At 38.9% G+C, this 60,948-nt stretch overlaps 2 protein-coding genes across 2 annotated transcripts; both read left to right on the top strand.

Annotated features, from left to right (window-relative positions):
• The first annotated feature begins 756 nt into the window (after positions 1 to 756).
• Positions 757 to 24,143, top strand: SKIL (SKI like proto-oncogene). The gene is made up of 6 exons (XM_068971023.1): positions 757 to 1,827; positions 15,506 to 15,599; positions 17,137 to 17,369; positions 20,629 to 20,870; positions 21,161 to 21,385; positions 22,053 to 24,143. Exons 1-6 carry the CDS (start codon positions 786 to 788, stop codon positions 22,209 to 22,211), a joined length of 1,995 nt encoding a protein of 664 aa, XP_068827124.1. The 5' UTR covers positions 757 to 785; the 3' UTR covers positions 22,212 to 24,143.
• Positions 24,144 to 43,074: 18,931 nt separating this feature from the next.
• CLDN11 (claudin 11) lies at positions 43,075 to 56,681 on the top strand. The gene is made up of 3 exons (XM_068984064.1): positions 43,075 to 43,300; positions 47,282 to 47,446; positions 56,449 to 56,681. Exons 1-3 carry the CDS (start codon positions 43,075 to 43,077, stop codon positions 56,679 to 56,681), a joined length of 624 nt encoding a protein of 207 aa, XP_068840165.1.
• The last annotated feature ends 4,267 nt before the right edge of the window (positions 56,682 to 60,948 follow it).

The following is a 60,948-nucleotide window of genomic DNA, read 5'->3' as shown; positions in this document are numbered from 1 at the left end:
AAACTGACCCTTTGGCCTCTGGAACAAATTCAAATGTAACTCTTCCCCAACCCCCTTCTCTTCCAGATTAATTAAAAGAAGAATGAACAGCAATCCTTGAAGATAACTGGGCAGATTTTTCTTTAGGTTTCATTTTTAATCACAGAAATTCAAGTGGATTCGGAGTCTCTTGTTACTGGTGTGAGGGTTTATTCAAGCCTTCATTTTGTTCACACAGACCAACAGATCATTTTTAGAGAAGATATTCCCCCCCCCCCATTTTTTTTTTGTGTCCTTGGTGCCGAATACTAAATTTGGGTGCATAATTTTGACACGTGATTTTTGACACAAGCATAAACTTTCTGGGTGTTGTGCCTAAAACTAAACCAAACTGTTGCATTGAACTTGGACATCATGAATTGAGAGAACTGATAACTTTATTTTAGTACATATACCTGAAGATTAAAAAAAAAGTTTCCTAGGAGGTGTGCCGCTTAAAATTATTCTTTGTTATTAGACATAATTTTTTTTATAGTACTGGCAATACTTATACTGAAGTATTAGCAGAACCAAACAAAGTTGCAAAATCTATTGAGTAGTGTAGGGATATCTCTTTGGAAATTTAAATTTTCTTTGAGGATAAGTTACCATAAGAATTGGTACACATCAATTCTCTCTCTTAAAATAAGCAACTAAATAATAATGCAAATTTCAGACTTACTTGTTTAACACAATAGTTTTTAGCAATGGAAAACCTACAGGCGAAATTTTCCTTGGTTCAGAGCTCAAATAAAAAATTGAATGGGATGGAAGATGATGGCAGCCCTCCAGTGAAAAAGATGATGACAGACATTCATGCAAATGGAAAAATGATGATAAACAAGTTGCCAACAGTAAAGAAGGAACACTTGGATGACTATGAAACACCAATGGAAACCGACGAAGAGCATGTCAAGAGGACCTGTGCCTCTGTGCCTGAACCTTTACATTTAAATCCTAGTTTGAAACATACTTTGGCACAATTCCATTTAAGTAGTCAGAGCTCTTTGGGTGGACCAGCAGCGTTTTCTGCTCGGTATTCCCAAGAAAGCATGTCACCTACAGTATTTCTGCCTCTTCCATCTCCTCAGGTTCTTCCTGGTCCACTGCTCATCCCTTCTGATAGCTCCACAGAACTCACCCAGACTGTGTTGGAAGGGGAGTCTATTTCTTGTTTTCAGGTTGGAGGAGAAAAGAGACTCTGTTTGCCCCAAGTCCTAAATTCTGTTCTCCGAGAATTTTCACTCCAGCAAATAAATACAGTGTGTGATGAATTGTACATTTATTGCTCCAGATGTACATCAGACCAGCTTCATATCTTAAAGGTCCTGGGAATACTTCCATTCAATGCCCCATCCTGTGGGCTGATCACATTAACTGATGCACAAAGACTATGTAACGCTTTATTGCGGCCACGCACCTTTCCTCAAAATGGTAGTATACTACCTGCAAAAAACTCATTGGCCCAGTTGAAGGAAACTGGCAGTGCCTTTGAAGTGGAACATGAATGCTTGGGCAAATGTCAGGGTTTATTTGCACCCCAATTTTATGTTCAGCCAGATGCTCCATGTATTCAGTGTCTAGAGTGCTGTGGAATGTTTGCACCCCAGACGTTTGTGATGCATTCTCACAGATCACCGGACAAAAGGACTTGCCACTGGGGCTTTGAATCAGCCAAATGGCATTGCTATCTTCATGTGAACCAAAAATACTTGGGGACACCTGAAGAAAAGAAACTGAAGATAATTTTAGAAGAAATGAAGGAGAAATTTAGCATGAGGAATGGGAAGAGGACTCAATCCAAGGCAAGTTTTTTTTTTTAAATTAGCAATTTTGAACACTGGTAATGGTGTACTTTGAAATTGTATATTTAGAATATAACTTAAAGTATTACTGCTCATTCAACAACAGCAAAAAATACTGATCTGTATAATATGTTTGTATTACACGTTTTAGGCTGTTAAGTGCTTCCTTTGTGTGTTCTCATTTGATGTTCCAAATAACCTGCTGAGAGAAATGGGATTATTCCCATTTTACAGATAAAGAGAATGAGGCTCAGAGAGATCACGTGACTTTCCCAACGTTATATAAGCAGGGAGTGGAGGATTTGGGGCTTTTTTCTTGAGTCCGCTTTCTTTTTCACACATTTTGCCTTCTGATGACTGACTCAGTTGTTTTCTTGGGACTCTTAATTTACACTTTGGTCTTATCTCCATTTGCAAATGGTGTATAGCTAGCCAAAACAATTCTGGTGATGGGCTCCAAACAGCATTTTTCAGAGGTATATTTAGGATTTCTGACATTGTTTCTGTAATTGAATATTCAGACTTCATCAATATTGGAAACAAATGCAAAAGACATATTGATCTGAAGACTTTGTGATTCTAGTCTGCAAGATTTTTTTAAAGAGGAATAATTTAAAAAGTTATGACAGCTAGAATACAGATTATTCTAGATTAAATAAATATGAATATAAAAACTTACCAGCAAAGAGATTTTAAAGTTATTATTTTCTCACTGCATTATTTGGTAGGCTAAATGAGTATTTTTATTCCAAGAGTTTGAATACCTAGCTAATAAGATTTAGGCTATTACATATTCAGTGTATGGATCTGGTTTTAAAATATTTTCCTACTTGAATAAAATCAGTATAATAGCTAACGCTGTTAAAACGTACCAAGCATTGTTCTTGAACAGTTTTACACACATAATTTTATTTTATTGGTACCACAAAAAAGGTGGCCATATTTCATCATAAAAATCTAATCTTTCCACTGTCAATTAGCTTTTATTCCTTGATATAGTCTATCTTTTCTCCTTCACAGAAGAAATGAATGAAGTGTACTGAATGACTGAAGGTTATTTATAGCAAGACTAGAACTTAGACCAGAACCTAAGGTTTAGTGTCCTGTGCATCAATAGGATATCTTTCCCTTTGGGGAGATTTAGTTTTCCCAATAGGGAAATTTAGTTACAATGTAGTTCTAAGACAATAATTTGCTTCTGAAGCCCAGTGAAGATACTTTCAGACTTGAATTCAGGGTAGTTTGCTCCTTGCTGAATCCAAAGCATCAGTACTTTGAAATTCCTCGCCTGTGGCTACTAGATACGTTTATATTGTTCTGGTGCCATTATTAACTGATTTTAAAGCATAGTTGACCTCAAGCCAGTTCTCACGTTGTTGGACTTGCTTACAACTGGCCTGGTCACAAGCTGAAGATTGTGCTTATTAGAATTGTCTATATTCTCAAAATGTGGAATGCCCCCCCCCTTAATATTTATGGTATTTTGCCCTAACCTAACTAGAACTCTTATATGTCCATAGGTGGCCACATTATTTGCCAGATGTTCTTGGTCTGATCTTGATTGCTCTGACATAAGCATTTTGGGGATAAATTGCTTTGCCTAATGTTCCTGCTCTGTGTTTGTGAGAAAAAAATACCTGAGAACCGTGATAAAGGTTAAAAAAAAAAAGGTGATGAATTTACTTAACTGAAACTGAATGTGCTAGGGTTTGGTTAAAATTGAAACCGTCCTTCATCTGGATGTAGCCCTTTTATTGTATCAGAATTTATTAATTTGAATTCAGTTTTTATTTGGGGAAGATGTGAGATTTTTTTTTGCCATCTTTTTACTATGTTATTTTTTGCAATATTTGCTACAATGTTTTTGGCATATTTTGGTATTTTTTCTAATTTAATGTGAATTTTAAGCAATTTAAGAGAATTTAAGAAAACTTTCAATAAACCTTTCAGAAAGAAGTTTGGGGGGAGTTCATGTATAGTGATGTGTGCTTGCCACTTCACATTTTAGAAATACGTTCCTCAAAACATGTTAAAGTAGTTCTTTTTTGAAGTTCAGATGAGAGACCAGTCCGAGATGGGTTGTATGCTCCTGGCTGTGTAACTGATAAGACATTAGAATCAGGAATTGAATACAGGTCTTCTGACTTGAAGTCTAGAAATTTTCACTACTTTTCCGTAACGTACACCCCATAGCAGAAACTGAATTTTGAGAAACATTAACTTTTCTTGTCAACTTACCTTCGTATGATGGTTCTTAAGCTCTTTATTAACTTTTATATAGACTCAGACTAAGGTCTTTTACTGGGAAGGGCGTAAGGAGAAGGTCCTTTGACTGGGAAACATTTTTCATTATCTTCTGTGAGTCATTGAATTGGTTGCCCAACAAACCAGATAGATCCAGAAGAAGCTCATTTTAAAAAGTCAAAATAGACTTAAAAAAAAATTAAAGAATAACCTACCGTATAGCTCAAGGAACTCTGCTCAATGTTAAGTAGCAGCTAGGATGGGAGGAGAGTTTGTGGGAGAAAGGAAACATGTATATGTATGGCTGAGTCCCTTTGCCACCAACTTGAAACTATTAAAACATTAATCAGTTATGCTCCAATATGAAACATAAAGTTTAAAATGCTTAAAAAAGAATATACTAAATATATTAAGTTCTTATCTAAAGGTCTTTAGGTTTAATATGAACACTAATGTAATTGGGTATGTTTAGCTAAAGAGTAGTTTTTTGGCTTTTAAAAACCCCCCTCAAACTCAGTAGGCAATTGTTTGAAATGTAGCAATTGTTTGAAATGTAGCAACTGTTAAATTATTTCTAACGATGAAAGTTACATTAATAATGGTTACCAAACTATTTGCAAAACTATATTGACTTTGCATAGTTAGAACTTAGATGGGAGAAATAAGTGGGATATGGTCAGTGTTCTAAGTGGAGAACTGACTATTCTTTGCAGACACCAAAGATAACAGTATTTTGAACTCTTTCTTAGGTCACCGCAAAAAATAATACTTGATATTAGATCTGCCTAGCTTGCTTTGCAAAATGGTGTTATGAAAACTAAACTACCTCTTCATATCATTTCAGCTTTTTATGTTTTTATTATAAAAATGATTATAGTATTTTACAGTGTGCAAATATATGCAAGAATATCATTTTTGATGATTTTCCAAGCTTCCAGTGTTATTTGATCTAATTCTGATTTTGTTGAATCTTATGTTTCTATCTGGAAAAAGGTTTGCCAAGCAAACTGATCATTTGTAAATAAAATTTGAAGGGTAATGTTTACTTTGGATTATTTTCAAGCACATTAGAAAAACCTATTTGTAGTCAATTGATAAGATCTTTATAGGTGATTCTTTCCTGTTACAGCATGTGGCCAACAATCTCCAGGTCACTAAGTAAAGATGATTTATGCCCTTATTTTTTTTTAGGAGTTAAAATTTAGGTTTCTAGCATTTAGACTTGACTGTAAAATAGTATAGTGTTTATTCCTACTAGGGAAAAGGCCCTATGAATTATCTGTGATGCGAATAGATTACCTAAAGATATCAACTTAGAAGTTTTCCTCTTTATTCAACATTTCACTTTTTTTTTTAGTTTTACCTTTTACTTACAGTTCATTTCTGTAGAGGTCATTTGGAATAATAATACTACAGAAATTTTCTCCCCTCTTGTAAGCTATTTTTGAGAGCTTCTTTTGTTTAGGAAGTGTGTTTCTTAGTACAAACCTAAATGAGGGAAGGAAATACACTAGAGAGGATAGGTAACTACAAGAATTGTATTGGGACAAAATATGTAACAGTAATAATTGTGATAGATTTGATGGTAATTTGTTACATCAGAGGCATAGTTTGCATTTTATAATTAGCATAAACTTTTATCAAGTGGTGGTAAGGTCAGAATCAAATGAAGTATTTGTGCTCATAGAGGGGACCAGTATGAATATTTTTGCCTGACTTCTAAAATTAACAACTATCTTAATGGGTTTAGAGAGTCCCATTTCCCCAGAATTTAGTCTGGTGGCATGTCAGTTATTCAGGGAAAAGGAAACTTTTTTAAACTGAACAAATTTTTAAGAAACTACCCTGATTTTAGAATAATTGGGATTTTTTTTTTGAAAAATGATGGTTTAACCCTTAATAAACATATAATTTGCAAGTAAACTATTGAATAAGACAACTGATCAAATGAGGAAATGGATGTAAAAGTATTTTCAAAGTTAAGAGTCTAGAAACATAGGATGATACTTCAAACTATGATTGAAATATTTACTAATATGTAATTTTGGATTTTTCCTTTCCTCACTTTTGATTTTTCTAGAATTATCTGAAGATATTTCTAAGTAAGATAACTGAGTATTGGGCTCAAATGTATCTCACATTAATTGTTTGTACACAGTAATTATATTAGTTGGATATTTGTTTACTTACCAAAATGAAGTTTGCAAGAAGAAAGTATAAAACAAGTTTGTTATAAAATATGTTATAGGGACATTTCAGTGGAATCATTAGAATGGCTTTGGGAATAGTGCCCCCTTATGGTTTAGAAATATAGTCTATTCATTTTTATCATTAAAAAATGGTAGAACTTTTAAAAATGTTAACATTTTTAAAAAGGCTTCTGATAAAAAACTTCATCCTTTTGGTCTGAGAAATGTTGAAAAACTTCAAGGAAATCAAGTCTCCTTAAGAAACTTTGAAGAAAAGGGATAGGGCTGAATCGGTGCATAGTCAGCCAATAGTGTTCTCGTAGCTATACATATGTTATAATTTATGCCAGTTGAGAATAAGGAGGAAAGCAAGAATTGGATAATTTTAATGCCTTTAGAATTCTGAAAGCAGAACATATGGAGCCAGGACTCAATTTGATCAAGTAAAGAGGTAAAACTAGTTTGGGAATATGTGTTTTGTCCATGTGTAAAATTTTGCTCTTTTGAGGTTTCCTGTATGTTACATGTACATTAAAGTAATGTAAGGATTTTATTTGACTACAAAAAACCTAAAGAATATATAATTAAACCTTAACCATTTTTAAGGGTGTGGTTTAGTTCCATCACTAAATAAAGTATAGCCCCATGTTGAGGCAGAAAGAGGAATGAACAGGACAGGGGTAAAGTTAGTTTCCCTGCAGGGGCCAAGATGGCCCATTCCAGTATTCTTGCCTGGAGAATCCTGTGGATGCAGGAGCCTGGTGCACTGTAGTCCATGGGGATGCGAGGAGTTGGCCATGACTGAAGTGAATGAGCACACACACACACAGTTAGTTTAAAACTCATTTTGATTCCGAAACTTAGAAATGGGTCACAGAAGTGTGTGTGTAAAGACTAGCTGGAGGGTCCCTAGGGCAGGAATTCATCCTGTAGTTTCTAAATGTAGAAGGTGGTAGATGCTTAACAAAGGTTTGGATAAAACTGAATGAAAAGTCTTACTAGCCATAGAATGCTACCAGTGATTTTCAAGGAGGAAACAGTTTAGTTTTAAAGCAGTACAGCATTTTGATTTTATTTATTTCTGGTATTGAATTTATTTTGCGATTTCAAGTAGCCTTAAAAGTGTGTATTTTGAGTATCTTATGGGGTGGGGACAAAGAATACAAAAATGAAAGAAACTTAACTAAAAATCACTTTGGTACATAAAAATAAGGCTTTTACTCCTTTTTGAAAAGGTTTTTTGGTGTGATTATGGAAGCACTGTAAGCCCATTATAGTACATCCTAAAAAAAGTGCAAAGAAGAAAACAGAATTTTCTCATCATTTCACCATGGAGTGATAACCACCATTGGAATTTATTTATTCCTTTATATCTGTAATGCTTTGTATTACAGATCTGTGCAAAATCATCTGTAGAGTGCACTTGTTAATTTAGGACTATTTGTTGAAATAATACATTTGGACAAACTGTAAAACTTGCACTTAGAACAGTAGTCATCAACTTGCAGTTTTTCATCTATATACCCTTTCCCATCTGGGGTTCTCTGAGGAGAATTAAGCCCTTTAGAAAGATTGTATATAGTACTGTTCTAAGTACTTTGGAGAGAAGTTAATTTAATGCATACAGTGGAAACTTTGCAGAATTTAGGCTTAATTCTCTTGAGAACCTCAGTTGAGAAGGATGAGGGGATGTAAAGGAAGTCAATTTAGTAGGTCATCAGCACTTTAAAAATACATGAAATAGAGTAAAATTTTAAACGTGCAATCCATTGCACATAGTAAAATAATTTACATTTTGATGTTAATTTACATTATTTGAAGGTCAAAATAATCTTAGTTTTTTAAAAGCATATATCCTGAAATGGGATAGAAAAGCAAAGCCTTACATTTACATAGATTAACTTTTGACAGATAGTTTAGTGAAAGGATGTATGTGACACGTAAATTTTCAAATAATTGCAATATTAAGTGAACTAGACACTATAGAATTCCACTGTAAAGAAGTTAATTTTTTTTTAAGTCTCAGAAATTAACACGATTTTTATCAGTTTGTTCGGATAGAAAAGGAAGTGATGTCATGCTACTGATTTTTACATGTCTTTGTTTCCATGAAGGATTTAAATGATAATTGCACGTAAGAATGTGAGCCTTTGCTTTTCCTGTGAGAGTTTTTAAGCACTTTAAACCTAAAATTGGCTTTATGAGGTAGATGATACAATTTTGTAGTATTGAGTAGCAGGAGACATTGCTGATTGCTGCTTGTTGTGGTTGTTGCTTAGTTGCTAAGTCGTGTCTGATTCTTTGGGATTCTGTGGACTCGCCAGGCTCCTCTGTTCATGGGATTTCCCAGGTGTGGGTTGCAATTTCCTTCTTCTGGGGATCTTCCCCATCCAGGGATCAAACCCACGTCTCCTGCATTGGCAGGTGAATTTTTTACCACTGAGCCACTGGGGAAGCCCAGATTTCCTGCAGATCATCTTTGATAAGTTAGTGGAAGTTCTTAGATCATATTGTTACAGGTTGATTAATAATTATAGTTAATCATTACAGTGATTATTTTTACAGTGAAATGAGGCATAAAACTAAGGCTTAAAATCTCTTTAAGTACCTATTGCTACCTTGTAACACTATTCCTAGTTCAGTTGTTGAAACACTCATTCACAACATGTTGAAAGTATTGAGGAAACCTGATCCTATTCTGAGAGATTCAGTTTCTTTCAGTAAGAGTATGTTGGCAGCTGTTTGATAGGGTGGTAGGGTGTCTAGTGTCCTGAAATCATTTATGGACCACTTGAACGACAGAATGATCTCTGTTGGTTTCCAAGGCAAACCGTTCAGTATCACAGTAATCCAAGTCTATGCCCCAACCAGTAACGCTGAAGAAGCTGAAGTTGAACAGTTCTATGAAGACCTACAAGACCTTTTAGAACTAACACCCAAACGGATGTCCTTTTCATTATAGGGGACTGGAATGCAAAGGTAGGAAGTCAAGAAACAGCTGGAGTAACAGGCAAATTTGGCCTTGGAATATGGAATGAAGCAGGGCAAAGACTAATGGAGTTTTGCCAAGAAAATGCACTGGTCATAGCAAACACCCTCTTCCAACAACACAAGAGAAGACTCTACACATGGACATCACCAGATGGTCAACACCGAGATCAGATTGATTATATTTGCAGCCAAAGATGGAGAAGCTCTATACAGTCAACGAAAACAAGACCAGGAGCTGACTATGGCTTAGATCATGGATTGCCAAATTCAGACTTAGATTGAAGAAAGTAGGGAAAACCACTAGACCATTCAGGTATGACCTAAATCAAATCCCTTATGATTATACAGTGGAAGTGAAAAATAGATTTAAGGGCCTAGATCTGATAGATAGAGTGCCTGATGAATTATGGACAGAGGTTCGTGAGACAGGGATCAAGACCATCCCCATGGAAAAGAAATGCAAAAAAGCAAAATGGCTGTCTGAGAAGGCCTTACAAATAGCTGTGAAAAGAAGAGAAGTGAAAAGCAAAGGAGAAAAGGAAAGATATAAGCATCTGAATGCAGAGTTCCAAAGAATAGCAAGAAGAGATAAGAAAGCCTTCCTCAGCGATCAATGCAAAGAAATAGAGGCAAACAACAGAATGGGAAAGACTAGAAATCTCTTCAAGAAAATTAGAGATACCAAGGGAATAGTTCATGCAAAGTTGGGCTCAATAAAGGACAGAAATGGTATGGACCGAACAGAAGCAGAAGATATTAAGAGGTGGCAAGAATACACGGAAGAACTATACAAAGAAGATCTTCACGACCCAGATAATCACGATGGTGTGATCACTCACCTAGAGCCAGACATCCTGGAATGTGAAGTCAAGTGGGCCTTAGAAAGCATCACTACGAACAAAGCTAGTGGAGGTGATGGAATTCCAGTTGAGCTATTTCAGATCCTGCAAGATGATGCTGTGAAAGTGCTGCACTCAATATGCCAGCAAATTTGGAAACTCAGCAGTGGCCACAGGACTGGAAAAGGTCAGTTTTCATTCCCATCCCAAAGAAAGGCAATACCAAAGAATGCTCAAACTCCCGAACAATTGCACTCATCCCACACGCTAGTAAAGTAATGCTCAAAATTCTCCAAGCCAGGCTTCAGCAATACGGGAACCGTGAACTCCCAGATGTTCAAGCTGATTTTAGAAAAGACAGAGGAACCAGAGATCAAATTGCCAACATCCGCTGGATCATGGAAAAAGCAAGAGAGTTCCAGAAAAACATCTGTTTCTGCTTTATTGACTACGCCAAAGCCTTTGACTGTGTGGATCACAATAAACTGTGGAAAATTCTGAAAGAGATGGGAATACCAGACTACCTGACCTGCCTCTTGAGAAACCTGTATGCATGTCAGAAAGCAACAGTTAGAACTGGACATGGACCAACAGACTGGTTCCAAATAGGAAAAGGAGTACGTCAAGGCTGTATATTGTCACCCTGCTTATTTAACTTATATGCAGAGTACATCATGAGAAACACTGGGCTGGAAGAAGCACATGCTGGAATCAAGATTGCCAGGAGAAATATCAATAACCTCAGATATGCAGATGACACCACCCTTATGGCAGAAAGTGAAGAGGAACTCAAAAGCCTCTTGATGAAAGTGAAAGAGGAGAGTGAAAAAATTGGCTTAAAGCTCAACATTCAGAAAATGAAGATCATGGCATCTGGTCCCATCACTTCATGGGGAATAGATGGGGAAACAGTGGAAATAGTGGCAAACTTTATTTTTTTGGGCTCCAAAATCACTGCAGTTGGTGACTGCAGCCATGAAATAAAAAGACGCTTACTCCTTGGAAGAAAAGTTATGACCAACCTAGATAGCATGTTGAAAAGCAGAGACATTACTTTGCCAACAAAGGTCCGTCTAGTCAAAGCCGTGGTTTTTCCAGTGGTCATGTATGGTTGTGAGAGTTGGACTGTGAAGAAAGCTGAGCGCCGAAGAATTGATGCTTTTGAACTGTGGTGTTGGAGAATACTCTTGAGAGTCCCTTGGACTGCAAGGAGATCCAACCAGTCCATTCTGAAGGAGATCAGCCCTGGGATTTCTTTGGAAGGAATGATGCTGAAGCTGAAACTCCAATACTTTGGCCACCTCATGTGAAGAGTTGACTCATTGGAAAAGACTCTGATGCTGGGAGGGATTGGGGGCAGGAGGAGAAGGGGACGACAGAGGATGAGATGGCTGGATGGCATCACAGACTCGATGGACGTGAGTCTGAGTGAACTCCGGGAGTTGGTGATGGACAGGGAGGCCTGGCGTGCTGCGATTCATGGGGTCGCAAAGAGTTGGACACGACTGAGCGACTGAACTGAACTGAATGTCTTAGTATTATACATAAAAAAGGAACATGATAGGGATCTTTGCTTTATACCTAAGGAATTATTGCTTAACAGTGTGTTCAGTCATGTATTTACTAAGGTTACTAACAATTTATGTTTGGCTGTACAACATAATGTGTATTTAATATGCATTATATTTTACTTAATGTAAGCACACCATTATAGAGGATAGACTATGAAATTTACCAGTCTACCAGTCCTTCATACATATACTGGCTTATAAATACCAAAATGTAAAAATTAATTTTTGTGTTTCTAAATTCTATATTAAAAAATTCTTTTCCCACATATTACAAAAATTTAATCCAGATTTTTTGAGGGGAACTTTTAAAATCCCATCAATACTGAGATATTGTTTTGATTACTTTAGTTCATCAATGTTTGTCATTAGGGTTAATTAAAGATCACAATATTAATCTGCAACTATAATTAGAAACTAACAGTGCCACCTAAAATCAAAGTTTACTACTGAAGATAAGTCTGGGAGTTTTAAACGGTTTTTGTCTTATTTGTCTATATTTTTTTTAGTGCAAATTGGCATGTATATGTACTAACGGTGCTGAGTGGATGCAGTTGCTTTTGTTACTAAAAAGTGATGACAGAAATACTTATTGGTCTTTTTGTAAATGAAACCAGGTTCTCTATATTATTTGTCATTGTGAGACTAATAAGCATTGTACCGAAATACAGTAGTTCTTTATCAGGATACCTAATTATTAAAAGGTCATGTATACATAACACAGTAAGTTGAAATTTAGAGAAACTTTGTGTAAAACACTTTCTAATATTTACTTATTTAGAATTAATTCTTCTACTATACATTTTGGACTTGTTTAAATTTTGCTTTCTTAGATGTATTTGTTGTTTTATGACTTAGAGAAAGAACTTTCGGAATGAAATCATGCCTGAAATTTTTCTTATGTGTTTCAGATGAGGATGCCATCTGTTCATTTTGTGGTAGATAATGATGGGGAAGTTGAATGATAAAAGTATTTTAAAATGTTAAGACTCTAACTTGAGCTACTAAGTGATCTATTTCTTTTCTTTGCCAAATAATGTAATATAGTCTGTTTTAGTGTTCAATTACTTGAAGGGAATAAATTATCCTCATATTGAAAGGTAAAAGAAAAGGCAATACCTGTGTGCATCTTGGTGTCTCATTTTTATTCCTGATCAGTAGTAGCATTACTGCTGTGCCATTTAATTATACTGTTATTTTTTTGAAGACCTAATTTGTATGTTGCCACAAATGCAGAATAGATGAGAAAATCTGGCATGACTGTGAATGTTCTGTTGTGTTCTTTTCTTAATTGTTTTTAACATGCAGTTAGGATAATTTGTTGTCAATGTGTTTATGGCTTACCACAGAATAATAGGTAAAATTAACTCCCAACATTTTATCATGGTTAGTGTTGTACATTTCCCCATCAATTATACTATTTAATTTGTAAATCTGATCTCTAAAAATGCGCCCAGAGACAGTTGAGATTCTTCAGCACTTCATGGAATAAAGGGGTATTAGTAAATGTGAAAGAGACTAGTAGCAGAGTAAGCTTAAAAGGGGCCACCCTGGGAATTTAATGAGCTACACTGTCATTCAGAATTCATTCAACGAATATTTATCGAGTCCCTACTGCATTGCCAGGCGTGGTGCTAGGTACTGAAAATACGAAAGTAATTAAGACAGTCCTTGACCTCAAGCTGCTACTTAAGCAGAGGCCAGATAACCACTCCATCAGGAGTTTTGTAGAGGAAATTCAGACATTTGCTAGAGGACTGCACTAGATGGTCTTAAAGGTAGGTTTTTTTTAAGAACCCCCTCCTCTGGGTCTCTTCGTGGGTAGGTGCAAGAATAGGAAACAAAGATCAGAAACAAGAGAGGGACGGGTGTTTAAATAGAAACAAATGTGCTAACAGTTATTTAAGGTGGCATTTGAAGTTTAGAGATGTCATAAAAGCAAAACTATACTGAGTTTGGATTATGAATAAAAAAGTAAAACTTATACAAACTTATCAAGCTACAGAATTTTGAAATGAACATGATCAAAATTGAGTCAGATTTGAAGTCAAGATCTTTGGCTGAAGAAGTTTAGAATTTTGTTATTCTGAAGATTTAAAATCCCAGCTATCCATAATAGGAAAAACTTTTAAATATAAATATCAATTTTAATAGTTTTAATTTAAAAAATCTGGAAACAGTTGATTTCTTGGGCAGTAGAACATCCAGGATGTCTCAGATATAAAACTGATGTAAAGTGGAGCTTTCTTTATTTTCTAAATAATGAATTTAACAAATGACCTCTAAAAAGGAATTTCTCATTTAATTTGAGCTGATCTTATATTTCATTGATTTGTTAGAATGAGCTTTTTGTTCATTAACACCTCTTTTATTACAGTGTTAGGGTGAAAAATGTTCTGCCTAAATGAGTTTTCTGGATAATGAAACTTCTCTTCTCAGCACTGTGTCTTTTTAAAAAACTTTAACCTTTTTTAAAATCTAAAATATCAAATACTTTTCAATCTGAGTGTATGTATGAATATGTGTGTATATGGTATACTACTTATAAATATTGATTATAACTATGTCATATTGACTCAAGACTTCTTAAACATTAGATACTCTTTTGGAATAAAGATAGGGAACAGTTGAGATATATTGTTTTTCCTTGCCTATGTATGAGAAAGCCCTCAGATTGCCTTGCTTTTTGAATCAGTTTTTGTGTTTGTGTCTTGTAATTCTTCTCTCTCTTTAGGCTATCAGCTGGCACCTGGTATCTATCATTCAGTATTTCTGTTGCCAGTAGTCAGTTCCCCTTCTGATAGAACTAAGCTATAGGCTGAGAAACTATGTAAATAAATGATTGTTGTATTTTATAAATAAGCAGTTGATTTTGCCCCAGATCCTGAACTTCTTTAGAACACTTGACCAGGATTGTGAAGTTTTAAAACAAATTCTACTCTGTATATAGAGTCTAGAGGCCCTCACTGAATACTCACCTCTTAAATCCTTTCAAAATATTATTCTTTTCCCTATAGTCTTATGGCCTTGTTAGTCTTTTAAATTCTTTGCCCAGTAATTCTTAACAAAATGTTGATCTCCCAATATGTGTATGTAGGGGGAGGGGAGACATGTAAAACAAACCAAATGAGGAAGTTAGTAACCACAGGTTATTTATTTTTTCTCAGTTTCTGAGCCTCAGTTTTCTGATCTGTAAAGTGGAGATAATTGTATCTACTTAATAAGCTATTTGTTAGAATTAAGCAGGATATAAAGTTCTTATCATGAACTTTGAGGTAGCCAGTTACCCTCTCCTTTTCCTTTATTTACAAGGCTAAAAAAGAGCTTTTCATATTTATGATAAAATGTGGTTTACTGATAAGTGTTAGCAGACACAGTGGTTTCAAAATTTGGCAAAGTATTGCTGTAGGATGTTATCTAATTTAGTATGCTGAGAAATACTATAGGGATGGAGGGGGTAGGTTATAGCTGATATAGTAGCAAGAAGAGTCAAAACTTAATCAATGCTGTACATTTGTAGAGTACTATTATTTAAAATGGATTTTTAACACAGATTCCATAAGTATGGTATTTGATGAAATCATTTCTGGTAGTCCATGTTAATATACATGCTGAAGCTGTTCTTGTGATGAGGTAGTTAATGTCTCTTTGAGTTTTAAGTGACTAGACCTGGTATTTTAAAGAAAGACTGCCCTATTCGAAGATGATTCTTGAATTACATAATTCTTTCCTAGTCAGTGTTCTCCAGAGGCAGCCTACAGCTCTGTCGAATACGCATCTAAGATTAACCATCTTAACCATCATATCTTCCTTCAATAAACTTTTCCACTTCTACATTTTTCTACAGATAGATACATCACCAGGAATGGAATTGCAGTCATGGTATCCAGTTATAAAACAGGAAGGTGACCATGTCTCTCAGACACATTCATTTTTACATCCCAGGTGAGTGGGTATTAGCTTGTTCATTCCTTCATTCAATATCTATACAGCAGGTGCTTTTCTAGGCTCTGGGAATTCATTATATCATTTTAGGTTTTTTTTTTTTTTTTTGCTAATCCAGGGAATGAATTCGAATAGGTTGAATATTTGAATTAACTTTTTTTGTATCTTTCTATGTTTTTTTCCTGGAAATATGTTATTTCCTTTTTGCCCTAAAGTGGAAAATATGAAAGTTTAAAAATTTTCCTTACTTCCCTTCAAGAGGTAAACCAACTCTCCAAGAGTGCAGTGTGCAACTTTGATTTTTTAAAGTGAACCTTTTTTGGAACTTAGAGGTTTTCATAGTAGTCGCACCCCTCAAAATCAATGTTCATATTTTCAATAAAAATGCACCTTAGATTATAAACTTTTTATTTAAAAAACCTAGACTTTTATTTGCTGCTGTAGATAAAAGCAGCATTTATCTCCTCAAGCACAGTTATGGAGACTCTCAATCTTACTTACATTTATATAGTTCCTTCTATTCCTTTTACATTTGAAATAAACTTTGGAGCAGTATTAAACCTGGCAGTTTTCTTAGCAGGATATTGAGTTTTCACCCTCAGAATTCATGTAATTGGTCAAGAGGGATAATATAGATGTCCTGTACAAAGAAAATGTAATATAAGAGGATATTATTTAGAACTTAGAGGATGAAGTGTTAGGTCACTTAAATGGTTGCATCTTTTGGCTAAAGGTTAAGCAGATTATAGTTAATCATATGGTACTTAAATATCTAGCTCAAATTTGTTCCATGTCTCTCAGATAATCTCTTGCACAATTTTATGTGAGCTTTGAGCAAAATTGGTATTGGTGGTTATCCCTTTGATCTTAGTTTTGCTTGATTTTATTATTGCTGTTTTATCAAATTAAGTAGGAAATATCAAAGTATTTTCAGAAGGTTGCTTGGTGGAGTCTGATCCAAGGAGGATAGCCCAGTAGCTGGGCATTGTTCAGAACACTGATTGTTTTCTTGAAAAGGGAGAAGGGCCTTGGAAGCTGTTCATTGGGGCTTCAGTGAATCAGGCCATAGCCATGCAGTGTGGCCTGAATCAGCCTCACTATAGCAAAGAGCAAGGACTCCTAGCTTTGGAGGGGTGGCTCACAGGGAAATGGTCCTCCAGAATATCATGTAGTCTGTTTTCTTTTGGCATAAACATTACCTACTGAGGGTTGTTGAACTGCTCTGTAAAGTACTTCATGGTTTTAGTTCTCATGAGGTTTTGAGGGAAGGAAAACTGATTTTCTTTTCAGTGAGTATCTTTTTAAAAACTGTTTAGAAACTACTTTTGGAAAATAACAGGAATATCCTCATAATTTTGCTCTTTGTGCCTCAACTACTTACTGACATTTTTAAGAACTCTTTTCTAAGACCCTTATTTTCTGAATTGTTGCGTTATCTGTTTTGGTTTTAAAAAAATTGTTTAACTATAGAAATTGATGTTAATATATTTTTACCTAAATGTAATATGTATCTTATTTTGCCATTTTTTGTTTTCAGCTACTACTTATACATGTGTGATAAAGTGGTTGCACCAAATGTGTCACTTACTTCAGCTGTACCTCAGCCTAAAGAGGTCACAAAGGCAGAGGCAAGCAAATCTATACCAAGACAGTCAGAGAAGCCTCACAGTAGTGGGAAACATCAAAAAATAGTGTCTTATCCAGATGTCTCACTGGAGGAACAAGAGAAAATGGATCTAAAAGCAAGTAAAGAATTATATAGCCACCTAGGTAAGGATTCAGAAATTACCTTTTTAAAATCATGTCGCTAATCAACATATTTATTCAGCATTTTCAAAAAGAGGGTTTCTTTTAATAAGAGAATTTTCCAGATAAATGAAGCTTATATCTTAAAAAAATACAAAACACCTTTCAAAACTCTGAAGTCTGGGAAGATCCCACATGCTGGGGAATAGCTAAGCCCATGGCCACAGCTGTTGAGAGTGTGCTCTAGATCCCAGGAGCTGCAGCTGCTGAAGCCCGCACGCGCTATAGCCAGTGCTCTGCGAGAAGGGAAACGACAGCAGTGAGAAGCCTGCGTGCCGCAATGAAAAGTAGCCTCAACTAGAGAAAAGCCCGTCTAGCAACAAAGAGCCAGCACAATAGATAGCCAAAAATAGATTAATAGAATTATCTTTAAAAAGTATATGATAATCTGTAAAAATATTGAATAATTATGTTGTACACCTGGAACTAACAGGATACTGTTAATCAACTATGCTTCAATTAGAAAGAAGTGTACTAAGTGTAGTTAGGTATAGGACTCAGAGACATTAAGTTGTGGAATAAGCAAGGATTGAAAATGAATAGCTGTAGGAGCCAGGCAGATGGCATAAATGCAGAATGCTAGCTGGACATGTAAAAAAAAAGCTGCATAGTTACAGTGCCTTTTAAAATATGGTGGACCAAACAAGATATGTCTGCTCACATGCTGCCTGTGTTACCCTCTCTGTAGCTGCAGAGTTTTGCCTACAGCTTAGGCAAATGTAACAGTTCAGCTTTCTCAGAGCAGTGGAAGAGTCCTTTGGTTATGTAATTGTTTTCATAGATAGTTGCGATTCTTTGGGGGGAGTTTGTACTTTAATTTTGAGATTTTCCTTGGATTTAAATATGGCAAAGAATAATTAGTAACATACCTTTATACCATGTTTGTATTAAAAAACAATTTAAAAAAATTGTTGAGGTGTAATTCATATACCATAAAATTTATCCTTTTAGACTGTACAATTGAGTGGTTTTTAGTAAATTCACGAAGTTTTGTGTAATGATCACAGTTAATTTCAGAACATTTCATGATCCTTAAAAGAAATCCTGTAATCCGGAAGTTACTCTTCATTCTCCCCTTTTACCAGCCTCTAATCTGTTTTTTGTTTTTATGGATTTGCCTGTTCTAGGCATTTCATATAAAATGATTGTACAGCATGTGGCCTTCTGTTGCCTGGCTTCTTCCACTAAGGATGTTTTCTCAGTAGATGTTGTAGCATGTATTAGCACTTCTTCCCTGTTTATGGCTTAGTAACTTTCTGTTGTGTGGATGGATAAGACCCTGTTTTGTTTGTCCATTCGTCAGCTGATGGACATTTGAATGTGTCCACATTTGGCTGTTACGACTAATGCTGTTATGAACACTTAAGCACAAGTTTTAATGTGAACATATGTTTTTATTTCTCTTGGCTATATATTTAGGAGTGGAATTGCTGGGTCATATGGTAACTCTATGTTTAATATCTTGAGGGACTGCCAAACTGTTTTTCAAAGCAACCATACCATTTTCATTTCTAGCAACGGTCTCTGAGGTTTCCAGTTTCTGCACATCTTTGCCAACAGTTGTCATTGTTCGTCTTTTGAGGAGAGCCATCCTCGTGGTTGTAAAGTGGTATCTCACAGTTTTGATTTGCAGTTCTCCAAGTTGACTTATGGTACTGAATATCTTTTCATGTTTTTTTTGGACACTGCAAATCTCCCTCTCCTTTTTAATATTTGTTTTACTTGTTTGGCTGTGCCAGGTTTTAGTTGCGGCACATAGGTAGGATCTTTAGTTGCATGCGCACTCTCAGTTGCAGCATGTGGACTCTAGTCCTCTGACCAGCGATTGAACCAGGTCCCCTGCATTAGGAGTGCAGAGTCTTAGCCACTGGACCACCAGGGAAGTCTGCATTGCAAATCTTTGGAGAAGTACCTGTTGAGATCCTTCGCCTATTTTTAAATTGGGTTGTCTCTTTATTATTGAGTTGTAAGAGTTACGTGTACATTCTGGGTACTAGAGCCTTACCAGATAGAGGATTTGCCATTGTGTCAGTTGTCTTCACTTTCTTGGTAGTGTCCTTTGAAACACAGAAGTTTTAAATTCAGATGAAGTCCAGTTTGTTGCTACTTTGGTTGCTTACTTTAGGTGTCATGTCTAAGAAACGATTGCCTAATCCAGTTAAGAATTTTAGCTCTTAAGTTTAAGTCTGTGATCCATTTTTAATTAATTTTTATATAAGATGTAAAGTTCAATCTCAATCGTATATTTTTAATTAATTTTTATAAAAGATGTGAAGTTCAACCTCAATCGTATATAGATACAGTTGTCCCAACACGGTTGAAAAAGCTACTGTTACTCTTTGAATTGTTTTGGCACCCTTGTTAAAAACCAGTTGCCTGTAAAAGTATATGTTTATTTCTGGACTCAGTCTTTATGTCCGTACAGCACACGGTTTTGATTTCTGTAGCTTCATAATAAGCTTTGCCATTGGAGATTGTGAATCCTCCAACTTTGTTTTTCTTTTTCAAGATTACTTTGCCTATCTTGGTTTCCTTTTATTTCCATGAGTTTTAGGATCAGTTTGCTAAATTCTGCCACACAGCCAGGTGAGATTTTGATAGGATCTGCATTGAAAAAGTAGATCAGTTTGAGACTACCATTTATAACAAAAATAACATGACTGGGTGGCTTATTCCATAGACACTTACCCTTTCACTGTTCTAGAGGCTGGGAAGTCTTAAGATCAAGGCCCTAGTGGATTTGGTCTAGCAAGGGTTTGCCTCCTGGTTCATAGATGGCCGTCTTTTCATTATGTACCGAAATTGTGGGAGAGCTCTCTGGAGTCTCTTTTATAAGCGCATAAATCCCATTAAGGGGTCTCTACCCTTATGAGCTAATTATCTCCTACAGGTTTCATTTCCTAATACCATCACATTGGGGGTTAGGATTTCAGCATAGGAATTTTGGAGATCATGATATCATCTTAATGATATTAAGTCTTCCAATCCATGAACATAGGATTCCTTTCCATTTATTTAGGTCTTTTATTTCTTTCAATGATATTTTATAGTTTCTGTTGTATAAGTTTTATACTACTTTTGCTAAGTTTATTCCTAAGTATCTTTATTATTTTTTTATTTTGTTTATAAATGAAATTGTTTTCTTAATTTCATTTATGGATCATTCTAGTGACTTTTGACAGAGTGGCATTTATACTTTGTTACTTCTTTTTTGCCTTTGAAGATCCATCAGTCTCGAATAATTCTACCAGCAAAAAGAAACCTGAGTCTACCACTTGCAGCTTAGCCAGAGACACAAGCAAATCAGGAACTGACTGTGATGTTGCAGCTTCATCTCCATTTCTTGTCAAAGATGTCACTTGTGAGGATGATAAGGGAAAAATCATGGAAGAAGTAGTGAGAACTTATGTAAAACAACAGGAAAAACTGAACTCAGTTTTACAGAAGAAGCAACAACTTCAGATGGTAAAACTGTTATTTAAATGATAGTCCATTGTGAAAAAAATACTTTTGCATATTCTTCAAAATAAGATGCTGTAAATGTTTTAATATTGTTCAGTTTTATACTTATAAGAAATATTAATATACTTTTAAATTTTTAGAGAAAATAGTTTTTAAGATAGCTACTTATGTATAGAATTGATATGACACCTCAGTTTTGTAATAGATACTTTCTGTCCTGTTTTTTTCTGAATTGAAAGGTTTAATGTGATAGAAATAAAGTAAAAATTATATTGTGACTGTTTAAATTACAGGAAGTTGAAATGTTGAATAGTTCAAAAGCTATGAAGGAACTTACTGAAGAACAGCAGAATTTACAGAAGGAGCTTGAATCTTTGCAGAATGAACATGCTCAAAGAATGGAAGAATTTCATGTTGAACAGAAAGACTTAGAGAAAAAACTAGAGCAGGTAATGAAGCAAAAATGTACCTGTGACTCAAATTTAGAAAAAGATAAAGAGGCTGAATATGCAGCACAGGTAAGAATTACAGTTTGTATAGTGTTGCCTTTTCAATGTGGAAATTGAAGCTGTTACTTTAATTTCATTAAAGAAATTACTTTTTGTTAACTTGTTTCATTTAGGCTAGACTTCAAAATAGATAATTCTGTTAAACACAATTTTATGCTATATCATTCAAGATGATTGTTTGGATCTTAGTTGTTGCATTACTTTAAATTTTTATTGGATTTCTATAGTTTAGTTGTCCTAATTGCTAATCTCTAGCTATCTGAGTATCAATGTTATTTTAATGTAATACATGGGCTTTCAAATCAATGGCTTAACAAACATAAACTGTTGCCTACTATGTTCACAAGCCTTGGGGCAAAAGTGGATGGTAGCTCACAACTTGGGAAAGATGAACAAATAACTCCTAATCTGATCATGCTGTGGTAACAGGTATACCAAAGTATAAGGCATAATGAAAGTGTTCTAAGTGTTCAGTTCCCTTGACCCTTTGTTTTGCCCTCATTTTAAGGTCATTTCAAAGTCAGATTAATAGTATTGGATATTCAAGAGATTATAATATGCATGAAATAGTTCATTTTTGCAAAAATGATTTGCAAGTAGGTCTTTGCCATGATGTGAGAAGTAATGGAAAACCAAAACTGAATGGAAAACTGACACAGTCTTCTAAATCACACAGCTGGCAGAACTGAGACAGAGACTGGACCATGCTGAGGCTGATAGGCAAGAACTCCAAGACGAACTCAGACAGGAACGGGAGGCAAGGCAGAAGTTAGAGAAGATGATAAAAGAGCTAAAGCTGCAAATTTTGAAATCATCAAAGACTGCTAAAGAATAGAAACCTTCAAAGAAATCCATCTGTGTGTTCCCAACAGGGTTTATTTTTATTTGTTTGTTTACTTTGGTAAATGGATTCTGAACAATTTATCTGCATGAAATAACGGCATTCTATCCATTTGTAGATCAGAGAAAGTGAAGAGATTATATATTAGTATATAAATTTTTACATTTTCCAAATGAATGAAAATGTATGTTTCTTTGTACTTTTCCTTTCAACGAGCTTCAAACCAATACTTTGCAGTTTCAACTATTAGATATGATGCCTATATTTCTAATGCAGTTTAACGATTGCATACTTTTTAAAAGCTGCATTGTGTGATGGAAAATAGTTTTGATCAATTTTGTTATCCATATTTTAGACTCAATTTTAGATACAATGGTGGCTTCATATTTCATATATAGAGCTACTCAAGGAGTTGTCCATTTTTTTCATTAACAATCTCCTTTCTAAGTTGAAAGTATACTCATTATTCATCTTGTGGCATGAATTTCCACCAGTTCCTTTCTATTTAATGTCTCCTAAGAGACATTTTGTCAGTAGAGGAATTTCATTGATGAAGTTATAGCACACCCCAAGGGAAAAGATAACATGCTTTCTTATACACTGCTGTTAAACTCAAGAACCAGTTATAATTAGATTTTCTGTTTAAATGTGGTTATATTTAGAGAAAGTTTTTTATGCAGCAACTTTAGAAGAGGGAATAAAATGTCATAATTTTTGAACTTTTGTTTATGTTGTTAATAGTGTTGTGAAAATGTTAATGTACTTGAGAAAAACTGATACTATTGATGTACATCGGTTTCTATACAATCCATAATCCTCCTGTACAGTTTTTATATGTAGTTGTGGGTCTTACTGAAATTTATATAATGGATTTGTTTTCTTTTAAATTGTAAGATATTAAACACTTTGAAGGTTATTTTGGACTTTTGTATGTTTAAATGTTAAGTCTTACCAAATGTGCATGAATGGACCATTTTCAATTATTATTTAATATCAAAATCAGGAATTTACAGTCAACTAGTAGTGTATGATAGGCTAATATAGGGAAGTTTACTTATCTGCTAGATAGTTTTTAGAAGACAGAAATTCCATAGTTTGGGGAGGGACAACTTCTTCTGCACTTTTTTTTTTTGCACAGAAAAGTCTATCATTAATGGCAAATTTCATGTTAGTTAATTCTTGGCTTAAAAGATACTAGGTAAAATTCTTAGTATGCATTTTTTAAAAGAAAGTTTCCTGAAGCTACCATTAATTGACATTATTATCCCATGAATTTAATTTTTATATTCTTGTGTATGGTACTGTATGAAATTACTTGAGAGCTAAATTTATTTTATAAATCAGCTAAAGTTAAGGTTATTTACTCTTCCCATCATAGACAATAGATGCTTGGTATAGAACTTCAAAAGTAAGTAGGTTATCATTTAACCAGTTATTTTCATATTTTGCTTAATGGTACTGATATAGCCTAAAAGAATTTTTGTACTTCCCAAAGTATAGTTTCTTTACTAAAGTATCATCTAAATGTGTATTTTCTATTTTCCATTTAAGTTTTACTGTGTTAACTCTGCAATTTAATTGGTCAATCCTTGGAATCTCCTTAAGGAAGAACACATGTTAAAATGACATACAGGAATAAATATTAAAAATGACATATGCTTCTAATACTTTTTATTTGCCTTTATCATCTGGAGAAAGAAAAACACAAAGATATTTTATGACACAGTTTCGTTTTAGTTGTGGGTTAGTTGCGTCACAGCTAAACTTTTGGGGAGGTAAAACTCAAGTCTGTATAATTTATTTTTCTATTTCACTCAAAATCTACTTATGTTATTTAGTTAAAATGATAAGCTATTGAAGTTTCAACTCAAAAACATCTAAAATAATTTGTTTAATCATTAAAATATGTTTTAAAAAATTCTGAGCATTGCTTTAATCACCTTTAAATTATCATAAGCTCTTAATTTATTAGCTTTGAATAAAGAACTATTTTTTCTAGTCCTTCACATAAGGGAAACTTGCCACATGAAATTGTATAGTCTTCATTTTTCAGAAGATACATTAACGTGCCATCAGTTTCTAACTTCTTTGAAAATAGTGTTTTGTTTTTTTTTAAGCCAATTGTAAATAGTATGCCTATTCTAGATAAAAGTAATTTTAAGTTAAACTGTACAACATAGCTTGAAAGTATAGAGACTTTGTAATACTTTACAAGTGGCCTCTGCTAAAAATATCTTATCCATATAATTATTATTCTTTGCATGCTCATTTTGTGTGTTGGTTGTTAGCTTAAAGTTTGTTTTAATGTTAACTTTTGTGTGCCAACTCATCAGGCAAACATATTTTCCCTCAGACTTCATAATATTTTTCTTTTTAGGAAAAATATAAAAATATTTACTTTCAAAAGCTGTGTTAAAGGAATGACATATCAGAAATGCTAGAGCATCTTTAAAAGGAAGAAAAGATAGAATATTAGTTGACTGGGTGATGAGTTGATGTTAAATTTGAATGATGATAGTTTCTGTATTCTAAACTTGATGAGAAAAGGGTACCAAATCTATTGTAAAACCTGCTGTTATTGAGGAAGCTCTGAACAACCCTGGTTTCACAAATAACACTTTGAAAGAATTTGACCAATAATATAAGTTTGGCTTGTGCTTTAGTTTTGTAAGGCATACTCTTTTGCTTGAATTTCTGTGTCCAGGAGAGTTTGGATGTTTTATGGTTCTTGAACTAATTTTATAATATATTTAATATATTACCAGTTGAGATATAAAATATAAAACTTGTACATATTGAATTAAAAACCAGTTGCTAAAGTAGGTGTAATAGACTGAGTACAGTGATACTTGCAGGTTACCCATATGTTCTAGAAGTCATGACAGAACGACCAATTCATTTACACATCTTTGGTTTCTGTTTGAAGGAAAGTGAAATGATAAAGAAATTTGAGCAATATAATACATGCTCAAAGTTATTTCCCTATGAGGAGTAGTAAAGCTGGTGCTGAAGATTTTTGACCAGTTTCTAAAATTTTCTCCTCAATGACTTATGTTTTGCTTGCTTAGGGAAGAATCCTTAATTTTATTTGCTCTTATGCATTTAATCCACACGACAGCATATTACAGATTAATAGAATGAAAAGTTGTGCTCATACTGTACATTTATTTCTGTGCTTAAAACTACTTGTTAGTTTTTATTGAAGCTGCCAGCAATAAGGGACACATTACTGCTGTATCATACATTGTGAGATTGAATAAACAGCTTAAATTTTTTTCCTGGCGTAAGACACTTAAGCATTTCCATTATTGGAAGGAATTTGTTGGGTATTCTATATTGCATCTTGTTTAAAAGGACAGTGTTTTTGTTTTTTTTTTTTTGTAAAATCCATTTTAAATGGCTTCTAAACTACTTAATGCAATTTGGAGCCTGTTTTTTTTTAGTGATAGTAGTAAATGTTTTATATAGTGCTACTGTGTTTGAATTAAAGAGAACAAATGTAAAAACTGAAATTAAAAAATTAGGCCTAGAAAACAAAATAGTGTATTAAGTTAGTTGAATGTAAAAGAAATTTATAAGATTTTTTTCCTTTAATATAGATACCTCACTTGAAAATAAAGCACAGCATACTTAAAGTAGTTATAGTTTAAAAAAAAAATCCTACTAAAAGAATTGCTAAATCTTGAACAACTCTTGGGAAGAATTGTAGTTTGGGAGAAATAAAATATACTTGCTTTTAACCATCCTGTTAGAAATATTTATTTATCCTGATAATTTTAAGCCAACACAGTAGTCTTAAATTATTTCTGAATTTCTAATCTGTGAAAGCAGTAAATGAAAGATATGTCGTGCAACTGTTGAAACAAATTGTTGACTACATTGACCATAATTCAATTTAAAATCTTGCCAATGATGTACAGTTTTATGGTTAAAATTGCTGTGGTTGGTTGCATTACATGACACACAAAACTGTCCTCTACCTCACGTGAAATAAGTATTTTATATGGTTTTACTATAAAACAAGACTCATCTATCTGGTCACTTAGTTTACAAATTTTGAATTATATTTATTGAAACATGACATACTGTGCTCTTAGCTTATACCTCAATTGTATTTTGTGCTGTTTTCCATTTTCATGCCTTGTAAATAACTTGTATAGATTGTGGATCAAATTCCAAATAAAAACTTCTAATGCCAGTGAAATTGATTTAAGCCTTCTTGGTATCCTGTGTGAACTCAACTTTCTTGTTTCTTAAGATTGACATTTTCTCCTTTGGTTCCTTTAAAGTCTATTCATTACATAGCAAGTGACTAGAAACGTTTTAAAAATAGTAAAATGTGAAATTCTTGTGTGATTTTGTTTTATTCTGTTGGCCATACTGCACGACATCTGGGACTCAAGTTCGCTGACCGGGAATCTAACCCTTGTACCCTGCATTGGAAGTACGGAGTCTTAACTAGTGGACTGCCAGCGAAGTCCCCTATGTGATGTTTTATGTGATGAACATATCAGCATTTTGTGTTTATTCTTGCTTTAACATCCTTTCCTCACCTCCACCTCAGGTATTAGTTATCAATTACTGTATAACATTATTTTAAAAGCTAGAAGCTTAAAGTATCACATGTGGTATCTGAGGGGCTGAAGTCCAGGAGCAGGTTGGATGAATGTGATGGCTCTTGGAAGGGTACTTGTATGGTGTTACCTGGGGCTGAAGGCGAATGAGAGCTTGACAGCTCTGATATGCTTCCCAGCTCACTCACAGGGCCATTGATTGACAGGAGCTCAGTTCCCACTGTAAGAACCTGTCCATGAAGCTCTTCAAGTCTGGTGAGTGATATCTCTCAACTGATTGATCCAAAGGAGGGAAAGAGTGATGCCACAATTTCTTTTATGGTCTAGACTTTCAAGTCATCACTCTTGCTTTATGCAGTTTGTTAGAAGTCAGTCACAAAGTACAGCCCATACTCAGTTGGAGGAGATTATACAAGGGTATGAACCCCAGGGATCATTGGGGCCTTAAGAGTCTGGTTACCATATCCTTCAAATATTTTTGTGTGTGGCAAAATGTACAAATCATTAATTTTACCATTTAACCATTTTAAAGTGTAATTCAGTGGCATTAAGTACATTCACAGTGTTGTGTAATTATCATCCCATATCCAAAACTTATTAACTATCCCAAACAGAAGCTCTGTACCTGTTATACAGTAACCCCCTATTCCCCCTCCCTCCAGCCCTTGATATCCTCTATTCTATTTCCTATCTCTATGAATTTGCCTATTATAGGCAATCCACATATACAAGTGGAATCAAAATATTTATCCTTTTGTTTCTCATATAGCATTGTGTTTCACTTAGCATAATGTTTTCAAGGTGTATCATGTAGCATGTATCAATTTCATTCCTTTTTATGGCTTTATAATATACCATTGGATACAACTGGAAGAATGTCTGTCCAGCTTCTTTGCCCATTTTTAGACTGGGTTGTTTTTTTGTTGTTGAGTTGTAAGGCTTCTTTATATGCTAAGGATATTAATTCCTTATCAAGTATACAATTTGCAAATATTTTCTCCCATTCTTTTAAAAAATACATTTATGTGTCTATTTGGCTGCACTGATCTAGTTGTGGCATGCAGGGTCTAGTTCTCTGACCCCATGACCCCTGTGTTGGGAGTGTGGAGTTCTGGCCACTGAACCACCAGGGAAGTCCCTCTCCCATTCTTGGGGTCGTCTCTTCACTCTCAGTAGTGTCCTTAAGTTTGATCAAATTCATTTTATCTATTTTTTCTTTTGTTGTCTGTACTTTTGGTGTTATATCCAAGAAATCATTGCCAAATCCAATGTTGTGAAGATTTCTCCCTGTGTTTTCTTCTGAGAGTTTATATTTTTAGTTCTTATTGGACTTGTGTTAGTTTCCATTTCAGATTGTCTATTGCCAATGTTTAGAAAATGCAATTGATTTTGGGGTGTTGATTCTGTATTCTGGAACTTCACTAAATTTTTTTATTAGCTAACTCTGTGTGTGTGTGTGTGTATGTGTGTGTGTAACCTTTAGGGTTTTCTATGTGTAAGATCACATCACTTGGTGGTGGTTTCGTGGTGGTGGGCTTCCCTGATGGCTCAATCAATAAAGAATCCATCTGCAATGCAGGAGATGTGTGTTTGATCTTTGTGTTGGGAAGAGCCCCTGGGGAAGGAAATGGCAACCCACTCCAGTATTCTTGCCTGAAAAATCCCATGGACAGAGGAGCCTGGCAGGCTACTGTCCATGGGGTCAGAAGAATTGGGCACAACTTAGTGATTAAAACCACCACTTACCAAGACCACATCACTTGGGAATAGAGATAATTTTACTTCTTCCTTTCCAATTTGGATGCTTTTTTGTTTCTTTCTCTTGGCCAATTGCTCCAACTAGAACTTCAATGCTGTGTTGAGTAGAAGTGGTGAAAGCAGGCATCCTTGTTTTTGCTCTTGTCTTAGAGGGAATGCTTTTAGTCTTTTACTTCTGAGTATGTTGTTGGCTGTGGTTTTTTCATATATGGTCTATATCATCTTGAAGAAGCTCCCTTTTATACCGAGTTGAATTTTTTTTTTTTCTTTAAATGATGAAATGGCACTAAATTTTGTCAAAAGTTTTTTTGTATCAGTGAAGATGATAATGTAGTTTTCCCCTTCATTTTATTCTTGTGATTTAGTACATTGCTTGGTTTTCATAAATTGAACTGTCTTTTGCATTCTAAGAATAAATCTCACTTGTTCATGGTGTATAGTCATTTTAATGTGTTGTTATTTATTTATTTGAAATAATTTAACATACAGCATTCTATAAATTTAAGGTGCACAACAAGTTCATTTCGTACATTTATGCGTAGCCTAATCTTCTTTAGGCTATATATAGCCTAAAATTCTCCAAGAGATGGGAGTACCAGACCACTTTACCTGCCTCCTTAGAAATCTGTGTGTAGGTCAAGAAGCAACAGTTAGAACCGGACATGGAACAACGCACTGGTTCCAAACCAAGAAGGGAATACGTCAAGGCTGTATATTGTCATCCTACTTATTTAATTTATATTCAGAGGACAACATGAGAAATGCTGGGCTGAATGAAGCATAAGCTAGAATCAAGATTGCAGAGAGAAATAATAATCTCAGATATACAGATAATACCACCCTTATGGCCGAAAGCAAAGAGGAACTACAGAACCTCTTGATGAAAGTGAAAGAGGAGAGTGAAAAAGCTGTCTTAAAATAACATTCAAATAACAAAGATCGTGGCATCCTGTCCCATCACTTCATGGCAAATAGATGGGGAAACAATGGAAACAGTGACAGACTATTTTTGGGCTCCAAAATCACTTCAGATGGTGACTGCAGCCATGAAAATAAAAGATGCTTGCTCCTTGGAAGAAAATCAACCTAGACAGCATATTCAAAAGCAGAGACATTACTTTGTCGACAAATGTCCGTCTAGTCAAAGCTGTGGTTTTCCCAGTAGTCATGTATGGATGTGAGAGTTGGACCATAAAGAAAGGTGAGTGCTGAAGAACTGATGTTTTTGAACTGTGGTGTTGGAGAAGATTCTTGAAAGTAATCCTTTAGACTGCAAGGATATCACACCAGTCAATTGTAACAGAAATCAGTCCTGAATATTCATTGGAAGGACTGATGCTGAAGCTGAAGCTTGAATATCTTGGCCACCTGATGTGAAGAACTGACCCATTAGAGAAGATCTTATGCTGGGAAAGATTGAAGGCAGGAGGAGAAGGGGATGACAGAGGATGAGATGGTTGGATGGCATCGCTGGGTCAATGAACATGAATTTGAGCAAGCTCCAGGAGCTGGTGATGGATAGGGAGGCCCGGCATGCTGCAGTCCATGGGGTTGCAAAGAGTCGGACACGACTGAGTGAGTGAACTGAATACGCTGCATTTGGTTTGTTAAATTCATGGATCTTTGTAGCAAGTCACAAGGGATCCTGGCCTGTAGTTTTTTGTTGGTTACTTTGTAGTGTCTTTGTTGTTGCATGCTTGCATGTTCAGTTGCTTCACTCCTGTCTGACTCTGCAACCTTATGGGCTGTACCCTGCCAGGCTCCTCGGACCAGGGGATTCTCCAGGCGAGAACAGTGGAGTGGGTTGCCATCCCCTCCTCCAGGGCATCTTCTCAACCTAGGGATCAAACCTGCATCTCCTGCTGCAGGTAGATTCTTTACCTCTGAGCCATTGGGGAAGCCCCATCTTTGTTTTTGGTATTAAGTTAATCCTGCATCATAAAGTGAGCTAGAAATTGTTCTCTCTGTTTTGATTTTTTTGGAAGAGTAGAACTCACCGATGAAGCCATCTGGTCCTAGGCTTTGCTCTGTTGGGAGGTTTTGATTGCTGATTTAATCTCCTTAGTAGTTATAGGTTTATCTGTCTCCTGTTTCTTCATGAGTCGCTTTGAATAGTTCATTTGTTTCTAGGAATTTGTCAGTTTCATCTAGTTTATCTAATTTGATGGCATACAGTTGTTCATAGCATCCTCAAAATCCTTTTATTTCTGTAAAATAGTTTAAAATGTTCCTATTTTCATTTCTGATTTTAGGAATTTGAGTCTTTATTTTCCCCTTGGTCAGTATAGGTAAGGGTTTGTTAATTTTGTTGATCTTTTCAAAGAACAAACTTGATTTTTATTGACTTTATAGTTTTTACTTTATTTATTTCCACTCTAATCTGTATTATTTCCTTCTACTAATTTTGAGTTTAGTTTGCTTTGTTTTTTAGGTTCTCAGAGTTTGAGATCTTTTTTTAATGGATGCTTTTGTAGCTATAAATTTCCATCTTAGAAAATAAAAATAGTTACAAACCAAATTTGCAATAATAATAATTGCAAAAAAAAAGCAATAATTGCTTTTATATTTGTCCATGTATTCACCTTCACTGGAGATCTTTATTTCTCCTTACTTCTTTAAGTTACTCTCTAGTATACTGTCTACTGTATTCCTTTATTTCAGTTTCAAGGATTCCCGTTAACATCTCTTGTAAGCCTGGTCTAGTGGTAGTCAGTTTTTGGTTTTTTGTGCATGTGCGTTAGTTGCTCAGTCGTGTCTGACTCTTTGCAACCCCATGGACTGTAGCCCTCCAGGCTCCTCTGTCCATGGGATTCTCCAGGCAAGAATATCTGGCAGTGTCTTAATTTTTCCTTCATTTTGGAAGGACAGTTTTGCCATATATAAATTTCTTGTTGAAAAGTTTTTCTTTTGGCATTTTACATCATTCCACTGACTTCTAGTCTTCAAGGTTTTGGCTGAGCCACTGTTTGTGATCTTACTGAGAATTCCTTATTCATGATATCATGTTTCTCTAGCTGCTTTCAGGATTCTCCCTTTATCTGTACCTGTCAACTGATTATAATGTGTCTTGGTGTTGGAGTTTACCTTATGTGCAATACATTAAGCTTGTTAGATTCGTAGATTTTAAGTATTTTGTCATATCTGCACTATTTCTTCAAATAATCTGCTGTTTTCTCTCTCCTTCTAGGACTCCCATAATTTTTCAGAATTTGGCTTATTTTTAGAACTTCTATTCTTTTATTGATATTCTTATTTTGTTCATAAATTATTTTCCTGATTTCCTTTCTTTTTTTTGTCCACATTTTCCTTTAGCTTTTTGGGCATGTTGAATACCCTTGTTATGAAGTCTTTGTCTAACAAGTCCAATGTCTGGACTTTTATGAGGGTGGTTTCTGTCAGTTCATTTGCTCTTTGTAAAGAATTATATATTTCTCTTTTTTTGTATGCCTTATGATTTTTTGTTATTGAAAATTAAGCATTTGACAACTATAATGTGGTAATTGGAAATCAGATTTTCCTTCTTCCTGAAGGTTTGCTGTTTTTTTTTTAAATTATTTTTGCAGTAGGCTGTGATAGTCCACTTGCTTTGAGATTTTTCCACACTATTTTGCAAAGACTATTCCTGATTGTGTGTGCTCATGAAAGTGTCTCTTTCTTTAGCTCATGTTCAGCTAATGTTTTGACAGAGTTCCTTGAATGCCAGGAGCTAAACAAACAAAACAATAACAAAAACTCACGAAACAAAAAAGCAGAAAATACAAGATCTAACTACTTCTCTCAGCCTGCAGTTTGGCTCTATAAGATGCTCCTTCAGTACTTAAGTAGGCTTGCTCTGAACCTAGGAATCAGTCCAAAGTGAAAACTTAGGTACTCATAAGACTTTTCTGGGTAGGCATCTTGCTTGGGCTTTCTAAATTCCCCATCTTATAGACAGCTATTTTTGAATGTTCTAATTTCCCAGAGAATCTCATCCTAACTTACCCTCCAGTTCTTAGACAGTCTATTGGTTGTTTACATCTGTGATATTTTGTCCCAGGCATCTGAGTCTATAGTTCACCTTGCATCTTTTACAAGCAGTACCCACTGCTTTTCCCATGTAAGTTCCAAGTTAGGCAAATTGAAGATGAGAGTCTTGTGTTGGTAGTACAAGGATTCCCCAGAGAGGTCAGATCAGATGTACATGATGGTTTTCAAATAAGGTCTGCTCTGCTCCCTTGTTCAGGGGAGGAACTGGCAACAGGGCTGCTGCTGCGCTGGGATAGAAAGGTGAAAAAAAGTTTAAGTTGCTCAGTCATGTCTGACTGTTTGCGACCCCATGGACCTACGAGTTTCCTCAGTCCATGGGATTCTCCAGGCAAGAGTACTGGCGTAGGTTGCCATGCCCTTCTCCAGGGGATCTTCCTGACCCACGGTCCAGCCTGGGTCTCCTGCATTACAGGCGGACTTTTCCTTTGATCTGAGCCATCAGGGAAGCCCGAGGAAGGTAAAAGGGTGAATAAAAATGCCCCAAACTTTCCTATCATTTTGAAGGTGGCTTTTCTTGTCTGGGTGTTTGCTTGGTTGCTATAAACATTTGACTGTTTTCCAGAGCAACAACAAAGTTGGTCCTGACATTTTCTTGTCTTTCTCATTCTCTCTCAAAGGGGCTTCCCTGGTGGCTCAGATGGTAAAGCGTCTGCCTGCAATGCAGGAGACCAGGTTCAACCCCTGGGTCGGGAAGATCCCCTGGAAAAGGAAATGGCAACCGACTCCAGTACTCTTGCCTGGAAAAGTCTACCAGGCTCCTCAGTCCATAGAGTTGCAAAGAGTTGGACACGACTGAGCGACTTCACTTTTCTTTCTCTCTCTTTGGATCTTTTTGTGGGAGAACGAGAGCTTGGAGTTTCCTATTTGATCGTTTTTCTTACCACTCATCTATTTAGCCACAGTCTTTTTATAACTTGATCTTGCAAGTGATACACCATCACTTCTGTCTTGTGCTGTTCATACAGACTCACCCTGGAACAATGTGGGCGAACTGCACGAGTGTGAATCCTAGGAGGTGGGGATCACTGGGCATCATCTTGGAGGTTGCTTACCACAGGCTAGGGTGATTTGGGTTGAGGCCACAGCGTTTTAGACATTCAAACTAGAACTTTGGTTTGGAAAGCTTTAAGAGAAGGTGTTTAACTCAGATGAAAATTATTACTGTTTGCCTGTTAGATGTTGGACTTCCTAGAATGAGTCAGGCACAGCTTTGACCTTTGAGGAACTCCCAGACAGCTGGATAGCAGAATGACTCAGTGCTATGCAGAGGGCTAGAGAAACATGAGAAGCAGACTTCACTCAACCTGGGGTGAGGAACGTTCCAGTTCCAGATGACACCTGGACAGAACTTAGAAGTGAGCTGGAGAGAGAGGGAGCTGTGGCTGTGTTGGAGAGCATTCTAGGTAGAAGGAACTGTGTGAGAATAGGTTGGAGGCTAGTAATGAATGCCATATTAAGAAAGTGAAAGGAAGTGTTAGCTGCTCAGTCGTGTCCAACTCTGTGACCCCATGGATTATAGCCTGCCAGGCTCCTCTCTCCATGGAATTCTCCAGGTAAGAATACTGGAGTGGGTTGCCATTCCCTTCTCCAGGATATCTTCCTCATCCAGGGATTGAACATATGTCTCCTGCATTGCAGGCAGATTCTTTACTGTCTGTGTCACCAGGGAAGCAGAGAATTCAGTAATGAATGCAATATTATACTTTCTGAGAAACAACTCACACAGTTAGATTAGAAACCAGATGGTAAAATATGGATAATTTAAGTTTTGCTGTCACAGGAGGTTCTTATGCTAATTTTGGGTGACTGCAAAGTAGCTGGGTGGAGAGGTCACTTCTTACAGAACGAAGGGCAGGTATAAAGCATAAGGAGTGAGACTATGATGCTTCTCTGTGAGGTGTGGACATTACGTGGGGTAGGGGGCTATACAGTGGAGGGAAGCAGGTATTGAGGGGGTTGTATCATAAAAGGCCTGTGCTATCCTGTATCCTCAAGGGCTTGAATTATGTTCCAAAGAAGACTGCCAGTGAGGTAGTAACATAATCATCACATAGTGTACAGGGACATGAGTATTCCTTATAGACCCTTATAATAATGAATATTTTTAAGATTTGAAAATATTAAATTATTTATTGGCTGTGCCACGTGGCTTGTGGGATCTTAGTTCCCAGACCAAGGATCAAACCTTTGCCCTGTGCAGTGGAAACATGGAGTCCTAACCACTGGACCACCAGGGAATTCCCCCAAAATATTTTAAATTTAAAAATTAAACATTTTTTTCTCATCATAAAATCAACTCATGTTCATTATGGAAAGTTGGAAAATGTTTACACACAAAAGAGAAAAACCCATCAATATCACTACTCCAAGGAACTGCTTGTTAACATTTCAGTGTATATTTTCTAAATATAATTTAAAGATCAGTCTCTAACTGTACAGATATTTTGAAATTAAATTAGCAGTTTGCACTTTGAAATTAAACTGTGATGAGATATCTACTTCTTAGTTGAACACCTAATTGAAATGTAAATTGAAAAAGTTAATTGAACACTTTCATAATAATTTTTTAAAACTTTTTTATTTTGTACTGGGGTATAGCCAGTTAACAATGTTGTGATAGTTTCAGGTGAACAGCTAAGGGAGTCAGCCATACACATACATGTATCCTTTCTCCCCTGAACTCCCCTCCCATCTAGGCTGCCACATAATACTTGTTTTTAGATAGACTGTTAGAAGCTGATCACAGAATATACATATGTTATTCTATTTGCTATATATTGCTGAATTACTTTTGAAAAGAGATTTGTCAGTTGTGTTATTGCATTTTTTGATGTTTATTCTTTAAATTAGTTATTTTTATTGAATCATTTTAAGTAGCATTAATAAGAGACTGTGAGAGCCCTCCAGTGGCCAAGCTAATTCCCGCAAAAATACTGTCAGTGGATTAAAAAGGAATTGAATTTAGTTGTTAAATCTTAATGGTGGAAAGAGGAGGGTGGCTAGAAATAGCTGATAAAAAAGGGCTTATCCTGTAGTCAGAGAAGAGATGCCATCGGCTTTCCTTTCAAATTCTTGCTCATCTGATGTTAGACTCTGAAATGTTTTGAATTTCACAGCTGTGTAAAATGAAGGTTAAGATTGTGTTCAAACAGGTTTACAATCAACTGATTAACTTTTTGGTGTAAAAGCTAATACATATTGAGTACTTACTACGTATTAGGCAATGCACCAAGCATTTTACATGTAGCAATGCATTCTCCATGGCTATCATGAAATAATTACTATTCTTAATACCATTTTACAGACAGGAAATAGAATTTGAGTTTCTAAACACCAGTGCCCTTAACTTCCCTGGTCAAATGCCTCCCTGGGAACTTGGTGTCCAAGAATGTTCTCATTCAGGATCGTTTCATAAAATAGAATCTTTATTTATGTAAGAAACAAACAACAAAAGCCATTGGTGTGATTGAGACATAAGCTTCTCTTCTAGCCATTTAAAAAAATTGAAATAGTATAATATTGATGCTTCCCCAGTAGCTCAGCAGGTACAGAATCTGCCTGGAATGCAGGAGACGCGGGAGAAGCAGATTTGATGCCTGGGTCTGGAAGATGCCCTGGAGGAGGAGATGGCATCCCACTCCTGTATTCTTGCTGGGAAAATCCCATAGACAGAGGAGCGTGGTGGACTACAGTCCATGGTGGCAGATGGCGGCATAGACCACAGTAGGTCTTCACTCTGTCTCCTACCCTCTCCCTAGACCAGCGATAAGCCCCAGCTGATTTCTTCTGTGCTGTGTTTTCGGAGTCCCATCTGCTATAGACTGTGTATTTGTGTCCTACCAACATTTGTATGAGGAAACCTAATCTTCAGTGTGATGATGTTTGGAATTGGTGTCTTTGGGAGGTGATTAAGTCATGAGGGTGGAGCTCTCATTAATGGGATTGGTGCTTCTATAAAAGAGACCCCCAGAGAGCTCCTTTGTTCCTCCACCATGAGAGGACACAGTGAGAAGACTGCTGTCTATGAACCAGGAGCAGGACTCTTCAGCAGACACAGAATCTACCAGCCGGTGCCTTGATCTTAGATTTCCCGTCTCCAGAGCTGTGAGAAAGAAGTTTCTGCTGTCTATGGTATTCTGTATAGCAGCCCAAACGGAGTAGGACGGCATCCCAGTGAAACCTGGAGACTTGCAAATTCAATCTCTTTGGAAGGATCCTTCAATTCGCCTGGGAAGTAGGGGCTTCCCAGGTGGCGCTAGTGGTAAAGAATACGCCTGCCAATCCAGGAGACATAAGAGACTTGGGTTAGATCCCTGGGTTGGGAAAACCCCTGAAGGAGGGCATGGCAACCCATTCCAGTATTCTCGCCTGGAGAATTCCATGCACAGAGGAGCTTGTTGGGTCACAAAGGGTCTGATACAACGGAAGCTACTTAGACTTAGCATGCACACATGCACTTCAGTTCAGTAGCATCCAACAGATATTTATTGAGCACCTTTATGCTTGCCAGGCACCGTGCCAGACCCAGATTTCAGTGACCAACCAACCAGACAAAACCCCCAGACTCCCAGGGCATTTAATTTTTTTTTTAAGGGGCGGGTAAGAAAAGATTTGTTTTATGTTTTTTTCTATTTATTTTTATTGACATATTTATTTTATTCTTTACTGCTTTATAACATTCTGTAAGTTTCATGTATACAACATTATATTTCTAATTCTGTATACCACAACATGCTCCCTGTTGCAAGCCCATTCCTTTGAAAACCTTTGCTTTTAATGTGGGCTTTTGGTGCCTTGCCAGTATGATACACACTTGTGCTCTAACTGAATTACACTGTTTGATTAACTATTTTTAGGTATAAATGGTAGGAGAACAGTTAACCAAGCTGCTTCCTTTGTTCAGTTTCTAGCCGTTATTATACAGTTGACACCCTTTACTCATTTTGCCTTCTTTCTGCCCCTTCTCCTCTGATAATCCCTACTCTGTTCTCTGTATCTACATGTTTGTTTTTGTTTGGTTTACTCATTTATTTTGCTTGCTCTACGTATGAATGAAGTAATACAGTATTTGTCTTTCTCTGACTTATTTCACTTAGCATTAATACCCTCAAGATCCATTCATGGTATCACAAATGGCAAGATTTTCCTTCTTTAAGGGTGAGTGCTATTTCACTGTAATTTACCACATCTTTTCCCATTCATCTGTTCATGGACACTTAGGTTGTTTCTATATCCTCATTGTTGTAAATGGCATTTCATTTTTAAAGCTTATGTTTGATACATTAGTTTACACTTGGATTTGCCCTACAATATTCCTAAAAATACGTGTATGTGGAATTTTTACCTTACCAAATAGAAAAATCCACAAGAGAAATTTCTCCTTTTAAAAAGGGATCTCATTAAAAGTACTTTATTTTTAAATGAATAATCTCACCTAAGTAATTTCATATATGTTTTATGTTTTCATGTTTGGTTTCCTAAAGAGATACCTCTTAATATATGAGGAGAACTTTCTCAAGCAAATGTACACTGCATTTGGATTGAATGATCACACGTTTGGAATTTGTGGTTAATCATGTTTCCCTATGAGTCAGGCTCCTATTTACACAGAAAATGTTTTCACCAGCTATGCAGTGATAAAAGATAACCACTAGTAGGCGCTGCGAGCCCATTCCTTTGAAAGCTTTGCTTTTGATGCCTGTCAGCAAATACATTTGCTAATATGATATGCATTTGTGCTCTAACTGAATCACACTGAGTTTGATTAACTATTTTTAGGTATAAAATAGTACCTATTCTAATGGTAGAATAACAGTTAACCAGGCTGCATCCTTTGTTCAGTACATATCTGGGGTTTAGGACACTGACCATTTCTCTAATCCTCCCCTTTAAGTATCTTTAAATAAGAATAAGGTTGAGAAAAGTATGCTCAAACCAGAGGAAAGACATTTCTCATGGAAAGAATGTTGGACTTAGGGACAGAAGACCTGAATAAGATTTTAGGTATACCTTGTTATTAATAGCTCTGCTATGTAGTAGAGAAATGTGAAGACATGGCAAAATTTTCTGAGAGAAAATTAGCTGGAAAAACCTCTGTCTGGGAGGTCTGGAGATTCATTGTTCTTACTCATCTGCCCTGATTGGACTCTGAGAGACTGTTTCTCACAACTAAAAGGATACCTGGAACAGTGGTAGACCTAGAACATCAGTTTATTAAGTCACACTATGTTGGAAGTCAGATTCTAATTATGAGGAGGGCGTGAGGGAGCAGAGTCACAACCAAAGAATGCAGATGACTTTAGGAAAAGCCCCTTGGCTAAGACAGCTTAAGGGACTTCCCCACTTCACAGAGAGCCTTGCCAAAGGGATGACATCCTTGGATTCTGTGGCCACCATACCATCTGAATCTCCTGTGGATAGCAGAGGATTCTCATGGTCTCTCTCTGCTTCTTGGCTCCCAGTTTTCTGTGACTGCAGGGCTGCCCAACTTCCTCTCCAAGGGACACATTCTCTTTATTGACAGTTAATTCCTCCAAACAGGGTATTCTTTTCTGGCCTCCCTTGAGCAGCCTTCTGTCCATCTGTGCTGTGATCGTTTAGACACAGATACAATCTCAGGATTGCATCTTCCATTAATAGAAAATGATAATAACCTAATTATTTAAGTTTTAGTCTTTATCAGAGGTAACTAATATTTCCAGTTAACCCATATTGCCTGTGAATAATACTAACAGTAGCTGACATTTCTGAGAACCCCTCTGTGCTGGACACTGTGCTTTGCACAATTGTTAAAGGTATCTCAGTCCACACAATAACCCTGTGGGGACATCTGCTAGTCTTACTTTAAAAGATGAATCACATAGGCTAATGGACAGCCCAAGTGATAAAATCAGACTATGAACTCAAGAAATTCCATTCCAAGATCTTAAATTCACAACTCTTTCTACCAGTTAGTGCTTAAGTTCTGAAATCTGGCTTTACAAAGCCTCTCTCTGTGTGTGTGTGACCTGTGGGAAATCTGGGCATTGTTGAATTATGATTGGTTTAATTTTTATCATTAGAATGTCAAATGCTCATGCCAAATACATGACATCGGATTTCATAACTGCTTTTTCAATGAATGATGTTGCTAGGGTTTTATATTTTATATTGTACTTCATACAAAAGCTCTTTTTTATGTTATAAGGAAATGCCTGAAAGCATCCAGGTCAATAAACCCTGGTGATGACAAGGCCCCAGACATAATGACTCACTCCAAAAAAAGGACATAGCCCTATAATATAGTAGTTTCCACAAATCAAACTTGTATGAACTCAAGAACACATAAGAGTACCAAAGCAAGAGTTCTGAATTTTATGTAGATAAGAATTCTATATAGAAGAGCATATGTAGCATATACAATAGCAGCCCAGGTTCCCTGAGGCCTTACTTTGTATCAGAGATTGTTTAAAGCTTTAAACACGTAATCATTATGATTACATGATGGTTAACTCACGTAATCATCAAGGAACCTATGAATTAGGCACTATCTTAATTCCCATTTTACGAATGAGAAAACTGAGGCCCAGAGAAGTAAAGAAACTTGAATTTACAGCTAGTAAAGAGTGGAGACAGGAATCGAGACCAGGCAGCCTGACCTGCGTTCTTAACCACCTTGCTCTCTTGGGTGATTATCGCAGCTCTTGCCCTTGACACTCTGGCATCTATTACAGAGGCTTTTCGGTCTGTGCACTGGATTTCTTTGGGGTCTCGAGGCAAGTCTTCTCCAGGAAACATGGTGATTTACCCTGACACCCAGCAGAGATAGGGGGAAGCTTAGTACTTGTGACTTATGATCCATATCTTAGAGTAGGAAGTTTTGTATTTCCTGAAATCCTTCTCATTTTTAAATCTCATGATTGTTGATAGAGGTATACAAGAAGTCAAATGTATGAAAGAGAGTTAAAACTGTTCAATGTAAATATAGCCCAAGGAGGACTTCTCTACATGATAGAAAAGTACATATAATAGGTCTTCCTTGAATGCATGGTGAGAAGGTGGCTTAATGATGTTGATGGTGGTGATGATGTTGATGGTGATGGTGGTGGTGGTGGGTGATGAAGGTGATGGTGATTATGTTGATGGTGGTGATGAAGGTGATGGTGATGGTGGTGGTGGTGATGAAGGTGATGGTGATGATGGTGGTGGTGGTGGTGATGAAGGTGATGGTGATGGTGGTGGTGGTGATGAAGGTGATGGTGATGGTGGTGGTGGTGGTGATGAAGGTGATGGTGATGATGGTGGTGGTGGTGATGAAGGTGATGGTGGTGATGGTGGTGGTGGTGATGGTGGTGGTGGTGATGAAGGTGATGGTGGTGATGGTGGTGGTGGTGATGAAGGTGATGGTGATGATGGTGGTGGTGGTGATGAAGGTGATGGTGATGATGGTGGTGGTGGTGATGGTGGTGGTGGTGATGAAGGTGATGGTGGTGATGGTGGTGGTGGTGATGAAGGTGATGGTGATGATGGTGGTGGTGGTGATGAAGGTGATGGTGATGATGGTGGTGGTGATGGTGATGAAGGTGATGGTGATGGTGGTGGTGGTGATGAAGGTGATGGTGATGATGGTGGTGGTGGTGATGAAGGTGATGGTGATGGTGGTGGTGGTGATGAAGGTGATGGTGATGATGGTGGTGGTGGTGATGAAGGTGATGGTGATGGTGGTGGTGGTGATGAAGGTGGTGGTGATGAAGGTGATGGTGATGGTGGTGGTGGTGATGAAGGTGATGGTGATGATGGTGGTGGTGATGGTGATGAAGGTGATGGTGATGGTGGTGGTGATGATGGTGGTGGTGATGGTGATGAAGGTGATGGTGATGGTGGTGGTGGTGATGAAGGTGATGGTGATGATGGTGGTGGTGGTGATGAAGGTGATGGTGATGGTGGTGGTGGTGATGAAGGTGGTGGTGATGAAGGTGATGGTGATGATGGTGGTGGTGATGGTGGTGGTGGTGATGGTGGTGGTGGTGTTGATGAAGGTGATGGTGATGGTGGTGGTGGTGGTGATGAAGGTGATGGTGATGATGGTGGTGGTGATGGTGATAGCTAATACTTGCAGAGCACTCGCTCTAGGCTAGGTAGTGTTCTCAGTGGAGAACAGGTATTAACTTATTTACATTGAGAAGGTGCTGTCAGCCTAGCTTTTAAGGTAACAAATGAGACACTTGAGTCCTGTAGGAATTTTCAGAAAGTGACAATTAGGACAGGCTCCCAGGAATGGTCAGTGAGGAGGGGTGAGATGCGAGGGTGGAATCTGTCCCTTCCTTGCTATTGTACTTGAGCAACTTAACCTCTCTGATGCTGTCTCTTCATGAGTACCATGTATAAACAATTTTTCCTAGGACAAATGACAAATTGTTCCTATGTTTAAACAAAGGTAGCAACCGTTTAAATGAGATAAATACATAAGCATAAGCACATGCATCAGGCTTCCCTGGTGGCTCAAGATGGTAAATAATCTGCCTGCAATGTGGGAGACCTGGGTTTGATCCCTGGGTTCCATCCCTGGGTTGGGAAGATTCCCTGGAAGAGGGCATGGCAACCCTCTTCAGTATTCTTGCCTGGAGAATCCCCATGGACAGAGGAGCCAGGTGGGCTACAGTCCATGGAGGACTGAGCAACTAAGCACAGTACAAATACAAACACATAGTACATGACACGGCTGCACAAATGTGAGTGGCTAGAGACAGCAACAATGGGGCTGTTGTCACGTCAATGGCCGTGGCCACCTCTGATGATTTTAAACCAGTTTCTTTCTGCCAGTAACTAGGATATGCTGAAAGCTTCGCGCCTATTCTTTAGGGCCATTCTCAGCTCATCAGTTACCATCAGGGGCCGAGGAGGAACTGTACTGGGCTCCCCCTGGATTCCCACGGTCCCTGCTCTTAGCTGGGGAAAAGGAGTAGGAAGAAGCTCAGGAGGGATGGAGCAAAGCGGAGACCCAGAGATAAAGATGAGAGAAGGGCAGCTAGAAGGGAAATAATTCTTAGCAAAATTGAACTCGCGCCCTATGCGGGCCCTCTTGTCGCTCTCCATCACTGGGACGTGGTTCGAATTATTTTATTTCCAAACTTTGTTATTTCCAACACTAACCGTGCGAAGCCCGCCCGCGGCGCTCCCCCCACCCGCCCCCCGCGCTTCTCTCCACATCCCACTCCGGACCCCGCCCTGCAATTGGCCAGCGGACAGGGAGCCGTCGCGGATTGGAGCTCGCCCGCCTGGTCTGCGGGGTTTAAAGAGGGGGGCGGGGGCGCGCTGCCCAGCCGCTCTGCTGTCCCCGCCGTGTGCCCGTCGCGCAGCTGGGCTTGTAGTGTCTCTTGGCCTCCCGCCACCTCCAGCGTCCCGCATCGCGCCGTCGCCGGCCGGCGGCTCGAGAGCGCGGGAGAGGGGCAGGCGCCGTCCAGCCCAGGCGCGGGCACAGCTAGTAAGGGGCGAGGCGCGGGGACTCCAAGCTGGCCACGATGGTGGCCACATGCCTGCAGGTAGTGGGCTTCGTCACGAGCTTCGTGGGATGGATCGGCATCATCGTCACCACGTCTACTAATGACTGGGTGGTGACATGCGGCTACACCATCCCCACCTGCCGCAAGCTGGACGAGCTGGGCTCCAAGGGGCTGTGGGCCGACTGCGTCATGGCCACGGGGCTTTACCACTGCAAGCCCCTGGTGGACATCCTCATCCTGCCGGGTAAGGACCCTTCCCCATGCCCCTCAAGTGGCTGCTCCTGAATAAACCCTTTCCCTCTGGGCAGACGCGGGAGGGGGCATTGGGAGGCGTTCACAGAAATATTTGGGTGCTTGAAGATTTGGGGGGCACCCTTTGACATCTTCAGTCCCACTTTGTTGAGGAGGAATTAGGCAGCCCTGAGATTAACCTTTCTCGGTCTCAGTTTTCTTATCTGAAATTTGGGGTGATAGTGGTGACCACTGGCCGAGTCACCCTAAGAAGGTAATGAATCGGGACATAGACACATAGTTGGAACTCCGTGCATATTAATTGCCGCCGCCTCACCCGCAGCCTGCTCCCACCGTCCATGATAGATCAGAAGTACTTCAACACCCCCCACCCCTCCCCACCTTCCCCAGGCGCCCTGCTTTCCCAGTAAGAATCTACCCACAGGGGCGAGGAGGAAAGAGAGGAACAAAAGCATTCCTGTGATCGGAACAGGCCCAGGCTGAGTTTCCCAGTCCTTGGGAGACGGCCGAGGTGTCCTGGCCAAGTTAAGGTCCTCCTAGCTGCGCCCGGAGGGTTCCCGCTGTCCCCGCGGCCTATCTCTTTTCCCCCACCCTCTGCCCCTGGAATAGTAATAGTAATATTAGTCGGGCCTGCCGCGACTCCCCTTCGCGTCTCTGCACCCTGGGGTCGGACAGAGAAGAGCGGGTGCGCTGGAGGGCCCACCCACCCTAGGAAAAGGCGCACCGCCGCGGGCCGCCCCCTCCTCTCTGGGAGCGTCTCACAGTGGGGAGGGGAGGGAAGATTGCCTAGTCTCCACCTTCCCCGACGCCACTCGAGCCCCATCCTTACTTGCTGCCCGGGTGAAAATTCTGGGCAAGTTTCAATTCAGATTTAAACCTCCAGCCAGTTGGGTGATTGGCAAGGTCTCGGGCGCCCCTGTGGGTTTTCTGCTTGGAATCTTGGCTTATCCCTGCCCTGGCGTAAGCACCACTGCCTTCTGTGCCGCTAGCCTTTGAGGATGGTGCGCCTCTAAAGGCCTTTCCTAGCTTCTTTAACAAGCGGACCAACTGGGGCCCCAGGCCGCCTGCCTGAGATCCTTTGGCTCTTGCCTTCCCTGGATGAGCCTTTCGCTCCCTCCCTCCTAGAGGCTCTCTGTGTGTGTGTCTGAAAGTCGCTCAGTCGTGTCCCACTTCTCGCGACCTCATGGACCGTAGCCTCCCAGGCTCCTCTATTTATGGGATTCTCCGGGCAAGAATACTGGAGTGCTTTGCCATTATTTTCTCAAGGGGATACAGCCGGGTGGAAGGCGGGTCTCCCGAGTCTCCTGCACTGCTGGCGGGTACTTTACAGTCTGGGCCACCAGGGAAGCCCCGCCCCCCGCCCCCTCCAGGCTCTGCCCTCCCTTCTTCAAGCCTCACCTCAGTGCTTCCTGTTTCCAGGTCTCCGTAGTCGGAATCTGTCTCTTCCTCCTTGTTGCCGTGATATTTAACTCTTATTCCCGTTAGTGCACATTTAGGGCTTTTTTTTTGCTCATTGTTTGTGAGTCAGGTTTTACTTTGTTGTTCAGTCGCTAAACTGTGTCTGCCTCTTTGTGACCCCATGGACTGCAGCACGCCCGGCTTCCCTGTCCTTCACCATTTCCCAGAGTTTGCTCAAACTCATGTCTGTTGAGTCGATGATGCCATCCACCCATATCATCCTCTGTCACTCCCTTCTCCTGCGCTTAATCTTTCCTGGCATCAGGTTCCCCTACCACATTTTTTGATTCCTCAGAGATAGAGATAGCATCCTGCCCTTTCTGCATCTTCCCCCGCTCTGCCTTCCGTTTTGGACTTTCAGAATGACAGAGGTCAGGGACTCAGATGTGGATATGCCTTCAGTTAAGGCTGCTGTTGGTGGATCTGGGTCAGACTCTGGGATCCAGCACTCACAACCTGGGTGACTGGGGACAAGTTACTAACCTCTGTGAACCCCATCTGTCTTCTTCATCCATCTTTCAGAATTGTTTTGGGGATTAAATGAGATGAGAGATGCAAAAGCCTTCTTTGATGTAGTAAAGGTTTCATAAGTGGTAGTTTTATTAATTTTTTAATTAAAAGCTGGACATGGTATTTGTTAGAATCTGAGTGAAGCAAATAATTACCCTCTGCTTCCTTTTCCTGCAATTAAGTTTGCTGAGCATTTGGTGACAAGTGGTTTGTTTTCAGAGAACACAGACCATCCCACAGATGGGGTATGTTTCAGGGAGGGACTCGTTCTTCCTGGGGTCCCCTCTCTCACACTCTAGGTTGGGACAGGGACTGATCTCAGTCTCCTTCTTTAGATTCTCAAATGTGGCCTTGGCACCTAGCTTGTGGATGGCCTGAGCCATAAACTTTGGAATCTGGGTGGCTGACTGACTCTCTTTTTCTCCAGCCCTGCTTCTCAGCCACAGGGGCACGGTCCTGTGGTCAGAGGTCTTGCCTCAGACCACCTGTAGCTGCTTTCTGGGGGTCTTCAAGTCAAGAGATGCTTGATTGATTATCCTTAATTCAGAAGAAACTGAGGTGAGCAATGGTTGAGAGAGTGCCCTTGTGGACTCTTGTTGTTCACTTGCTCAGTTGTGTCCAACTCTTTGCGACCCCATGGACTACAGCAGGCCAGGCTTCCCTGTCCTTTGCCATCTCCCAGAGTTTGTTCAAACTCATGTCGGTGATGTCAGTCGGTGTGGACTCTGAATTCCTGCAAACTACGTCTTGTAAGAGGCAGTCTTGCAGTTGGGTCTTGGTGCACAGGTAGGCTGGTTTGGTGTCAGGGTCCTGGCACATAAGGCAGAAGTTGGGGCTTGTTTCTGGTTTTGACATTAACTCTTCCTCCCCCAGGCCACTGGCTCTACTCTCCACTGAATAAAGAGGAGGAATACACATGTACCATTCCCCTCCTTTTTTGGAAAGAAGGAGTGTTTTAGTGAGAAACAGCACATTTAGGTCTGTCATATCTCCCAGCGTCTTCTCATATTTATTTTACATAAACATCAAACACATTCTAATCTGTTTCTTAATAAAGTAGTTACCTGGCATTTTATTGGAGAGTATAAAGTGCAGGTCGTTTTGCGCCACTGTTATTATTCAACTTGTTAACTCCATCGTTCATAACTGTATGTTTGCGTCATCTGCTGTGACCACTGTGTGAACCCACGAAGGCCAAGGCAGGTGTCTGTTCTCCAGGAATCCATGGGGGGTTGGAGAGATTCCTTTATGGATAATGGACCACTGTGGAAGTACGTCCAGGGCACTGTGGGGGAGCCTGACCATTTTTGGGGGGCAGAATTCATGAGCATTACAGCTTCTCAGGAGATAATCAAGAAAATGACCCTGAGCCTTAGCTTAGTCTAGTTAGAGCCTCACACTATACACAGTGTGAATTAAAAACACATGGTTAAGGGACAAACTCACCTAGTACACTTGGAGATAAAAGTACTGCCTTGACACAGAATAATATTAGCAATACCAGTAATAATAGCTGACCCTTTTGGAGTACTTAGATTGTGCTAGGCACTGTTCGAGCACTGCATGAATTTACAAATTGAATCTTAGTTAGATTCCATTGGCAAGACGTAGGTGCTATTATTATTTTTACTCTCTAGATGAGGAAAGTGTCAAAGCATTTGGCCAAGGTCACGCAGGTAGAGCACATCAACAGCTGAAGACTTCTTGGAAGATTTAGATTTTAATCTGAATCTTTTACAAAGTGATGTAACAATGTAATTGAACTCTTAGCCCCTTCATCTTGGAAGCTTGGATGAGTGGTCTGAAGCCAGGAATCCTTGTTCAGTCTCTGCTGCTCCCAGCCTCTCTTTCATTTGTCACTGTGTTTGGCTACCTTTGAACATATTTTAAGTCCTGCAGTGGGACAAAGGGAAGGCAGGCAGATGGTGCTGAATTCTGTGAGGCAGGATTCAGGATCCAAGGGGACCTGTGGCCTAACCCACCCTGTCTGCGCTCTTGTTTCCAGGCTACGTGCAGGCCTGCCGAGCCCTGATGATCGCTGCCTCCGTCCTGGGTCTGCCGGCTATTCTCCTGCTGCTCACAGTTCTCCCGTGCATCCGAATGGGCCATGAGCCTGGCGTGGCCAAGTACAGGCGAGCCCAGCTGGCTGGTGTCATGCTCATTCTTCTGGGTAAGACAGCTTTCTGTAGTGCACTCCAACTCTGAGCAGACCTGAAGAATCTCAGGTCTTGCCGCTCAAGAGACGTGGCCAGGAAGACATGTGAATCCACTGGGGAAAAGCCCCTCACCATGTGTATTCCTTTATGTTTCCTGGTGGTTGAGACAGAGGGACAAATAATGTCTGTGGGAGTCACTGAACATAAAAAAAAGAAAAAAACAAACAAAAAGGATTTTGAGGGAATACGTAAGAGAGAGACCAGAGGACAGAAGAGAGTTAGAGGGTGGCCCTCCACTCAGGCTTCACCATGAAGTCTGTTTTTGGAAACACCTGTGCCCAGGTCCCACTGCAGGTCCATTGACTCAGAATTTCTGGACAGCCGACCAGGCAAAGATATTTTTTTGAAAGCTTCCCAGGTGGCTCGTAAGTGAAACCAAAATTGAGAACTTAACGTATAAAGAAAGACTAGAGGAAAAGAAGGGCAAGAGAAAAGTAAGTTGTCAAGGGTAGTAGATCACTAGGTGATGAATCACTCTATCTTTTACTCTGTATGCATTTCATTGAGCACCTGCTGAGGGCCAGGCACCATGGTAGGCACTGGGCATATTGGCAAACAGAAAGCAGCCTCTGCCTTGAGTGTTCTTGGACATCTTGATAGAGCGTGGGACATACTTACCTAGGAAAGGTATACAGGGTGTGCATACCTAGAGCAAGGTATCTAATTCAGACTGGAGGAGTTTCCCAGAGCAGAGGATCCCAGCAATGAGATCCTTTTGAGAGTTGGAGAGAAGATGGTCAGGTCATGGACTGAAGAGAGGGACAGCCCAGGCCAAGGACGTGACATGAGCTCGTTCAGTGTTCCTGACTACACCTGCACACTGGGGGCTTGGTTTACCAACCTAGGGAGGTCCTTATAGCTCTGCTCTCATCAGCGATTTCATCTCTTGGTTTTTGTGAAGGCTATATCCACCATTCTAAATCTTAATAGAAGATAGGCATTTTAAGAATGGCAGCTCTTGTTGCAAAATGTGCTGAGATATCAGTGAAGAGACATTGGTCTGGATATGAGTTAGATATAAATTGAGTTCCCTGGGGACAGGAAACTTCCATCCCCAAACTGGTATCAGACTGGGTGTCTGAGGGGGCAAGGTAGGGAGTCAGGGTTCTGTGTGGGTCAGTGCCATTTAGTGATGGCCACCCACAGTGTCACCAGTGGGGGGAAGGGGACATAAGACATCAGTGCCATTTCCCTTGATTGTAAAGGTGTTTAGAGACTTGTGAAGCTATGGAGAATTCAGAGGAGGGGCTTGCCTGTGTATGTGTAAATAGGAATAAAAAGACCAGAAAATCTCTATAATTTCGGGAGAAGAATCTGGGCATGGACCCTTTGGTTCCAGCCACAAAGAGCTTCTGCGGGAGTGCCATGAGGAACACATGGTGGGTCAGCATCACGTGTTTCATCCAACTCACAGGGTCCTTCCCTGCGAAGCGTTTTGGTGGTCAGATCTCTGTATCTGAACTCCCTTTCTAGTAAGTAGACCAAAGTTCTGCAAGTAAGCTGTTTTGCAGAATCCAGGTGAAACCCTTCTCATCCTAGACATTTGCAGTTGTTTGTAACTTTCCTCACAGTGTTACAGAAGCCCCAGAAGGCTCTCTCTTTGACTCTGAGGATGCCAACGCCAAAGAATGGGTCTACTGTGTTGAGTGTTCATTGTTAGAAACCCTGGTCGTCCGTATGAGAGTCACATTAAAAGAGAATACACGAAAATATCCCGAACCCAAATCTTGTAGGAAATAAAGACATAAAAGCAACATCATACAGACAAACTGGTATTTAAAACTCTCCTGAAAACCACTGAATTACCTAGTTGAATATAATGGCTATTAAAAAAAAATAGCAACCTGTTGTGTGAAACTTCCTAGTCAAATTATATACAGTTTATCTTTTTCAAGTGGGCTGGTGGATATAGACAGAATCTTAGGAGAGTGAGGTGAGTGGGCAGGTTGGGATGGGAGCTCCTCAGTCCCTGTTTGCAGGCTAGGGGGAGCCGATGGAGGGGGCATTGAGTGGTTGGACACCCCACCCCACAGGGAGGCTGCCCCTCTGACCCATCACTCTCCAGTGGGGCCTGCATCCTCTTTGATTGCTCCTGTCTGGATTTACTTCTCAGTGGGTCGCCCCTTGCCTTTGGGTTCGATGTTGTTTGGACTGGAACGAGCTCGCTCACTCTGGAAATGTAAAGCTGATTGTCTCAAGTGTGACACCTGCTGGCCTCCCCTGTCTTCTCTGCTGGGAGCCCGAGAGCCTTGTTTCCTGGGCTGGTGGGAGGAGCAGGAGAGAGTGAAGGCTCCCTTTGTGTGGCTGGGAAGGGCTTCTGGTGCTCTTCTAGCAGAAGCCAGCACTGGGCTCCTGCTGGGTCCTCAGGGTCACTGACAGTGGTCCAGGTGAGGTGTGGTCCCTGACCAAGCACACTGGGGTGTGGGGACCTGGGAAACAGAACAGAGTTGAAGCTAATCTTGGGATGAAAACTGTAAGCACTATTAATTAAAATCCATTCTTCCTGACTCTGGAAACCTTTATTTTTTTGAAAGCTTAAAAAATTATGTCTCTGATACAACAGCTTATCTTCTCAGGAGTCTGAGTTCAGTGGTGTGAGGATTTGGTTCCTGCTTTGAGGGAAGGAATGGGAGCCTGATGCTGCTGACTTCTTAAGCCAGATGAGTAGTTCAAGGAGCATCAGGTTCCTCAGTTCCAGGATGTATAGCATTCTAATCTGTGGCTTTTCAAGAGCCCCTGCTGAAGCAGGTGATACCTATGCCTTGAGATGCTTCATCTTATCGTGTGGAGTCAGGCCAACTGTACTAAATCTCAGACTGCCGCTTTCTAGCTCTGTGAATGGGGGCAGTTAAAGTCACTTCAAGTCTCTGGAGACTTTATATAAAATGGGGACAATGCTGCCTACTTCTGAGGTGGGTAAGAATAGTGAAATGAGATATCCAAGTTATTTAGCATCGTGTCTGGCCCATACTAAGTGCTCAACAAATGGTTGCTATTTTGTAGCTATTGCTGGTTAGAGGAAATAGAGAGGTAACCTAGAAAGGAGCTGCCTAGATGGCAACTGGGTATTCCTTCCATCATGTCTAATTTCTGCAGGGTCATGTCCACACATGGAACTGATAAGGAGAGATGACACCAGGTCACATCCTGGTCTAATGGAAATACTGCCTTTGCTTGCTTTATGGAAACCAGAATATGGGGATTAATGGTTTGAGTTTTTGGCTTATTCCATTATAAAAAGTCACAGGAAGCTATACAGCTGAAAATGCTCAAGTTTAGTTTTGATTCAGACTAAATCTGCACCTTGCTATAAGTTAGAAAGTACTTGATTTTGGTGTTTCTTGGGGAGACCAGGTAGGGAATGGAAGGAAAGGAAAGTGGAATTCCTAAGTGGAATTCTTTGTCTTCTCTCCTCCTTTTAAAAGATATGGCCCCAGGAATCCAATTTGTATTGAAAGAAAGTTTTTAACTTGGAACTTTGTGATAAAAAAACTTTTTTTTACTAATAACCATGAAGCTTTTTTTTTTTTTAAAGGGTGCAGAAAAAAAGAGATAATGATTTGTGGAATAGAAATAAAGGGGAAAGTGTTGAAAACACTAGGAAAATAATGTACTCAAATATTCCATTGACTTGATGATTGTAAATATTAGATATTCGTAAAAGTCGTGACGTCCCACCGCTGTTTCCTTTAATCAAAACTTAGAGAATGGCAAGTGAAGACAGTAGAACCAAAATATTTCTGGTTTCAAATTATGAAGAAACAACAAAGTACACATGACTTCAACTAACAGCTCCTAGAAATCTCATTACTTGTTGCCTTGAGTTAACCGGCTTCTTTGTGACAAGCTGATGTGAATAGCCAGTTAGATCGTATGATATAATAGTATCAATTGTGGAAGACTGTGTTCAATGCCTCCGAAAATGTTACATGCAGGGGGATTTTTAAAAAGTTTTTATTGTGAAAAATCTCAAACATGCACAAAAACGGACTAGTGTCATAAACTCCATGAACCCAGACTTATTCCCAATAATGATCAACTCACAGTCAACTTGCTTTGTCTCTGTACTTCTCTCCCAGTCTTCAGACTTTTTTTTTTTTTTTTTTGGAAGCAAATCTCAGTTATTAGATAAAGAAATATTTTTTTTCCCCGGTATTACTAATGAAACTCAGGGCAATTTAAGGGAGTTTAATGAAAAATGTTAGTTTGATCTAGAAATGATGCGTTTAAAAGTCTTTTCAGTGCTTAGTATAGAAAGTGACAAAGTCTGAAAACAGGTGTTCATTGGAGAAAGGAAGAAATGTCGGGATCTGCTGCTCTTTTCTCTTTCTAGGCTTCTCTATCTGCCCTTCTCTTTCTAGGTTGTTACCTCAAAGCTGAACACTTGTGCCAGTTTTATTTAATTTCATCACATTTATTTAACTCCATATTTATGTGTTGTCTAACCCTAAAGAGATGAAAAACTGCATTTAACATTTCATTGCTCTAAAACTGTTTTCCCAAATATTTTCTGTTTGACTACATCAAGATCATTGATAACTTTTAATAAGGCTGTTTTCTATCAACTAAAGAAATGATTATATTAAATGATTTGAAATTTATCAAAAGAGACAAACTATTTTCTTTTATGTAGAGCAAGGAATTTTGCTTGTGAGAAGACCGAGTCCAGATGAATCTCTATCTACAAAGTGGAGCTTTTTTCTCCCCTTCTTCTTCTTTTGATTTTTTTTTCCTTTTTTTTCTTTTTTTCTTTCTTTTTTTTTTCTTTTGATTTTTAAGATGATGATATCTCTGATTTTCCCTTTTTACTCCCCCACAAGTGGCAGAATTTTTTTCCTCTTGTGCGGTTAACCATTGCGTCTTCTGAAGGTAGAAGGGGAGAAACAGAAAAATCTGAGTGTTAAAATTCCCGTCTTATTTTTAGAGACTTAAATTCTGATGACATAAAAAGAAATGAAAATTCCCTTCCATGTTCTTTACTTTATAGGTAACTGTGGGTTTTTAAGAAAAACATTGTATTTTCCTCAGATATGGAGAGAATCATTACAAGTTTGTGCGCGCGCGTGTGTGTTTGTGTCTGCAAGTAGAAATAAGTCTAGCAGGCCTTCTACGTCTTTAAGAAAGCCGAAAATTACTGCCAGTTCTATTAACATTTCACATCTTTTAGTTGAGTATGATATGACTTGCATTTTTAACTTTACTGATTAAAACATATTCTTCTTTCCCTTCAAGCCATGCTCAAATTGAGTAAATGCTCCCTTTTTTAGTTTTTAAGCATTCTTCATTGTGAGTTCAACTGAAGGTTACTCTGCCCAGTGACCCTCTCATCCCCTTCATGTTGTGTGGTGGTCTGTCATCTTCTAGCGGTTTTTGATGTGGTTGGTCTCTGAGAGCCACAGGAATTCCACCCAGAGCTCAATTATCTATGAGGAAATAAAGGGTCTGCTGGTGCTCATTTGCCTTGTTTTGCATGGATTGTATAAGAAGGAAATCTCTAATGAGGTAAATCATGAGTTTGTAGCTTTGAGTGTGTTAAAGTTACATTAAAGCTTTATAATTTTAGAAGTCAATTTTGGTGTGAATGAAGTGGAGAATAGACTAGAAATGGGTCTACCTCTCATCTATCCATTTGTCCATCCATCCACCCACTCATTCATCCAGTCCTATAAGTCCATATTTAAATCTTTAGACATTTTTCTGATTTTTCCCTTTCCTAGTGAACTACATAGGAATAAAGTCTAACAAAATCTAACACTCAAAATCAAGACTGATGGTTACTTTTGATATGTTGAGCCTGATTATTTCCCTACATGAAAATAACCTAGTTTTATTACTTTGCTTAGTAAAAGAGGGAGAATTCAGCGAAATTAGTGGCAATATTTAAATCTTTGTAAAATCTAAACCAAACCTGGAAGTTAAGTGAGATTAAAATGAAATGTGAAGAATGCCTGTGTGTATATGTGTGTGTGTGAGTGTGTATGTGTGATGTATGTAAATAATTGGAAAATATAAAACTTTACTTGAACCATAACCTGTTTTGAATCCAGTTAATTGTTTATAGGAAAGATCAATTGGATTGAGCCACATCAACTGGGAATCAAATCTTTTTTTTTTTTCCTGTGGAATTCAGCTTTTCCCTCTAATCAAGCATGGGTGTTTGGAAACCCTTGATAGATTGCTGTTTTTGCCCATCTCAGAACAAATGCCCCCTTTTGGTATTTAAGCTTGTGTAGCTGGATCGTTGGAGAAGGCAATAGCACCCTACTCCAGTACTCTTGCCTGGGAAATCCCATGGATGGAGGAGCCTGGTACGCTACAGTCCATGGGGCTGCTAAGAGTCGGACACGACTGAGCGACTTCACTTTCACTTTTCACTTTCATGGATTGGAGAAGGAAATGGCAACCCACTCCAGTGTTCTTGCCTGGAGAATCCCAGGGACAGAGGAGCCTGGTGGGTTTCCGTCTATGGGGTCGCACAGAGTCAGACACGACTGATATGACTTAGCAGTAGCAGCAGCAGCAGCTGAATCGTATTTTGGTATGGAGAATCTAGAACAATTCCTTCTGGCTCAGACACTCTAGATTATAATGATGACAATAGCCAAGCAGTTCTCCAAGAGTGCAGATTTGGAATCTGTGGCCAGAGGAAGAGAAAGAAAAAAAATGCATCATAGATCTTTAAAGCCCTGTGCTGGAAAGGGAAGGTTTGGTCAATCAGATCAGCTGGTCTTTTTGAGTATATTCTATTCACGGAAGGAAAATACATCTTCTCAATCTCATATAAAATTATTACAGCGGCTGGCATGATGGGGCTTTACTCGTTAAGTAAAGTGAAGTTATTAACATATGGATAGATTTTAGCATCTTAGGTAATCTATATAAACTCCTCAAATATGTGAGTAGTTCACAACTAATGGAGTGAATTTAGGCTGTTAGAAAGCCAGTTAGAGCAATTCAGAGCCCCTAAATTCACTTCTTTACTCTGACTTCCACTCACTTAAGATCTTTACATTTTTAGGACATGAATCACATCTATTTATGTATATGTTTACACATCTTGTGGGGATGGGCTTAGTGTGTTGTCAACAAAGCCTTATTGTAACAAGCTACACAAGTGCAATGAAATAGTCTAAGAGGTCTTTCAAATGGGTAGGACTTAAAAATCTTTTCTTTAGATCTAATGTACAAGGCTGTAAGATTTGAGTGCTATTAAAGAAAAATTACATTTTTTCTCTGTGGGCATAGAGGTCAGTTAGAAAATTACTCAGTATGAGCAGAAATCAGAGAAAGTGTGCTAAGTTGAAGTGACAAGAGTTCCCTGGGTAGCAAACAGTGCAATGACTGCCTTGAATTTATCAAAGTGTTTATGACTAACAATTAGAAACATTTTTATTTTGGTCTGTTAACTTTAATGTGACATCCCAACTTAAAGTTTTTAAAAAAATATTTATTTTAATATTTGTTTTAAAAAATGTTTATTTATTTGGCTGCCTCAGGTCTTAGTTGCAGCAGGCAGGTGGGCTTTCTCTCTAATTGTGCCAGGCAGGCCTTAGTTCCCCCGCAACATGTGAGATCTTAGTTCCCCAACCAGGGATCGAACTTGAGTTCTTTGCCTTGGGGGGTGGATTCTTAACCACTGGACCACCAAGGAAGTCCCCCAACTCAAAGCTTTACCTAAAATGTCTGTCTAGTTGTAGTCATGAGAAATCAGATGATACCAAAGTAAGAATAAAGTTACTTTCTAGAGCTTTGTTGCTTAGTACATTAGCCACTAGCTATGTGTTCACTTAAATTTAATTAAAACTCTGAATTTGGTTTTCAGTCTCACTAGCCTCATAAGAAATGTTCAATAGCCCATGTAGCTTGTTAGCTACCCTATTTGACAGTGCTTGTGTAGAGGTTTAAAACCTAAAAAATGTTTATAGGCTCCTGCCTGTCCTGTTTTGTTACTTTGCTTAGGAGGAGGGGAAAAACTGACTGATGTAGAGGCTATTTCTTATGATGATGACGTTTGTTGTGATAGGTCACAGTCCTTGAATGGGTAATTTCTGTTACTCTGGGAACTGTTCGTGTGTGTGTGTATGTGGAGGTTCTGTGACTGTGAGCAGCACAATACAAACTCAGACTCCTAGCTGATACTACCCTGATGTCTGGCAGTATTCTCTACAGCAAGAGAATTTGTGTAGCTTCTTCAGGGCTTTGTACTGTGAATTGACCAAATAGAAAACAAGAGTGGACATTGAAGTGGGCACCATCTTGTCTCTCATTTCTGGATGGTTCAGGTCATCCAGTCATTCACCTGGTATCCATTGAGCACACACTCTATTCTCTGTTCTGAGCTAAACACTGACTTTACAAATATAAGACATGGGCCCTGCCTTCAGGGATCTCAGAACTTGGCATGGGAAGTAGAGTTCTAAAGAGGTAATTACAATGCAATTAAGTAAGTGTAAGAATAGAATTATAAGTATATAAAGTCAAGATATATAAATAAATACAGATGCATATTTTTTGGACTTCAATGATTTATTTCTAGGTTTTTACATTGGAATTTTTTTTTGTTTGTTTCTGGGGAAGATCCTCTGGAGAAGGGCATGGCAACCCACTCCAGTATTCTTACCTGGAGGACTCCATGGATAGGAGCCTGGCAGGCTACAGTCCACAGCGTCTCACAGAGTTGAACACGAATGAAGTGACTTAGCCTGAGCAGCCCTCTTTTGTCTCTGCCACCTGTTGAAAAAACAAGGACCTAGCAGTTTGGCACATGATTTCGATCTGCTTATTCAACAGATGTCCACCGTTAGGTTCAGACTGGGACCGAAAGGGAGCAGAGCTGAGTGTACTGAGTTTGGGAGTTGGTTGGAAGCCAGCGGCGTGCGTGTGGACTGAGGGGGAGCCTGGGCTTGTCGGAGTGTGAAGGGGCTCCTCAGTCACAGCCCTCTCCTTGTCTCCCCAGCTCTCTGCGCCATGGTTGCCACCATCTGGTTCCCCGTGTGTGCCCACCGTGAGACCACCATCGTGAGCTTTGGCTACTCCCTGTACGCGGGCTGGATCGGTGCCGTGCTGTGCCTCGTGGGGGGCTGTGTCATCGTCTGCTGCGCTGGAGATGCCCAGGCATTCGGGGAAAATCGTTTCTACTACTCTTCAGGCTCCAGTTCCCCTACTCACGCCAAGAGTGCCCACGTATAAGAGAGCTGCCGGCCTGCCCACGAAGGTGCTGTAGATGCCGGGCCCGTGGCCCTAGGTTTGCTTGCCACTGTGAGGGGGTGGGAAGCCCACTCCTCTGCCAGGCTCCAAAGCCAAAGTTCTAGAAGAGCATCCTGTCTGGCATTCTGTAGTCTTAACATCTCCTTCTCCTTCTGTTGCCTTAAAAGAAATGTTTAGCTCAGATAATGCCACACATTTTTTCCATGGTTTTGCCCATTACTAGCTCTTTTCTTGGGCATTCTTTAGTCATACATATATATATGTATATACATACACACACACATATATATATGAGAACATTTTTCCTCTCTCTTTAAATTTCAAATATCTTGCAAACATTGCCGAATTGGGCGTGGGGAGAGAAATAAAAGACACTTTCAAGCTGTTACAGATGACAATGGGAGCCTCATAGAGATGCCTCTCTGTTCCCTCTCTCCTCTCAGCTCCAAGGTCACTTAGTTATAACCAATAGAAAAAGACAGAATTGGGAATGCAGGGTGGGGTAGGGAAGGGCACTGTGGACCTTGCCCTCCATGGGGAAGTTTCCCTCTTGTAAGGTGAGGGCAAGGGGTGGGGATATTTTTTAGTTTGTGATTTTACATTTATCTGTACATACTTTTTAAGGTTGCTCATTTTTGTAACCACGGTTTTCCTGAAATTCTCAGTGCATCAGTATGAAGGAAATGAACCAAACGGACTTTAATGTTTCCGTAAATAACAGTACGAGTGAGTATAACTAACTGACATGCCACAAAACATTCTTGATTTCCAGGTTTGTAGGATATAGTTTTTAATCCTACACTTTCATATGCTTCAATTTAACATATTTTTAAAACTTTCTCCCTTTTCTATTTTCATTCTGTTAGCTGTCTTGAAGTGATATTGTTTAACATAAACTGTACTGTTGAATTTGGCTTTACGGGTGCAAACATTGATGGTGTACCAGTATCCAAGACCCTAAACTCTCCAAACATTGATGGTGCATTTTGTTCTTTAAATGAAATCTGTGCAATAAAATAACAGACTGTCTGCAAAACTGGCCTGTAATATTGTTGTATCCAGAGGTATCATCCATCAATTTAAACTTTTTCGTTGATCTCTACTAGTAATTTACAGGGAATCTGGTCAGGGATTCAAGAGTAAGTCTTCTGCCCTACGCTGAATAAGTGAAAAGATATTTTATTCACTCTATCATGATGGTTACATGTGGTCATAAGGGGAAACTAGATGCTCTCTAGGTCTCTTAAGGAAGGACATTGTGGCTTCTTTAAGTCGTATAAATAGGCAACCATCAGATACCAAGTGCCAAGTATCACATAAACTCCTCTATCTATTCTAGGCATAGTAAAGGAATTGGCTCAGTATAAGGGGAACTATAAAACAATCTCATTTTTATTGCATCTTCAGGTAATAATATCTAAGTGCATTTTGTTTGAACATATGCATGTAGATGTTTAGAAATTTTGAACAAAAATGGGTAGAGTGAATTGATTTTTGTTTTCTATTCCAGAAAGTCGGTCAAGTTATGAGTCTGCTATTAGAAAAAACAGATTATAATCTCTTTTGGTAGTATTTTTCCAAAAATACTAATTTCATTAGCTGATAGCATAATGGTTGGCAAACATTTCCTCTTTGGAAATATCCACTTGGACTAATCATTTTTGTAGAGATTTGTGTACATTAGGAGATTATAACCTAGTGGAAAGTATTTCTAAATTAACTTGTGGAGAAAAGATAATCTTCATATTGACCAAAATATTTGCTCAGTTATGACAGCTTTGTAAGAATGCAAGTTGTGTGATTATATTGCAGGACCCTCTCTACCTCATGAAAACTTGCCAGAGTTTAATGACTGTGAACATGAATGGAGCAAGAGGGCTCGGGGGTGTGGACAAGGAAGACTGTAGGTCTCATACCCCTTCGTCTCGTCATAGAATCAGAAGTGTCCTCTTATGGACGTGCTCACTCACACACCTCTTTCCCTGAGGCTGCTGCGTGCTTTCTCACAGGAGGGGCTGTGCTGCAGGAGCCCCACTTTCCCCTGCAACAGGAGAATAGATACCCCCAATGTCTCCTGGATGATCATTGCCTCATTAGGGAATCCCATTTTGTAGGTCATAACTCCAGTGCTGGGTTATATTATCAGTGTGAAGGAGGAGGGGAGGGGTCACCGTTCCCCCCAAACAGCACTGTCCAGTAGAAATATAACCTGAGTCACATATATAATTTAAAATGTCCTAGGAGCCACATTAGAAGCTAAATGTAAACAAGTGAAATTAATTTTTAGTATATTCTATTTTATTCCAGTGCATTCAAAGTATTATCATTTCAATATGTAATCAATTACATTTTTACGCTCTTCTTCTTGTATTAAGTCTTTGGACTGCAGTGTGGATTTTACACTTACAGCATCTCTCCATTTGTCCTGGCCACACTGTAACTGTTCAGTGGCCACATATGGCTGATGGCTCTTGGACTGGAGAGCACAGCTATAGAGTAACAGGTTCTGCCTTAGTGACAAAACTAAGGGATGTTTAAAGGGATGACTCTTGATCTCAGCTGCCCTCACTAGAGCTGCATGAGAACCTGGCACTTACAGGGACAGCAGACTGCCACTCAGGGGACGACAACGACCCCCCAGTCACAGGTAAACTGGCAGATCCGAGGTGCTCTGCCTGAGTAACAGGGAAAAGGGAAGACCTTCTCTTGAGACCTGTTTGTTCCAGGAACTTCGCACACTTAATCCTTTTCACAGTCCCTGTTGTATAGATAAGGAAAAGGAGGTGTAGAGAGTTTAAGTTATTTGTCAAGGTCAGATTGCCCTCATACAGAACTAAAATAGGATTCAAGTCTAACTCTAAAGCCTTTGTTCTCCAAGATAACAGTCAATATAGAAAGTCAGGTAAATTTCAGATTCACTTCGGACACCAACTCAGTAGATGTGGGTTGGTACCCAAGAACCTGCACTGCTATTGTGCATCCCCAGTGATTCTGAAGAGGTGATCCCCATGCCACACTTTGATAGAGTGAAGGCAAGAGCCCCTTTCTCGTGTCTTTTGGTAGTACAGCTGATCCCCTCCCTCATCCCTTTTAGATGGTCCCCAGAGACAAGATGACTTTGTTATACCCAGCTTCCCTCCAACGCCTCGGTCCATTCTGAAGGGACCACACGCAGAGGGTCTTTAGTTGGAAATGAACCAGTTCTGCTGGCACTTTCCAAGAATTTGATAGAAACCAAATTAGAGAAAGAATGTTTCAAGAAATCTCTGCATGTACAGATGCTAGTTACAACAGCAAAAAAAAAAAAAAAAAAACCAGAGAGAGAAGATTGTGTACTTTAACAATACAAGTTACATATTTGTGCTGAACTGGTGGTTAGGGATAACAATAGAACAAAGTTTGGTTGTATCTTGTCCTGTGGTTCTCTCTCTCTTTTTTTTAAAATTTCAAATCTGCATGTCAGTGTTTCTCTATACAATGTACACAATGTGAACTGCAACATCTTAAATGTTTGGCAGGACATTCATGCTCATGACATCACATGCTGGGAAGACAGGGAGGCCACTGTAGGGCTGGCCTCAGGCAGAGGCAGCATCAGTGCGGCCATTGAGATGTCCCCACAAAAGAGTGTGTGACAGCCAGCTGTGCAGCCTAAAGGAGACTGAACCAGAATTGTGGGTGGAACTTTGGCACATGCTGCTTATGGCTTGAATAGCAGCTCTTGAGGAATCTATATTATTCTACCTCACGCAGAATCTCAGAGCTCAGGCTTTGTGGCTCCGGGACAGGGGGAGGGAGTGGAGATGGAGGAACTTGTCACTGCTCCATGCCCCATTGTTGAAATGAAAAATGTGGACACCGTAAGATTGTAGAGTTGTAGAAGGTAAGAACTGCTTAAGCTTTACAAAAAATGACCTTCTAAATGGCAAAGAGCACCTAGTTGTCACAGTCTGGTACTTTCTTTAATTAAAATTTTATATTGAGTTATATTCAACTTTGCTTTTCAAACTGTAAGGTGCACACGGATCACGTGGGGGTCTTATTAAAATGCAGTCTCTGATTCAGCAGGTCTAGGGTGGGGCCTGGGACTCTGTCATTTAACCAGCTCTCAGGGGATGTTGATTCTGTTGGTCTAGACTCAAACCTGGAGTCACAGACACTCATTAAATAAAATCTGAACACTGTAGAAAAAGGCAGTTCACAAACTCTTAAGACTTGGGTTATCCTAAAATGGATTTTAAGAGCAGCT

This window comes from Capricornis sumatraensis, chromosome 1, assembly GCF_032405125.1.
Source record: "Capricornis sumatraensis isolate serow.1 chromosome 1, serow.2, whole genome shotgun sequence".
Taxonomy (NCBI): Eukaryota; Metazoa; Chordata; class Mammalia; order Artiodactyla; family Bovidae; genus Capricornis; species Capricornis sumatraensis.
Note: the sequence above shows the minus strand (reverse complement) of the source record. Positions and strands in the feature narration are given on the sequence as shown.

Coding starts and splice junctions, on each gene's coding strand:
- SKIL (XM_068971023.1), top strand. CDS start 786: ATGGAAGATGATGGCAGCCCTCCAGTGAAAAAGATGATGACAGACATT. Junction 15,600..17,136: donor CATTCATTTTTACATCCCAG/GTGAGTGGGTAT, acceptor TTTTGTTTTCAG/CTACTACTTATACATGTGTG. Junction 20,871..21,160: donor AGAAGCAACAACTTCAGATG/GTAAAACTGTTA, acceptor TTTAAATTACAG/GAAGTTGAAATGTTGAATAG.
- CLDN11 (XM_068984064.1), top strand. CDS start 43,075: ATGGTGGCCACATGCCTGCAGGTAGTGGGCTTCGTCACGAGCTTCGTG. Junction 43,301..47,281: donor GGACATCCTCATCCTGCCGG/GTAAGGACCCTT, acceptor TCTTGTTTCCAG/GCTACGTGCAGGCCTGCCGA. Junction 47,447..56,448: donor TGTCATGCTCATTCTTCTGG/GTAAGACAGCTT, acceptor TTGTCTCCCCAG/CTCTCTGCGCCATGGTTGCC.